The sequence below is a fragment of the Osmia bicornis genome, unplaced genomic scaffold (genome assembly GCF_907164935.1).
Source record: "Osmia bicornis bicornis unplaced genomic scaffold, iOsmBic2.1, whole genome shotgun sequence".
Taxonomy (NCBI): domain Eukaryota; kingdom Metazoa; phylum Arthropoda; class Insecta; order Hymenoptera; family Megachilidae; genus Osmia; species Osmia bicornis.
Window position 1 is genome coordinate 2,150,645 of NW_025791458.1, and position 72,089 is coordinate 2,222,733.

A 72,089-nucleotide genomic window follows, 5' to 3' on the forward strand; every position below is an offset into this window, starting at 1 on the left:
TTAGTTTAATAAGGACTTGTTGAGAAATAAAGTAGGATTCAAAACTTTACTAGGATGTCGTAGAAGATTGTGAAACATTATTCAGCATACTTGGACCCAAATATCAAAAAAGAACACCAATTTTCGACTAGCAATTTCAGTTCTAAGGAAAGGCTATTGGTCACATTACGCTTTTTAGCAACGGGCGATTCTTATTCAAGTTTAATGTATCTTTTCAAAATGTCGAAACAAGTAATTCTTAATTATTCGGAAGTGTACGAAGCTTTATTAGCAGGCCTTAAAGATTTTGTGAAGGTAAGAGGATTCAATACATCAATTACTTCGTGAACAAAAATTATAACCCTTTATTCTGTAATAATGACATATACTGTTACAACAAAAATATTTGTAAGGAATGACACGAGTATGGAGAGGCAATAAACTTGCATAATGTGTTTAAATACATTACAAATAATGATATGTAACATTACTTTCTTCTTGTGTGTACACTGACAAGTGAACATCGGGGATTGATACACTCCGATTTTGATTGAACCTTTGCATAAATATTTATTAGAACCTGTTATGCAGATAACATAATTCGTTGGTGCCCGTTTTCACTTTGAGGGAGATATCAACCCTTTTATCCGAAACCGCCCTTCTATATACGTGCTTATAAATCGTAAACAAACAAAAGATATCAAAAAAGAGTTGAAATAAAAGTTATAACCGTTTCATGAGGTCTATAAAGCTGCGTGTAAAATTTTTTTTTTTTAATCCTCTTTTTTGCAAAATTGAATCCCCCTCCCCTCCGTTTTGAAACACTTGTACTTTTTTTTCAATCAATAAAGCGCCTATCTATTACGAATTCAACGATGTATTATATAGTGTATAGTTGTTTTAATTATTCCGATGGAATTTTGATTAAGTTTTTTGATCTGTCTGTATTGACCACTAACTCAACTTATACTTGCAACGTTGATAAGATTTTTGATAAGAACCATTTTTCCATTCGTTTACATGTCATTTCATAATTACAAGATTAATTTCATCTTATATGATGAAGTACATTATTTTTGTAGACTTTCTACAATATACAGAGTACTTCCGATGTAGTAGTACAATTGAAAAGACGGTTAATCTACATATAAAATAAGCTGAAAATGTAAAGAGATTTTGATACAGTAACACTCTCATTCATCCATACTGTATTCGTTAAATCCGCTTCTATACATATTTCGCTTATTCTGGACTTTAATTTTTATTATAATATAATATTATTGTACATGTATAACAACCAATATTATTCGACATAGCTTTCTACAGTAATGAAATTCTTCAAAAAAGTGTTTGAAACATAATATTTTTTTACACCAAGCACACGGAAGTATAGCTAATTCTCCGCTATAATTCGCACCGATGAATTTTGTCAACCTGTTTTGTAAAACAATAATCGACCTGAATTTTCATAGCGTGCCGGACGTCTTCTATATATCCACTTTTGTACCACGAATGCTTAAAACAAATTTTGGAATCTAGGTTGAAGACAACTGATTATGTACAAGAGATTGGTAGTTTTATGATATTATTTCGTTGATGTAAAATAACGTCATGGATCAATAAAAATGACCTGATCGAAAAAGTTTTACAAAATTTTTCCATATTCGAAAACCAAGAAGATCAAAGAGCTGTAGTCTTCCTGTCGTCTTTTTCGGTATCGTCAGAAAAAGTACTTCTTTTCCTTCAGGAACAAGATGTTGCCAAGCATTTGGACAGTGTCCACCCATTAATTAGTAGGAGAACGCTTCGGGATCCCTCGTTGTTAAAAATATTTCAGGTAAACAAGTTTTAAAGTGCTCTGAAGTTAATTTGCTAGATATTGAAGCAGAAACATGAACATTTGGAGCATTGAATAAACTTTCTTTTAGTCTTGGTCCGAACTGTCTGTCTTGATTTCTTTAAAACTAGGTAAAGCGGTGAAAGCAATGTTCCATTTGCAGATACAGTAGGTTGTTGGTATAACTATGAGTGGTCGATGATATGGACAGTACGACAGCTTCAATGGTTTTTGATTTCCTTGCAACTAGCGTTCGACCAGAATGAAAGTTCTAAATTAAAAACCACTTTCGTCGAATTAAATACATTTTCTACGCCATAACTACGAGTATTAATATTCGGTTTCACAACTTGAATAAATTATCGATAACTGTATCTATTTCTTGAGAATTTTCACGTCCCGGTAAGTTACAAATTTTGTTTATTTTATGCTGAAACTATCCATGCAGTTTTTTAAATTTAAATATCTACACTTTTCTGCTTTAAATGTTGGCAAATCAATGTTTCTTTTGCTTCTAATGCCCATTTTCGATTCAATATCATGGGACTATGGATCACGAAACATCGAAAGAGTTAAAATCCGAATTTTTGAACGTGTTTCGGGATAAACATTTTTATCTTTTTAAAAAATATCATCCGCCTACAATAAATGGCTTATTATTGCGATTGTATATAATCGCAAATATTCTTGTTAAACGTATATAGGTTCTATCAACGTCACAAGTACTACTATACGTCGAGGTTAGCGGTCAATACACACAAATCAAAACAACTTAAATCAAAAATTCCATCGCAATAATTAAAACAACTATACACTATAATACATCGTTGAATTCATAATAAATAGGCGCTTTTATTGATTGAGAAAAAAGTAAGTTTTTCAAAACGGAGGGGAGGGGGAATTCAATTTTGCAAAAGGGATGATTAAAAAAAAAATTTTACACGCAGCTTTATAGACCGTATGAAACGGTATACATTTTATTTCAACTATTTTTTGATATCTTTTGTTGTTTACGATTTATAAGCACGTATATAGAAAGGGCGGTTCGGATAAAAGGGTTGATATCTCCCTCAAAGTGAAAACGGGCACCAACAAATTGCAGTTATCTTCATAAACAGGTCTAGTAAATATTTATGCAAAGTTTCATTAAAATCGGAGTGGTATCAGTCTCGATGTTCCCTTGTGAGTTGCATTGAACTTGTCGCAGTGAAGTTGGCTACAAATTCACTAACGCATTCACGCAGCGTTGGTGAACCGATTTGTAGCCAACTTCACTGCGACAAGTTCAATGCAACTCATTGTAAGTTTGACTGCCGCGCCCGCCTAGATTTTCACAGCGCCCCACAACAAACCTCGCCCATTCAAACTACTCGTGTTTGGTATCATTTTAATCAGAAAAATTTCACCAATACGCTAGTAAAAGTTTCAGTAAAAAAAAGTCAAAAATAAAAAAGTTTTATAATTGAATTATGTTGTGCCTTCAGGCGATTTTTTGGGATTTCGGGTTCTGGAGCGGTTGGAGAATTTGAATTCACCGGTGTCCAAGTAACAGTCGAGTGTTTATTGCCAAAAACGAGCTTCTTACAATCTGCCTCTTTTACCAATTGTTCGTTTTTTTATAATGTATCGCGTTGCGTGTGGATGACCAAAAAAGTTCGTGCTGCCCGGCGCGTGCTCTGCTAGTTTGCAGAGTTTCGCTATCGGTATGTACTGCTGATTCGGACATTCTTTAGCCGGGCGATGGTCGTACGATGACCCTTATGCTCGTTGCCGGGCACAACAATTAGTATTAGTCACACCGATACGTTTCGGCTCTTTCCTTTGAACATTGGACTCTCTCTCTCTCTCCTCCACTGTCTATCCCTCTCTACGTTCACGCTTGGCTGGTCATCGCATGTAATCCGAGATTCGACACCTCGGCTGGATATATGCAACGTCTGGGTCCCAATCTCTGTTGCATATATTCAGCTTTTACTGTATAGACGCGAGGTCCCTCCATTTATTAGTTCTAATAGTACCATAGTACAGAATGTTTCAAGGAGTTGACACAAGTAAAAATAAAATGCAATTCCACTTAATAAAAATGGATTTGCATTTTTGAGTGCATCGTTGCATTCACGAGAAAATGAAATCACAGAAAAATAGACATTATCATACCATTGAACTTTATATAAACAGCTTTTTCCTATCTGTTACCAAATTCAAGATATAACCCGTCCCAATTGCATGACGTATCCTGTATACTTTTATTAATTAAAAAACATTTATTTAAAAAAGTTAAGTAATTATTGAGATTGGTTTACACCTCATCGATTTTGATGAAATTTAAATATATTGTAAAACTCAACATTTTGAAACAACTTTTTCCTATACATATAACCGCCGCTCGGCCTTAGGTTTTCGAGATATTTTCGAAAAACTGTCGAAACTAACACATTGGAATTGTGGCCATCCGTGTGCGTCCGTGACAACGTACGCATTAGTATGGGATCGCCGCTTTTCTACTGTTTTTGCAGGCAAAAGCACGGCGACGATGACCAATATATACCTTGTGCACTTCTGCATTCATAATTTCAATGTATCGTAGGTATGATGGTACCTAATATAGCCTAACCTAACCAGTCTACTCTACCTAAGCAGTGAATTAAGTTAGGTTGGGTAAAGTGATATTTTGGTCGCCGGTAGGCGACCAGACACACATACTGAGATTCCAAAATCATGAAAAATTAGTTAAATTTAATTTTTAAGCCCACCCGTATATATGAATATATATTGTTGCGACGGTGGGAAGTTCCCGCTCTTTCGACGCATCGACCGCTTCTGATATATCGAAAGAGCCATCGACTGCCCCGTCCGAAGCTGTCGTTGAATCATAACGTGAAGTTATCCCTTGTTTCGAGCGGAAACACGTCACCGGATGCTGAAGTCTCTTAGACAACCGCGCGTCTTTGAATATCAGATTGTATCGGGAAAGCCGACCTGTACGGATCTATTGCTAAACCACTTGGTAACTGAAATATAGACAGTATAGTTTGCTCCTGGTGTATCATTTAACTATGGAAAGCGCGAGCTCCACTCCCCGGCGCAACATATATTGATGTCGGTCGCCGTGCTGCTGCCTGCAAAAACAGTAGAAAGCGGCGATCCATACTAATGCTACGTTGTCACCGACACACACGCATGGCCAGAAATCAATGTGTTAGTTCAACAGTTTTTCGAAATATCTCGAAAACTAAGGCCGAGCGGCGGTTATATGTATAGGAAAGAGTTGTTCAAAATATCTAATTTTACAACATATTTATATTTCATAAAAATCGGTGAGGGTAACCTAATCTCAATAATTACCAAAGTTAATAACTTATTCTAAAAATAATTCTCAGATTGCACGTTCCTTCGGTTCCTCAGAGTAGGTATATATTTTTCAGCAGCGAGGAGTGCTACGGTGCACTATGTAAAACCCACGCGTTTAGTCAGTCAGAATTTATCGGAGCGGGACAATTCTATCATTTGGGTTGAAAGAAGGATAGCACGATCACCGTACATCTCACTCTAAACGCGCGCCAATGTTTCGCTTTCGTTCTCAGGCGTATCGTGGCGATGCCTCTGGCGAGATGAGCGTTTGAATGGTTTGTAAAAATACTTGAGGCCCCCTTAAAGCAAAAAAAGTCACGATGTATTAATGAAAAGTTAGCTAGTGTGCCCACCGAGAGAGGGCAGGGTGTACTGTCTAGTCTATTGTAGTTTTAAGGGGGTAGACACAGTACGTGACGTCACCGAATTCGGGACGTCGGTATTACAGTAGTTTTTCGTTTGGGCCTGGTGGAGCCACTTGCGTGTTTTGTTACGAACTTGAAAGGTTTAATTCTCAGCTAGCGTGCGCGCAACACGATCTAGGAAGGCAACAGCGTCTCAAGTATTTTTTACAAACACATTCAAACGCTCATCTCGCTAGAGGCATCGCCACGATACGCCTGAAGAACGAAAGCGAAACATTGGCGCGCGTTTAGAGTGAGATGTATGGTGCTCATGCTATCCTTCTTTCAACCCAAATGATAGAATTGTCCCGCTCCGATAAATAGTGACTGACCAAACGCGTGGATTTTATATAGCGGACCGTAGCACTCCTCGCTGCTGAAAAATATATGCCTGCTCCGAAGGAACGGGCAATCTGAGAATTATTTTTAGAAGAAGTTATTAACTTTTTTAAATAAATGTTTTTTAATTAATAAAAGTATACAGGATACGTCATGGTATGATAATGTATATTTTTCTGTGATTTCATTTTCTTCGTGAATGCAACGATGCACTCAAAAAATGCAAATCCACTTTTTATTTAAATGGATTGCATTTTTTTTTTACTTGTGTCAACTCCTTGAAATATTCTGCATAAAAAAGTACTATGGTACTATTAGAACTAATAAATGGAGGGACCTCGCGACTATACAGTAAAAGTCGAATATGTGCAACAATTCATATATGTATTCAGCCGAGGTGTCGAATCTCAGATTATATGCGATGGCCAGCCAAGCGTGAACGTAGAAAGGGACAGACAGTGGAGGAGAGAGCGAGAGGTCCAATGATCAAAGGAAAGAGCCGAAACATATCGGTGTGACTATACTAATTCAATTATAAAACTTTTTATTTTTTGACTTTTTTTAAATGAAATTTTTACTAGCGCATTGGTGAAATTTTTCTGATTAAAATGATACCAAACACGATATAGTTTGAATGAGGCGAGGTTTGTTATGGGGGCGCTGTGAAAAATCCAGGCGGACGGCAGTGAAATCTTAGAGAAAAGGGACAATCTCAACATGCAGAATGAGAGAAGGACAGCATGACTGTAGTGCGTCTCACTCAGCGTTCGGGCGATGTTGCCTTTTTCGCTTGCCTTCGCAACACAGTTCGAGTGACATAATCAAGCTGACGCTTGATTCTGGCTACGATTCCAGATCGGCAGCCTTTCTACTTATATTAATTTACATTCTACTTAGACGCCACCTTATAACTACTAGCTGAACTCTATTTGTCACGTAACTTGCTCTGTAGTATCCAGATAATGGCGGAACTCGTCTTTGGGAATGCTTTTACGGGAATACACTTTTCGTCCTTATATGAGAAGATTTTGATCTAATTAAGGGTTCGTTCGAAAGAGGAAGGTTCAATGCAGCGCGGCCTGGTCACGGTTTGAGTCACAGAACTGTTTTAGTGACCTAAAAAATACTTGGAATCTGCGGATGTATTTTGTCGATTTTTCCTTTACTTTGGACACTCATATTATTAGATATCAACACAATTTTGTTGAACCATGACCAGACCGCGCTGCATTGGACCTTCCTCTTTCGAATGAGCCCTCACCCAGCCCCCAATCTTCTCATATAAGGACGAAAGTGTATTCCCGTAAACCCCTTTTTAGGCCCATTTTTGCCGGTAATGTCACCTCGCTGCATTACCCGTGTTTACCCCCTTAAGGGAGGACATACAATTAGAACTTTCAAAAATGCAAATTTTTTTTTGGCATAAATTGTTAGTTCAATATGTCAAGATATCATCCAAATTTTAAAAAGAAATTCGAAGTATTTTATGAAGCTGTAGCCTCCAAGCGTGACACGCCTCTTGAGCATTGCTGAGGCCAAGCAAAACTTTAAACGCGTTTTTCTCGAAACATGATTTTTTACATTGGCGGGAAATGTATCTCAAAAATTATTTAACCGATCTTTCTGAAATTTTTATCACAGCTTCATAACACTATTACCTTGTCGCTAAACCTAATTGTTTTTGTAAAAAGTACTTCGTTATTGCAAAAAATATAAAAAAAGTACACAAGTAAACCTGTAAAAATTTACTATTTTTTCCAAACGCACATAAATCTTCCAATTCTCAACTTTTCAATTTGTATTTAGGTACAATTAGAAACTATGGGTATGAGTAATAAGTTCTTTCTGTCTCCAATGTTTGAGAAGGATATAACGGGCGCTACACGTCACGCCGATTTCCACCTCCCGCGCGGACCTGTTGGACTATCGTATTAATAAAACCACCATTTTGAAAAATTAAAGATTAAAAAAAATATGATTTTGTACCTTAATATAGGTATTAATAAATGCCAAAGTTTCAAAAATGTACCACTATTTCTTTCTGCCCAAAAAATGTCCGCAAAAGCTTGCAAATTTCTAGCTTTCAATTGTATGTCCCCCCTTAAGACGCAGTAAAAAAGTTAGAATAAGAATTATGACCTCATTTTTATTTTTATTTCATACTAGCTGCGTTACCCGGCTCTGCCCGGGAATTTTAATCAACTATTATTATCCCTACTTCCTTATTCCTATCCCTACTTCCCTGTCCCTGTCCCTACTAATATATAAAAGTGAAAGTGTCTGATCGGTTGTTCCTCTTCACGTTTACATGGCTAAACTCATTTTATTTTAATATAAATAAATTCTCACTCGTGTTTCAAAAATACATTTGTCGATATAAAACACAATATATTATGTTACTAATATATGTAATATAAGCATATGCAATAGCAACCCGTGTGGCACCCACTTCCCTATATTTTGAAAATAAAATACAATATTTTTGAAAAAAAAAAATATGTTTCAGATCAAAATTTTATAAGATTTAAAAGGTCCTATTGAATGGTCATATCCGTTTTACCTTGAGTGGGGAGAGTCAAGTTTACATCAAGATCAACCAAATTTTTTTAAATAACTTCATAAACAGATGGCAAAGAAAAGGGAGATGAAGGTGAACGATCAAGAAATCGATTTCATATGTACATAAATACACATATTATGTATCGCGCATGACAAAAAACAACGCATCGATAATACAACGCATTGAAATCTATTATTACAGTTGTCGCCCTGATGCGCCACGCGCAATTCATATAATACGCGCTTGAGGTTACGCAAGCACTTGATCGCCGCGGGGACCAAGACACGCGGCGCGGGAAAGGAGGCGTGACATCTGAAAATCGGCCGAGAAGAGCAGTTAATTCCGAAGCCTGATCTATAACATATTTGAAGCTCACGGAAGTCTGTTTTTTTATTTTTTGGAAAACAAAAGGTAGCCTATGTCCTTCCTAAGGATGCAATCTATCTCCTTGCCAAGTTTTATCGAAATCTGTTCAGCGGTTTAGGCGTGAAAAGGTAACAAACAGACAGATAGACAAACAGACAGAGTTACTTTCGCATTTATAATATTAGTATGGATTCAATTGGCCTCTGTCAAGCGAGCGCACTCATACACCAAAAACATATGAACTGCCGCTAAACTATATGAAATACATTCATTTGTTTAAACGACTCGCGCGCCACCTATTGTAAAGTAGTTATACTTATTCAGAAACCTTCGCTGGTGTTCGCACAACAACTCACCAAAATTTCATCGCAATCGGATGAATGGTGTAGGAACGCATACGTGACAAACAAAGAAACATTCATTTTTATATATATAGAAGATAGAAGATAGAAGATGGTTAATTTATCTACTTTTTTTTGACGATGGGACCAAAACTTCCGCTAGATTTCTGCATGCACAAAAATACATGTGGTATCAGTGTTCCAGCCATTGTTATGGTATACTGTGCAGTGTATGTATGGGTGGTTTTCGTAATGTTTTTTCTATTGACGAGAACTACTTTCTCCCCTTTTGTCGTTAATGTCCTTTTAAAAGTTGACTGATACTGACATGCTGATTGATCTGTGTTAATGATATATCTTGGGTTAAATTGTGGAGCTATAAAAATCATTTTCCGAAACTTCTCGGCAGTCTGTATTATTTCGTCTAATTTTGCAGTTTCTTTCGAGGAAACATACTTGGTAATTTTTCGTTGGCGAATATTATGTTTCCTTTTAAAATATGACGCCCATCGGTAAGAAGCTTTAAATTCAAAATCATTTGATTCATATTGGCGAGCTCCTGCCAAAGCCCACTGTTGAATCTGACGTGTAGTTACCTGTTGGAAGTTTTCACAAGCCTCTTTAAAACGATCGTATGTCCATTGATCTATAGCGTGGTATTTGTCCCATAACGTCCCTCCATTTTTAATTTGCTTTTCCCACTGCGTCAAATCTTCCTTTCTTTTCAACAACCTTGTACTTCTCGATCGCAATGATTGTAGACTCCATGATGGATACTGACGAGCTAGAGTCACTGCTTTAATTTTGCTCTCCAATGGAATTTCACTAATTGTAAAACATCTCTTCTTTTCTGCAGGTTCTGACCACTCGTCCTCACAATCAGCATCTTCACCTGGAACTTCTTCATACACATTTTCGCTGTCTGATTCATCGGCATAGATAAGGCATTCTTCTGTCACTATTTCATAATCATTTAATATATCCACTATGTTTTCAAAAATCTTTTCACCCATTGCAATAGCTGCATGAGAAATAATACCATATGCTTTTCCATCAGTAATTAAATCTTCTCCTCGAAGGAGCTCCTCCAAATATAACAAAGCATCCCTCAATCGCTGCTTTTCATTTTCACAATCAGTATTGGTACTATTACCATCAGTGGATGTAGAAGCCTGTTGATTCATTCTAATACGTATTAAAATGTCTATTACACAAAACCGCTCACTTGAGTCTGTACTTATCACAATTAACAATAAGGAAACTATAAAACTTACTAATAACTCTAACAATAAAATATAAAATATAAAATAACTATAAAATAAAACACACGAATTATATACACACCTATGCTATTAAATTATTTTACAAAACTTAACTATATATTCACAATGTTCTTTTCTGATGAATATTTTTTTCTCACTGAAGATTAACAACGAATGAAACTCGGTCTGTCGAAATCATCGTGGTACCCTTCCAGTTGATGCTGCGTTATCTCTTCTTGGAACCGTGATCCTTCAAACTCACTTTGTTTATTATAACAAGATATCGACTTCTGCGTCGATTTCCCTGTGACCTGTTAGTAAACCTCCTTGCGACTATTAATGAAAAATTGAAAATATTCTTTATCGAAGTTGAAAGTTTGATTGTAATTCGAATAACAGAGACCGTCAAGAAGTTTTGGAAAATGATCATATGTATTGCTCCGCAATTTGACCAAGAATAAATCGATTAACGCAGATCAAGCAGCATGACTGTACGAACCTACTTTAGGAAGGACATTAACAACAAAACGAGCAGATGTGCGTATGTATTACAAACCGGCTCTTTCTCCTCTACCGGCGTAGCCACACATGGACCGAAAATCTAGTTATCTATATAATGCCCATCAATAAGAATAAAAGCAGTGGGATTTACTGAACTAAAACTCGGTCATGCATGCACCAAACGATTTTATTATCAATATGAAATAAAAATAAAAATGAGATCATAATTTTTATTCTAACTTTTTTACTGCGTCTTAAAACTAGACTAGACAGTACACCCTGCCCTCTCTCGGTGGGCACACTAGCTAACTTTTCATTAATACATCGTGACTTTTTTTTTGCTTTAACATTTAGCACATCCCAATTCGGCTTGACTTTGTTCTCGAAACGGGACGATAGAGAATGCGAGAAACGAGTGAGAGATCCGAGGTAGCGGTAAATCATAAAGTGATCGGCCGGGCAGCGATGTTATTTTTTGAAGAAGGATAGAATATAGCATGCCCTCTGATTCTCGCCCTATGCGTTTCCGAGGGCATGTAGAATCACATGAACGAAACATGCTCCAATTTACTAATTGCGTGTTACACTCCCTCTTATTTCTTTTGACGATTATTTTAATATTAGTGCACATCTGGCTAAATATTCGGAAGTGTAACTCCTGTCAGAATCGAGCTGATTTTTTTGTACGGTTTCTTACAGTTAAAAAACATCATATTTAATATTATTATGCCAGCACATCAACAAAAACAATGTCAATAAATATTTTTTTAAAGATTTTATGTTCGCGTTCACTGTGCGCGGTGAAAATTCGACGAAATAGAAAATATTCGGTTGAACAGTAACATATTAAATTCGTTTTGCTGACTGGGTGGGGGGCTGTGCTCCCCCCCCCCCCCAATAGCTACACTAACTAATACCAATAAATATGTTACTTTGTAAATTGTGTTTATTATTTCCTTATATTAAAAATGGGTATTGGTATTAGTGTAGTATTAAGGGGGGTCTCGGGGGCAGAGCCCCCCAGTCAGCAAAACGAATTTAATATGTTACTGTTCAACTCGAGGGGGATGTTTTGTTTTTTGTTTACATCTGGAATTGTCCATGAAGAAGCCTTAGCAGATTCGTTAGATGTAGATAAAATGTAAACATGTAAATACAATGTGCGAATAGGTCACCAATATACTGGGCAACGTATATTTCTATTTCGTCGAGTTTTCACCGCGCACAGTGAACCACACAAAAAAAATCAGCTCGATTCTGACAGGAGTTGTACTTCCGGATATTGGATAAGTTTCCGAATGGCCCCGTTAGAATTGAGAACTTGGGTTTGGCATATAACCTAAATTGAATACCAGGAACAGATTAAAATTGGTTTCAGAGCTGGATGTCTTATCGTTTTTGAAATATCGTAATAAGAAGTTTTGTAAAACTCCGGGACTACGTATGCGCTATTCGATACTGACCATGCGCAATTCATTAGTGCGCCTGTGCTATTCGGTTCTGAACATATGCTATTCGATACTGCGCATACACCGAACCTAATCTAACCTCATTGTTTTGTGAGCCTCGTGGGGTTCATAACCCGCTCTACCGTTCCCAAGTTTACACTTACATATACCAGCGTTATTAAAGGGCGCATTGCGCTATTAAATCCACTCCCCAGCAGCCACCACCCTCCAAGTGTCACCGGAAATGGAAAAACTATCAACTCATGGGTACCAATCATTGTATTCACGTACGGAAGACCCAACGGTAAAAGTTCTGAAGCCGTACCCAGATTATAGTAAAACATTAACATGCCAACACGTCACTATTCCATCATATTGTCGAACAAATGGGCGGGGGAGGGGCTCCGCCCCTTCCTCCACACCCTCACCCCATAAACAATAGCATAACCTAACCTATTCATTATTCTTATAATGTAGGTACGGCTTCGGAACTTGTTCCGCTAGACTCTTTGTCAGCGTGTAAGCAATTTTATCTAGGACGTTTTCATTAAACACAGCGCTTTTCGTCCACAGCCAGAGCCCCGTTTGCCACCGGAATTTCCGGCCTGAACCACACCACGAGGAGGAGGGGTTGGAATTCACTTCAAAGTTTGAAGTGTAATGATCAGAAAATACGCGAGAATCGTCTATATTGTTTTATTAGCCTCAATACGCATGCGCCTAACGTTCCCCGAATGCGCAGTAGTGAATCGCGCATGGTCAGCATCGAATAGTGCATACTTAGTCCCAGAATTTTACAAAACTTCTTACCACGATATCTCAAAAACGGTAAGACATCCAGCTCTGAAACCAATTTTAATCGGTTTCTGGTAGTCAATTTAGGTTATATGCCGAACCCGAGTTCTCAATTCTAACGGGGCCATTCGGAAACACACCCAAAAGATGTTTTAAATGCCACTCTTGAAGAAATAAAGAAAATTTAAATATGTTGTAAAACTCTTTTTCACTGGCGCATCGACAAGGAGTTTTGTATATTTTGTATATTTTGTATATTGTTGTTACTCACTGTTAATACATATCCCACTATGTCAGTATCATCCGGAGCGAGTTGCTTATTTCGAAGCAAATATACCGGACTGAGAAAGCATTACAGTATAGACTCGTTATAAGCTAAAAAGATCTCTACGCTATTTGCAAAGAAACCATCCCCACCACTGGGGGGTATACCCCTCGAGACGCCTCGAAGCTCGCTCGCCGAGTAGCGTAACATGATCTGGGATCAGATATCAGTGAGGCAACACTAATTTAACAACCTAACTTTATCATTTTTCATTTTTTTTTTATAACACTTTTTCCATGATGTTTCTGACATTTTTCTAATTAAAATGATACCAAACACGATATAATTCGGACCATACTTACCGTGTAGACTCGTTATAAGCAAAACGTTCAGGACCGGACTTTTGCTTATAACGTGTAGTTCCACTATTGTTTGATGTTTGCCGACTGCTTCGAACGTCTGACATAGAACGGTTTGTTTTCGCTCCGTCCTCTTTTTCACTCAAGGTCCTTTTCTACGTTCGAAGCAGTCGGCAAACATCAAACAATAGTGGAACTACACGTTATAAGCAAAAGTCCGGTCCCGAGCGTTTTGCTTATAACGAGTCTATACTGCACAGTAAAACCTGGATAAATGCAACGAAAGAATGCTTGGATAAGTGCAACATCGCTATCCCCTCCACTTGGGGGGATCCCCCTACGTCGAACCGAGCCGCTTGGCGAGGAAACCGTGTAATATGATCCGACCGTAATATCGGTGTGACTAATACTAATTGAACGATAAAACTTTTTTATTTTTAACTTTTTCTTAATGAAACTTTTATTAACACATTTGTGAGATTTTCCTGATTAAAATGATATCAAACACGATATAGGTTGAATGATATTTATTTATTAAAATAATAATAAAATGGTACATTATAATAAATATTGTCATATATTGAAATGAATAAGGTTTGAAGGATAAAAAATAACGCACCAAAAGTTATGGATTTCGTTGACAAAGGGAAGATGCAGTAAAAACGACGAATAATCAGATCACCGTTGTACGACGCATTGCAGCAAAATTTGCTGAATTGCTTCATCGAAAGAAGAACTCTTGGTGATTTAATAACGAATGCCGTAATTATGGACAAAGCAACAGAATTAAAGAACAGTATGGGGTTGACGTTAAATTTTAAAGTTAGTACGAGCTGGTTAGATGGATTTAAAAAAAGACATAATATATGTTTAGTGACAGTTTATGGGGAAAGTGCAAGTGCTGTTATCTGTCCAGCTGTGAAGAAGAAGAACCAAGAAAATCCAGGACGAGGATCTTAATCATTGGTGCCTAAAAAATAAAAATTAATTATTAAAATGAAAATTATGTTTATAATTTTTATAAAATTATACAACTATACTTATAATGAATATTAAACATTACCTAATACATGGGTTTTGATGACTTTAAACATATCTCGAATAAGAGACGCTTGTACAGATAGATGCAAGTCCATACGCTCAAACAAATGTTGCAGCTCCTCTTGTTCATTATGTTGCTCGCCTGCATTTTCTTGCATCTCTTCTTCTTCCTGCTCTTTTCTATCTTCCTCGTCTATGAATGCTCTTCTTTCTTGTTCTTCACAATTGGACATAAATCGTACAATATCTTCTTCTATGTATGATTCATTTGTTAAGGTGCTTATGTCTTCCCTCATAGCACGACGATACGAATCTTCCTGATTGGGAATAATTTTTATCCAAGAATTAATAATATTGTTGGGAGATACTTCCATCCATGATTCGTCCAAAACTTGTATACAATCTTTTAGTGTAAATTTCTTCTGAAATTCATTTATCCCGCCTTGATATGTAGTCGCTTTCCTTATCGTTTTATGGCGATACACTGCTTTCATTTTGGCTATTATGCCCTGGTCCATTGGCTGTATCACACTGATCGTATTAGGAGGAAGATACATAATCTTAAAATTATCTTCATCTAAGAGTTCTTCCGGCACTTTATGTCCTCCGCAATTGTCTAGTAATAATATTACTTTGCCGGTCAGTCCATTCCTTAATTGATGTGCCCGTACAGCAGGCTTAAAATGATGTTCAAACCACTCATAAAATAATGGTTGCGTTATCCACGCATTCTTCTGCGATTTAAAAATAACTGGAAGATTGCCTCTGCAATTTTTCAGTGCCCTAGGATTTTGGTATTTATTAATCACTAGCGGCATTAACTTGTGCGTCCCAGATGCATTCGCACATAGCGCCACCGTAATTCGCTCTTTGCGACTTTTATATCCCTTCACAATCCCTTCTTCTCTTCCTGCCAAGGTCTTCGATGGTAAGGCTTTCCAGAAAAGCCCAGTTTCATCCATATTGTACACATTATCTATATTTATACTCTCATCTTCCAATAATTTAGTAAAATCGTCACAAAATTGTTTCGCGGAATCTTGATCAGCACTTGCACTTTCCCCATAAACTTTCACTAAACGTATATTATGTCTTTTTTTAAATCCATCGAACCAGCCCCTACTAACTTTAAAATCGAACGGCAGCCCTATACTGTTCTTAAATTCTGTTGCTTTGTCCATCATTACAGCATTCGTTATGAAATCACCAAGAGTTCTCCTTTCGATGAACCAAGCCAGCAAATTTTGCTCCAATGTATCGTATAAGGATGCTCTGATTCTTCGTCGTTTTCGCTGGATCTTCCCTTTGTCAACGAAGTCCATAACTTTTGGTGCACTATTTTTTATCCTCCAAATCGTTGTCCGATTCACTTTATATTTTTTGGCCACGAGCGGAACACTAAAAGTTTTCAAGTCCTCTAAAACGTGCAATCGTTCCTCTAAGGATGGAGTTACTTTCTTTCTGGGCGCCATATTAAACACTTTAACCATTCACTAACAATAAGTATCGACAGTTCGATTGATTCTGGTGCCGGGTAACAATTTCTTTTCGTTTAAGTCACCTCGGACGGGGTGATTTTGGCGGGGGTGACCTACTCCGATTGGTACAATCGGTTCTCACTGATTTTTGTCATTGGTTGAACATATTTGGCAGTGGTGGTATGATAGTCACCGCCTTCGACTAGCGGTAATCTCAGGTAGCGAGGCTACCCCTGTGTCATCGAGGAAATTCCAGGTGGTTGCGAAGTGACCATGGCGGGCAATAAACAACCCGAAAATGAAACATACTAACCCCGAGGCAATATAGGTAGGCAATCAACAGGAAAATATTTCCAGCAAAGTTCTAAACTGGTCGATGGCTTCATAAACTTATTGTTACCACGGTTCCGTTCAGAATATTTGTAAGCTGCGGAACTATTGACTGCAAATTAGGTGCTTTATGATGTTAGGAAAAGTCCGTGATTTCCATGAAACCGGACAGTTACTTTCTATTGAAAATTATAGTAATTTACAAGCTAAGAATAATAATAGAATAATAATAGAATAGATAAACAATAGTAATAGAATAAGCAACATAGGATTGACGAATATAAATCATGTGTACGGACTCAGAATCGACATGTCGGCTTAATAGAAAACATGTGTACGGACACAGAGTCGGCATGTCGGCTGAATAGAAAACATGTGTACAGACGCAGAATCGACACCTCGCTTGGATAAATGCAACATTAAATGCCCAGAATCGACACCTCGCTTGGATAAATGCAACATTAAATACCCAGAATCGCCACCGTGCTTGGATAAATGAAACCTTTGAAACCAGAGCCAACACCGCGACTGGTTTTGATGTCGATCTCTGTTGCTTTTCGCCAACCTTTAACATCAATTTTAGCAAGTAATTATAATTGAAACTATATCGTGTTTTGTACCATTGTAATCAGAAAAATTTCACCAATGCGTTAGTAAAAGTTTCAATAAAAAAAAGTCAAAAATAAAAAAGTTTTATACTTCAATTAGTATTAGTCACACCGATACGTTTCGGCTCTTTCCTTTGATCATCGGACCTCTCTCTTTCCACCACTGTCTGTCTCTTTCTACGTTCACGCTTGGCTGGTCGTCGCGTGTAACCCGAGATTCGACACCTCGCTTGGATAAATGCTACCACTGATTTCTCTCACTCATTTCTCGTACCTCTCACTTTGCGGGCGACTTCAAACAAAGAAGAGGGGACAGCGAGTTGCTTATTTCGAAACAGAGACCACTTGCTTATTTCGAGGCAATCCTATCAGCAAATCGGTCAAGTTTATTGTTGCGACAAGTTATTGTGCGACATTAAAAAAGGAACAGTATATGTTGGTGGGCAACGGAATAAACAACACAGGTTGTTTATAAAACATTTAATCTCTTATATAAAAAAAAACGTGGTACACGTGCATTGCACCATCGAGCACCGAATAGCGTCGCAAGAACGAAAAAAGGTCGATTTATATTATCCGTTCAGACACGAGCCGTTCCCGATCAGTTAGGTTCCGACAAAAACGATGTAGTATTTATATCATCAGTTCACGTCCGACAACGACAGACAGCGAACGTTAATCGCCATCGTTCGAAAATGTTTTCGCATTTATCTTTAAAAGATTTGTGCTGCATAGCCTTACTATTAGATGAAGAGGAAGAAAATAAGAAAAGAAAGCGACGTTTTGGCACCCATAAAATGTTAAAAATAAGAAAGATTAGTGGAGAATATTGGACGTTATTCAGACAATTAATGGGCATCCTTTTTATAATTGTCACTATAATTTTTATCTTCTTGATTATACAAAAAAGTATAATGCCTCACTAACTCTATTAACTTTTCGTTCTGCATTATTATAATATATTGCTCACACCACGTCTGTTCTATCGTCAGATTTTGTCTGAACCAAATGCATATCATACGACAGCGTCCGTTCGGTCGCATTTCGATTGTTTCAGTCACGTATCGCTTCAGTCAAATTATTCTTTTCGAGAATGTCGGTCGTCTTATGTCTGAAATGGAACGTGTCGGAACCGATTCATCACGGTATATATAAACACTCGTATTCAATAACACAGAACAATATTTGTCGGAACCTAACTGATCGGAAACGGCCCGTGTCTGAACGGATAATATAAATCGACCTAAAGGCGGGAGTAGCCGAACAAAAGAAACCCGAAGGTAGTACCAACTTAAAAATACAAAAATACAAACAAGATATTGAATACACATATAAACATTATAAACATTTTAAACATTAATAGTATAAAGTTTCAAATGTAATAACTTATTTATTTATTTATTTATTTTATACGGGATGAGCCCTTTATATAATGTTGGGGGAAATAAATACAGTATTGTCTCGAAATAATTATATAGTTGCTTACAATACTGTACGTAGATTTATAGAAATACATAGAAAAGAGTAAGGAATATAAATGATAATCCATTTCAAATCTGCTTGACCGAATTACAACAGAAGCAGGTATGCTATTCGGCTTGGCAAGGGGAATAGCGGTTGGCGGAGCAAGCTAAAAATCAGCTGAAAAGTGAAAATCTTGCCCAGCTCTGATTTATAACAATCCGAGTTTATAAGAAACGATCATTTATAACAGACATTGTAACCGTGACAATGATAAAAAAACGTGGGCATCGCGGGACGGCCGATAAGAGCGAAGCTCAAGTTATAATGCGTAAACAGTTTAATTAGAATTGATCTAGTAATTTCATGGTACAATATTGAAAATAAAAATAAAATGGTCAATATTAGAGAAATGATTTTTATTACTATAAATAAATACGGCGAGATCGTCTTTTGTCGCGAACGTTCTCGTACGCACGATCGACGCGAAATTTCGCTGGAGAGCCGCTACAATACTAATAATTATATTTCATTCGCCTCGTTTTCAAGATTACTAGTGTAGCTCCTTTCTTGTCCGCTAGAGGTCACAACGTTCAGAGTAAAAAATTATTTGGTAGAGTTGCCGTCTCTCTATGCCGATCTCTACCAATCCCCTATGCCGATCTTTATATTCTTTCGTTGTGCGTTAGAGGTAGGACGTGTTTGAACTTTTATCTACGGTGTGTGTACAAAAATGGGTAAAAGGAAAAGGGAAAGTGTAGACATCGAATTGCTGCAAAAGAAATTTAAGATTCTGCAGGATCAAATGAAGAAATTGCAGGAAGATAAGGGCGAAGAGACCGAGTCAGAAAATGAAGGAAGCCTGGCAACAGTTGAAGAAAATGTGAACATGGCGTCGGATAGTGACCAAGATAGTGATGAAAAAGGTAAAGTTTTTCTTTTCATCCTCTGGTCTGGTTATTTCCGTTCTTGCATAAAACGGAAAAAAGAGCCTTTCGTGCAATCAAAGGCTACGCATATCGGTACCTTTCGTGCAAACAAAGGCTACACATAGTTAAGGGGGATAAAGAAAGATTATTTTTTGTTTAAGATTATGCACCCTCGCAAGAGGTGCAATGATCATGTTTAACGTATATGCCTATTTATTGTGCTTGCATTATGCACAATTTTTTTTTCACAATGTAGGCGCCCTCGCAGGAGGTGCCTACATTAGGCAAGTTCTATATGTATTACACAGAACTCTGTTGTTTGTAGAGAATGCACAGGAAGAAGAAAAAGAAATGCCAATTGAGGAAGATCTAGCTGAGATTTTGGGCGAGGATCCATGCTTATTGCCTCGAGAGCACTAGATCTGAGAGTTCACTCTTCGGTTCTTAACAGATGGGCATATTGGTCTGCAAATGGACTAGAAAAGAAGGAAAAGGAGAAATTAATGAAAAAATACAAAAGCCCAAAGGGTTTAGAGGTACCAGAGGTTAACCCAGAAATAGCACTTAAACTACCAGGCCATTCCAAGTCCAGGGCACACATATGCGTCAAAGACAGCAGATGGCCGGTGCTGCTCTGACCTGTTTGGGAGCTGCCATGACCTCCTTAATAGAGGAAAAAGATAGCATCGATAGGGCGCAGATGATGGAGAGACTGCACGATGCTGGCAGATTGATGGTGGAACTATTGCATAGTCAGACCAGGTCAAGGATAGCTTTGATTTTGGCTGGTGTCGACAGGGACACACGGACAATGCTGGAAAGCACCAAACCTGATGTTTTCCTGTTTGGTAAGAACCTTGCTGACAAGGTTCGAGAGGCTAGGACCATGGAAAAAGTTGCAAATTCAATAAAGAAGCAATCAAGTCATACGAATCAGAGATCGTTGTCTGCCAAAACGAATTTAAACTCCTTCAGCCTGCAGGGGAGGAGGCCAAGCCCCTGTCAGGCGGGCTATCGAAATTCTCAGGCATGCCAATACAGGCAAAGGCTTGTCTTCAGAAACAAGCCACAAAATCAGCCGTTCAACCGAAATGCGCGGCTCCAGAGAAACGACAGACCCAGGAACCAGAACCGGATGAGATAAGTGTAAGTAAAGTTGCGGGAAGACTAAAGTGTTTTTTGAACAATTGGAAAGAAATAACTTCGGATAGGTTTATCTTAGATTGTATAGAGGGTTATAAAATTAGGTTTTATAAGAAACCGGTACAACGAAGAAATCCAGTATCAAAATTCACCTCCAACGAAGAGGTTAAAAAATTTCAAAATGCGATTGAGGAATTAGTCTCGAAGGGTGCAATCGAGGAATGTAAACCATGTAAAAATCACTTTCTATCAAGTTATTTCCTAGTACCGAAACCTGATGGATCTTATCGCTTTATTTTAAATTTAAAAGGTTTAAACGACTTCATTCAGACATCGCACTTCAAAATGGAAGATATTAGAACGGCAGCAGGTTTAGTTCATCCCGGTTACTTTATGGGAACGTTGGATTTACAAGATGCTTATTACCTCGTACCGATTCATGTCAGCAGTCGAAATAGCGGTGAGGGGCCCGAGGAATGGAGTTGATGGTACGCGCCATCATGGTAGGCGCCGAACGCGCAAAGGAGAGCTCCAATATAAAAAATGAAAGAAGGGAGAGAATGAGAGAAGGAAATATGTAATATTGTATTACATATTATAAAATACCATGATATTACTGCATCGCAAATTAATGACTTCATGCAAATCTATAATATAAAACGTAACTTACCTTTCTTGCCACTTTTTATCCGACTTCGAAAAGGAGGAGAATACTCAATTCCATCAGTATATATATTTTTTTATCCTGGCATTGTTCACCGATTACTCCGAGATGAATGGACCAATCGGAATGAAATCTTTTGCGTCTTGTAGGATATGTCTTCCGATTGGTTCCGTTATAAAAACATTTCGCATTTTTTTATTCCGAACGGTTTTTATTGCAAAAAAACGGGAAGATTCTAATCTCAACACAGAATGACTTCAATGATCTTTTAATATATTGTCGGGGGCATGATTCTGAACAACTTCTTCATTATGCATAATTAACGGAAACCTTTAGTTTTCGAGATATTCATGAACAACTATTGTTTTTTTTCCTGGCTTTGTTCACCGATTACTCCGAGATGAATGGACCAATTGGAACGAAACTGTTTGCATCTTCTAAAGTATGTCTCCCGATTGGTCCCGTTATAAAAATATTTCGCATTTTTTTATTCCGAACGGTTTTTATTGCAAAAAAACGTACTATTTCACGTACGTGCGGTGTATGTTCACCGATTATTCTGAGACGGATGGACCAACCGGAATGAAACCCTTTGCACCTTGCACAATACAATTCCCCATTGGTCCCGTAAAAAAAATATTTTGCATTTTTTTATTCCGAACGATATTCATTATTGCAAAATACATTCTGGTTCAAGGAATGCACCGATTGCGATGAAAGTTTTCACATTTCGTAGATCATTCCGCGATGATTCGATTTCCCAAAATTTATGTAACTTCTTATTTATAATAACTATTATTATTATAATAAAAAGCCTATTCTTTAGGGTTACCGTCCAAGGAATATACCGATCGCGATTTTTCAAACTTGTCCCTGCAAGTAAACTTCGAATACTGCTCGTTCCACTAAAAAGTGTAAAATAAAATAATTTTTAACAAAAAAAATCCGACTTCGAAATGCACTAAAAAGTATAAAATAATTTCCATTTCATTTATATCTGTATTCCACAGCTATTAATACAATCTACTTAATCATTAAATAGGATACTAAATATATTTCAAAGTTTTCGGAGGCGGCGCAAAATTAAAAATACCCGAACAAACGGTGCTGCCAATAACGATTTGATTGTGGTATAGCAAACTTGGTAATTAATAAGTCGTAAGAGAAATATTATAGGTCCGGCTGAAAACATTTGTAATTGCAACGATTGTATCAGAAATTGGCAGCACTCCTGATGTACATGCACTATACTGCAGTTCACGAGAGACCATACTTAACCCGCGCCGCTCACTAGGTCCAGAGAGATTTTTAATAACGTGTGTTATTCCCCTCTCCATCTTGCTTCTTATTATACTTTGTGATCATATAAATGGTGGGCAGAAATATATGACGTACGATAACTGATAACCGGTGATGATATTGTAAAGTTTCACGATACAATGAAATTCCTATTATTTGTCGCAAAAAACACTGATGTGAACGCAGAGTAAGAAGCAAGCTGTAAAGGGGAATCACACGCACTATTAAAAATCTCCTTAGACCTCAGTAGGTCACTAGCTGCGCGAATTAAGTGCGGTCACTCGTGAACTGCAGTATAGTTAATTCGTAATGGGTATATTGATTCCCGTTGAATATTGTTTACTTGAAATTATCAAATGGGTCATTTGTTACTGGTTGCCGACACCTGAACTAGGATCTTCCTAGTAGAGGAAAAGTTTTTAATTTTGCGCCGCCTCCGAAAACTTTGAAATATATTTAGTATCCTATTTAACGATTAAGCAGTTTGTATGAATAGCTGTGGAATACAGATGTAAATGAAATAGAAATTATTTTATACTTTTTAGTGCATTTCGAAGTCGGATTTTTTTTTTGTTAAACATTATTTTATTAACAAAAAAAACATCCGACTTCGAAATGCACTAAAAAGTGTAAAATAATTTCTATTTCATTTATACCAATATTCCATAGCTATTAATAATATCTACTTAATCGTTAAATAGGATACTAAATATGTTTCAAAGTTTTCGGAGGCGGCGCGAAATTAAAAACTTTTGCTCTACTAGGAAGATCCTAACTCCGGCGTCGGCAACCTATGATAAATCACCCATTTGATAATTTCAAGTAAACAATATTTGACGGGAATCAACAAACCCATTGCGAATTAACTATACTGCAGTTCACGAGTGACCGCACTTAACTCGCGCAGCTAGTGACCTACTGAGGTCTAGGGAGACTTTTAATAGTGCGTGTGATTCCCCTTTACAGCTCGCTTCTTACTTTGCGTTCACATCATTTTTTTTTTGCGACAAATAATAGCAATTTCATTGTATCGTGAAACTTTACAATATCATCACCGGTTATCAGTTATCATATGTCTTATATTTCTGCCCACCATTTATATGATCGCAAAGTATAATAAGAAGCAAGCTGTAGAGGGGAATAACACACGTTATTAAAAATCTCTCTAGACCTAGTGAGCAGCGCGAGTTAAGTATGGTTTCTTGTGAACTACAGTATAGTGCATGTACATCAGGAGTGGTGCCAATTTTTCATACAATGGTTACAATTACAAATGTTTTCAGCCGGACCTATAATTTTTCGCTTACGACTTATTAATTACCAAGTTTGCCATACCGCAATCAAATCGTTATTGGCAGCATCGTTTGTTCGGATATTTTTAATTTTGGGCCGCCTCCGAAAACTTTGAAATGTATTTGGTATCCTATTTAACGATTAAGTAGATATTATTAATAGCTATGGAATATTGCAATAAATGAAATAGAAATAATTTTACACTTTTTAGTGGAACCAGTAGTATTTGTAGAATAGTGTAAGGTGATTTTAGATTTCTGTTGCTTAGCTAATAACCATAAACCGGAAAAAACTTGACCGAATTTAAGTTGTTAATAAACAACAGATTTCATAAATTTTTGCAAGTGGAATCATCGCGGATATACCTCCTACTAAATGTGAAAGGTTTCATCGCTATCGGTACATTCCCTGCAGCATAAACGCCGGAAGATACAACTGAAGTATTACGTATTTTGCGATAAAAGTCGTTAGGAATGAAAAAATACAAACATTTTTTGCAGGACCAATTGGACGATATGCTCTACAAGATGCAAAAAGTTTCGTTCCAATTAGTTCATCCGTCTCGGAATAATCGGCGAACATACATTTAGAAAAGAAAGTCGTTAGGAATGAAAAAATGCAAAATATTTTTTTAACTGGACTAATCGGGAGACATACTCTACCAGACGCAAAAGGTTTCGTTCCGATTTGTCCATCCGTCTCGGCGTAATAGGTGAACATACATAAAAAAAAAAGATACATACACATCAAATTGAGTATCCTTCTCCTTTTCGAAGTCGGATAAAAAAAGATTGAATTTCGGAGAGAGGGGATCTTACACGGGAAGATGTGCTGCTGCTGTCCTACAGTATAACACAAAACAAGTGTTGTCGCGTCTGAATACGGCGATGAACTAGAAACCGCCCGTTATTTTACGCAAAATAGAAAATAGAAGGAAGAAAGAAAATGAGAAATACAGTGAAAAGAGAAAGGAAAAAAAATTACAAAGCACGTGCGGAAACAATTCCGTTCTGAGAAGGATTCCAATTACGGACCAAACGCTGAAAAACCGGATATGGTTAACAATATTTATGAATTAGAGCAAAAAAAACATATGGAAATATTACAGAATTGGCAAAATAGAAGAGATGCCATTGAAGAAGAAACCATCGGTCAAGCGAAAAATCCGAGATGGTTGAATTACAAATCTAAATTATTGACGGCCGCTAATTTTGGACGAATATGCCGTCGTCGAATTGGCACGCTCTGTGGAAATTCAGTGAAGTCGTTATTGTATCCACGACTGATTAGTACACCTGCAGTACAATATGGACAGGAATGCGAAAAATTCGCACGTGAAGAACTAAGTGTGTGCATTGGTGTTGAAATTAAAGAATGTGGATTATTTATTGATAGTGCCATCCCGTTCTTAGGAGCTTCGCCAGATGGACTTATAGACGAAGAGGGCATTGTGGAAATCAAATGTCCCAAAACGGCGGAGAATTTATTGCCGGAGGAGGCAATCAAAAGTGTTGCAGTTATTCGGCATATATTTGCAGACGCAGAAAGAAATGCATTGAACAGGAACCACTACTATTACTACCAAGTACAAGGACAATTACATGTCACAGGTAGAAAATATTGCTTATTTTGTATTTGGACCCGAAAAGGGTTAAAGTACATTAGAGTCGATAGAGACGATAACTTTTGACAAAACAATATGGAGCCAAAATTAATTCAATTTTATTTATTGTGCATGTTACTGGAATTAATAGATAGCCGGTACAATAGGGGAATGCCCATTCGGGAGCCTCAATTTATAACAGAGGAGAGAGCAAGCTTAGAAAAGCGCAAAAGGTCTCTCTCAGAAAGTAGCACGAATACTGCTACTGTCCGGCGTCGCACTGCACTGTAAAGTGCAGTAACACTGACTCTGTTAGTGGTTCACAATTGCATGAAATAGCAATTGTACTCGCGGATCATACGATCTCCTGAGTTACGCGATGCCATACTATATTTCTTAATTTGTTACAGATTTTCGAAGAAAGGATTCCCGAGAAGAGGTTTTCTGGAGCGAAGCGAGCGTAGGACTCAAAATTTATTTTTTCAGCTAAAATAATTTTTTTCTTATTCCCTTCATGAAATTATTAATGTCCTATATCATCTATTTCCATTAACTTTTTCTTTTTTCAATATTTATCTTCATTCATCTGTTACGTTGCGCGTGCGACGGCGCAACGTAAAAGGAAAATTAAAAAGAAGAAGTGACTGCTGTTTCAATTAGATGATTGAAAGGCAATTCCCTATTCTTTTCTCTCCTATTCTGGCGCGACGGTTGGTATCGCTGCCACCTGTCTCGAGCGGGTTAACGCTCTCGACAATTAAAAGACGAAAGACAAGTTTATTAAGATGTTAGAATTAGAATTTAGAGTATTAGTCCTTCGTTGGGTTCGTTCAACGCTTTAGGTCCCGTACGGGTCCCTCCTTGAATCTGTATATGATGGTAGGCGTGTATAACTGAAAAGTGTGAGGTGTGTTTGAAATGAATTTCGAAACTGTTTAACTGGTGAAACTGGTTTAATTATGAATAAAAGTCGAGTAAATAACAAAATATGAAATGCCAAAAATTGAGATCTAGTTAATTTTGAAAACTCGTTATTGAGATTAACAGTTCATGCGTAATGTTTAACAAGAGTAAAGATGCTTAATGTAAGTTAACAAAATATATAATAATAATATGCAAACGCTCTGATATCACACTTGAAACTTTACGATTTATACAGTGTGTCCGCGCTAAAGTGTGACAGACGTTTTATTTCGTAACTATTGATGATAGGAAAAATTGTTTATATGGAAATTGCACGGTACAAGGGGGCCCATGTTTTGGCGTGAACGAAAATTTATTTACATTATTAGTTTAAAAGATATGATGGTCAAGTTTCGTTTTTTAAATGGAACTATATATTTTTTTCACATCATGTGATAGTGCTTTTCAAGACGAATTCATTAAGCTTTAATGTATACACCCGATTTTAATTAGTTTTCACGATATAACGTTTACAAATTTCCCGATTTTCAGTAGATACGTTTCGGTTTGAGTGGCAAGTCGTAAAAGCGGCCCTATTGTTGAGGTAAGTGCAAGATGTTCGACTATGCCTCTTGAAATCGATAGCAAGGGTCTACGCTCGGAACGGCAGGCCCGAAAAGTAAAAAACAGGGAAAGTATTGTCTATTACGGTTTAAGTTTGCCGTCTATCACGTTAAGTTTGTCGTTAATAATTTGGAAGATTGGAACATTTATTAAAGTGTTTTAGCTGTAGGTAGGTATAAAGACATAACTTTATTTTAATTTCTCTCATATTTTATTATAATAATTTATTCTACGTGTCTTCCATGATTTGAAATACACGTTTCAATTCGTTTTACAAATTCTTCTTCCATATTTACTAAAATCTGTGTTGAAATGTGAATAGATGTCTACCTGTACCTATCGGTCACTCGCATGTAGCGGTAATTAGTGAGGGACAATGCACGAGGTCCGCGCAGCTGGTCACTGGTTTATAAGCAATAAACTCGTAAAATTCGTTGGTAGACACCTTTGAATGGTAGAAAAACTTTGACGTCGCTAAACACAGATAATGCATTTATTACATAGCGTTAGAAAACTGCTATTCAAAATTCCAACTTTCCCGAGAGTATCTAATTAGACTTGCTGGTCCTTTATGAGTTTATTGTGCACCGAAATAGTTTTCAATACGTTTTATAAGTTCTCCTCTTTTATGAATCCTTGAAAATTTTCCATTCTCTTCGGCTTACCATCTCCTTAGACTTTTCCAACCAATAGAAGAAATTTCTTTGTTTTCAAAGAAACCAATAATATCTTCTGAAAAATTTCTTCAAGAAGTGCGAAACAGTATTTGACTCAGAATTGTTCAGTTCTTGAAAGTGTGCAGTAATCCTTCGTTAGTTCAAAGTTCGTTAGTTCAAAATGTTCTTTAGTATTGAAGACAAAATAGAATTTGTGCGACTGAGAGGTAATTCGTATTTATCATACCGGGAAGTAAGTTGGATTTTTCACCGACAGCATCCAGATCGACCAGAACCACATCCAATGACGGTAAAGTCTTCGTTTTTACTTACTATAACAATATTAGGGTTTGAATCTTTAATTCTTTCGTTGTTTATTGTATTGATGAAGCGCGGTAATAAATCTTATGCAAAATTTCACAATATGGAATTTTCAGATAAAAAGAATTTGTGAGCAGTTTCGACTAACCGGTATGATACATGAGGCAGACGGTTTCAGAGTGAGGGATCCCACTGACTTACGTACTCATGAAATTCATGTATTAGCAGCTATCAATATAAAACCAACATCATCACTTCGAGAACTATTAATAAGCTGTAGGATATCGAAATCAACAAGAAATTCACAAGATTTTAAAGAAAAATAACATGAAACCGTATAAGTCGGTAGCGGTGCATAAATTATTTGACAGAGACTTTGAACCCCGCTTGCAGTTTAACAGATGGGTTGCGGGAAAGCTGACGGAGAACAATCACTTCATGAGAAATATATTACTGACAGATGAATGTGTATGTTCCGAATATTAGAAAACAATAACAAGGGGAGAGGAAACGGGGTGTGATTGTTGTCACCGAGGGTAAATAAAACACGTGGTATTAGATTTTAAAGAATGAATCAAAATAAATGAATTTATTAAATAAATGAAAATAATGATTTTAATCTTTAGAGGATACCGGCCGTAAAAAACCCCAGTCTCAAGTGAGGAAAAAGCCTGGTTCCATGAACAAAATAAATTACCACAAAATAAAAAGAAAATACCAAATAAAATAATTGTAATATAAAAAAAGCAAACTTATGATCTAGAGATTAACTATTACTTGAATGATCATTCAAAAACTTATACTATCGCACGCCAGAGCTCTGTACAAACCGCACTCGGATGACACCTCGCCGACGCCGCAGCCAATCGTCGTGGTCCTCGTTACAAACAAATTCCTGGTCACAGGAGGCGTTCCCCAAGTGGGAACAAATAATCGTGATCACACGAAGTCCTAATTGCAACTAGTGCATTTCCTGATCACAGGACACGTTCCCCAAGTGGGAACAAAAAATGACCGTGATCACACGGTCCCAAATCGCACTCAGTGCTTCCCAAACTAAGGACACACGCCCGACTCAACTTGCGCACGTTAACCGATCGCCACCGATACATTTAAATCAAAATAAAACACACCAAATAGCTCAAACACAAAAGGCAACAATTCAATGCGCAGAAGTCCCTGACCCACGTCAGAATGAATCAGGCCCAGTCCCGGACCGTCCTTTACACCCCCACACTGCACGCGCCTGCGTATTGCAGCGTGACGCTGACACGCTTGCTCTTCTTCTCGCGGCGCCAAATTCAAAGCCTACCGCTCAATCCAATAAAAGAAAAAAAGTCGCGAAACGCGAACAGTGTATTTAGTACTAACGGGGCAATATGCCACCAAAATATGCGAATGTGATCTATTGATAACCCTCATTGGAGAAAGGAAACCAATCGTCAATATCGAAGCTCGGTTCTGGTATGGTGCGGCATTTTCAATCGAAAAATCTATGGGCCATATTATTTTGAACGGTCTGTCAATGCTCAAACATATCTGGAGTTATTAGAAAATTATTTAGAGAATATTCTCAATGACATCGCACTTGTCGATAGGCGAAACATGTGGTTTCAGCAGGATGGGGTTCCTCCACATTACGCTGCCCTGGTCCGGGAATGGCTAAATAAAACATTTCCACAACGGTGGATAGGTCGTGGTGGACCAATTGCTTGGCCACCGAGATCACCAGACTTGACCCCATGTGATTTCTTTCTGTGGGGTTATATTAAACAACAAATTTATAAAACGCCAATATTGAACATTGCAGATCTAAAAACAAGAATTGAAAGTGTATGCGAAAACATTCCAACACAGATTTTAATAAATGTGGAAGAAGAATTTGTAAAACGAATTGAAACGTGTATTTCAAATCATGAAAGACACGTAGAATAAATTATTATAATAAAATATGAGAGAAATTAAAATAAAGTTATGTCTTTATACCTACCTACAGCTAAAACACTTTAATAAATGTTCCAATCTTCCAAATTATTAACGACAAACTTAACGTGATAGACGGCAAACTTAAACCGTAATAGACAATACTTTCCCTGTTTTTTACTTTTTGGGCCTGCCGTTCCGAGCGTAGACCCTTGCTATCAATTTCAAAAGGCACAGTCGAACATCTTGCACTTACCTCAACAATAGGGCCGCTTTTACGACTTGCCACTCAAACCGAAACGTATCTATTGAAAATCGGGAAATTTGTAAACGTTATATCTTGAAAACTAATTAAAATCGGGTGTATACATTAAAGCTTAATGAATTCGTCTTCAAAAGCACTATCACATGATCTGAAAAAATATATGTAGTTCCATTTAAAAAACGAAACTTGACCATCATATCTTTTAAACTAATAATGTAAATAAATTTTCGTTCACGCCAAAACATGGGCCCCCTTGTACCGTGCAACTTCCATATAAACAATTTTTCCTATCATCAATAGTTACGAAATAAAACGTCTGTCACACTTTAGCGCGGACACACTGTATAGCGGCCGCGGGAAATGGTTGTTACTATTTCGCTTTCCTTTGAATTAACTTGAAATCGACGTATTTCCGCCGTGAGGGTACACCCCAGCCGGAAATACTCTCGGCACCCTTGAAAGGGCTGGACTAAGATGTCCCTTTTTATATGATAAATAATAGAAAACGAAATCGCAAAACAATAATAGTCGAAAATATTACTCGATACCTTGTATGATGGAACGATCTGACCGGAGAAATTCTCGGAACCCCGAAGGGCTGGACCAGATCGCCCGTTTTGCCAATAGATAGACGTCGTGTTCAAAAATGTGATAAGATCGACTCACCGAAACGCTGTTTAATTAATACAAGATAATATATTCGCTTGTGGTTTGCTATGTATTCGTTTGATGATCTGGAACACCAAAGAACGGTAAATTTCGATCACTGCACTTGTCGCGGCGGAAATGAATTATTCGGACGAGGACGTCGACGAGAGACAGACACAAACGAATTACAAGAATCGAGAAAAATATATATATAATTACGCGAAATGAAGTTAAGTCGAAGAATACGCGAGCAAACGATTTAAAAACAGAAAGAAAGATAGAAATTTAGGTAGAAGGAAGGTTTTACGTGCGCGTCAGTGAGTCCTTATTCAGAATTCCGATTATTTTAACTCGCACGGCACTCTGCCTCGCTACGCGGAGGGCGTTACCGCAGAGAAAATATCGCGAACTTCCAAATAACTCTGTCTCTCGGACACACGGGCTCCCGATCACGTACCTCGACGATTGATCGATCAAGAGTGACAAATTTTGCGCGAGATCCCCGGTCGAAGGGCCCGTCGCGCGATCATCGTCCTTGGAGGGGACGGTTTGACGAATCGTGGCACGTTTTCGGTGGTGTCGCGTGCCCGGTGATTGGCTAAGACGCGCGAGCTAGACGAAGATCCTTTATCCCCTTTCTTTGGTGTTCCTTTTTCTTTCTATTTCGTCGCCATGATTAGTTTCAACGGTTTTCTAGAAACTACGCAGTATTTTCTTTATATGTATAACTTCTAACCGTGGCTATTGATCTAGTCGATTATTAAATGATGAACTATTATTATTAAATGATACTATTAATTTGATTGAAATACCAAATGAGTTTGAAATTGAGATATACATATAATTTAATAGATGAAGCCGTCATCCGTACATTTTCCCTTAACAGGATCAGAATTATTTACTTTCCTGATTTATAACAAGATCTTATCAGCGTAAAAGCAGACGATGCATTTACAATAATCGCAATGCCGATTATGCATTCATTTACAATCTATTCGCATAATTATTTCGGTGGATTCGGCATTTCGTTATCGATGAATTTAGACATTCCTTCGAGAACGTTCCTTTGTTCAAAATTTGCCGTTGTCGCTAGGCAGTTCTTAGAATTTCGGATACAATAGTGTTTATTGCTTTAAACGACCCTTGATTTTCGAACGGCGGTCGAACGTTCGCGACGTTAGACTTTATAAGGGTTCTCATTCATCTTGGTTTTATCGTTTAAATACATATTCTTCCATCCACTCCTTTCACACTATCATTCGATCAGGTAATAATGATCCTGGTTGAACCGGCTGACGCTTTGTGCAATATGAGAGAGAGAAAAAGAGTTTTCTTAACAAAGAAGTCATTACGGTTTTCTCTCTCTCGAGCTAACCCGAGTTTTTGTGCGTGGTATTAAACTGTATTGTATTACTATGGTTGGCGACGATAGTTTCAAGGAGGGTCACGTAAACTATTGTAAAGAAGGAAACAGAAATGACCTTTCCTCGTGTACCTCGCATGAGAAATTCTAGGAACCCAAGGGCTTGACAAGATACGCGATTCCAGGGTAGAGTAGAATAAAGAAGAGAAAGCGATAGGATAAGTCAAAAATAGAGAAGAATTAAACTCAAACTCTTCCTTGTACACCCCTGCATGAGAAATCCTCGGAACCCCGAAAGGCTTGATAAGGGACGCAAGGCGGATAAATCTCAAATTTTCCGCCGGGGCGTAACACATCTTCATTCATCTTTGCATGAACATTTTTGTCGTTGAGAAATTAAAAACAGCATTTTCCTCTTCTCGAAATAAATTAAAAAATTATATATAGGTATATTCAAGAAATCATTAGCATTTTCCTCTTCTCGAAAAAAATTAAAAAATTATATATAGGTATATTCAAGAAAGCATTACCTACCAGGACAAATGGACTGCAAATATGCTGTCTGATCACGTATAATCGGCAAGTATAATCTTACATAATTAATATTACGTGATCTATACATAAATTACTTTCTTCACAGATGGACGAGGAAGAAAAAGAAGAAAAGAAAGAGGAAATGAAAAAGAAAGAGGGTAGAAGAAACAGGAGAAAGAGGTCCAAGGAACGAAGTCGGATAAAAGGGAAGAGAAAGGAGAATCCGAGGCCATCAACGTCGCAAGTAAGTAAAAGCGTTGATTCTTTTATGTAATAAATGTGGCAGAATTAGATTTTTCGTGAACTGGAAATTATGTCTACAACAGTAGCTATTGAATTTCCATGATTGCTTTTTCTTCTTATAAAACATTCATTATTATATCTCAGTTAAAAAAAAATTCAATACCATAGCCATGACTGGGATGGCTGTCATGGTAATCGACGATGCAGACGCCGCGGAGAAAGAAGAGGCCGAAGCGAGCGGCGGGCGGCGGGCGACGGGCGGCCAATTATTATTTGTATACCTATATTGGAAATATTTAAATGAATAAATTGTATTTATAGATCAATTTACATCTGTTTATTTTCCATTCCTTTTCTGAAATTATTAATGCCATGCAGTTTTTATTCGTATAAGTCTTATAGTCGCGTACGTTATATGTATTACAGAATCTCATCGAATCTGTCGTGACGTGTGACTCGAACATATGCATTTCTGCCGATCAGTACTACGTTGTTTCATTCATGATACTCCTTCTCTTTCTATCGCGCTGTCCTTTTCTATGTCCGCCTGAATAAAATCTCGCTCGGCACGAGTGAATTCATTTTGCTAGATGGTCAGGATTGTCACAGATGTGGCAACACCGCGACAGAACTCTCGAGGTGGGTACAGACATGCAACAGAAGATAGTAACGTATCTCCGTCGCGTAAGACACCGTGCAACATTTGTCGTTGCACGACGATGTTACGTTGTGGACGTACACAGAATCTCGTGGCGTATCATCAGCGCGTAGCATTATGCCGTTCCATCAGTTCATGGTGCGTGTGCACGTCCGAACTTGTATAGATGGGGTGTATCGTGAATGCGTAACATTTCTTTGATGTGACGGCGAAAAACCGACAATTGATGGGACGTTGCGATGTTACGATGTTACGCTGTTACGCTGTTACGGTGTGGCGTCCATACTTGATACACGACGGAGTTACGTTACTGTGTTCTGTTGCATGTCTGTACCCACCTTCAAATGATCTGATTCGACAACTACGCCACCTCGCTTTCGTTTCTTATTCTGCATAATGACGTTTGTAACGTTTTGTCTTTTGCTACTTATGCGCAGGAGAATGTGACGTGAGTAGTACGAGCGTACGATTTCCCCTACGATTCTTAAGGAGTGGTTCGCGTTCGCTGCGCGTTCACGAAGGCAGAAGGAACGGTGAAGTCAGTAATGAGACGTAATTTTGCGGTGTAACAAAATATTGATTTATTGAAAAAAAGATAGTGACTGGAGTATGGCGAAAGAGCCTATCACAGAATGGTAGAAGCACCGCAAATATTATGGCAGTTTACGCATTTAATAGTCAACGGAACGCAATTCTCATCTACTAGATGTTCAATAGACGCGCTGATTATAAGAATATAATATATAACGGACTTGACTAGATTGATCGTCAATAATTCGTACCAAGCACGCAGATCGGATTTACACGAATCGGAAATGTAATACAAGAATGGTAACGCAAAAGAAAATATTTCAACCAGTCGAGCGACTTTAACGCGACCCAAAAAAACTCAGTCTTCTTTGAATACGGAAAAATGACTGGTTGAATAACGCACTTAAATCTCGCGGAATAATTATAATAGAATATAAAATAATATAAAAAAATATAAGAAAATATAACGCAAAGAAAAGATCTCAACCAGTCGAGCGGCTTTAACGCGACTCAAAAAACTCAGTCTTCTTTTATACGGAAAAATGACTGGTTGAATAACACATTTTAAGAAAATGTAAGAAAATATACGAAAATATAAGAGAATATACCAAAAAGAATAACGCAACATCGTGACTCTGCTCGGAATGCGAAAAGTAATATACACACGACGGTTACAAAATTTCGTTGGTCGTCTACGATTCAAACGCGTTTCACCAAGGACGAGTTATTGTTCGCTCGATTTGTTTCGGAAACATACACCGAAATCACGACGCACGAAGGTCGCGTGATCGTGGAGCTCGTAGGCAAAAAGGAACGTTTAAATTACTAACCGTGCAGTGAAATATTAGTTTTTACGCGCCTCTTAAATCGCAGAATGGCGAGCCAGTGGATTCCGAGGACACTTCCGGTCCAGCGAGGTTTTCACCTGCGAACCTCAGATCGACAAGGGCACTGACTTCATGACTTCACTCACAATCAAAAGATGAGAAAGTCGCGCACTAAGTCCCGATCCTCGACTCCTTTGCAGATTGAAATACGTGAATTTAAGAGTATCCGATAACCGTGGATTTGCCGGAATCCGTCAACGTTCTTCCTGTCGTACGAGGCGTACTCAAGGAAGAAATTAAGACTGCCAAGAGCGAGATCACGGCCCTCCAAATTGCAATGTAAAATTGCCAGAGCACAAGCAAAACGAGGATGACTCGACTAGGTTTCCCTAGGAATCAACGACGTCTCGGATATGCCTGCGTAGAACGATCTTTCAAGGGTGCTGAGTCCCAAGATAGAAGGCCACTACTAAATGAAAGGGAGATGTTCAAGCTCGGGCTCTAGTCACGACTTGCTGGATCGCAATCTTAAGACGGTTGTCTCTTGGAAGAGAGCCGTAGGCGAAAACGTCCGTTCTGCTTGTCATTTGGGACCAGAGTGTCGATCGATGGACCGAAACTGACGAGGGGAACTACCCAAGTGTTACGCTCACTTATTAATGAAACTTTGCCACCTTGTAGAGCTCGTCGCCCTGAACGCGCCTATACCCCCTTTTGGGGGCAGACGGCTAATTGTTTAAAAGATATTAACAATTAAAGTTAGTTACTCCTTACATTGAGAAGCATGACAAACTAACACATACAGATGTTTAGCTCCGCGGTAAAACGCTTGACTCGCAATCTAGTTGTCTACGGTTCAAGTCCATGATTCCCAACTTTTTTTTTTTCTTTTTAATGATAATTTGTCTTTTTTTGAATAACTATTACAGCTGTGCTATAATCATTGCATTTATTAATAATTAATTACATGTCCTGAAATTTGTATAGAATTTAAGTTATCTTTTCTATCCAATACGTACATTAACACCCTTACCGCATTCAAAATTGACACGCGTTTATTTGTTATTATACACACACACACAATTAATTTGCATAAAATACGTATATAATTTCTGTCCTCTTGTTTTATATTCTTCACCAATGTCTTCTGCGTCTTCTTCTAATGTTGTAAATATAAATTATAAATTTGCACGGTAGTATAAATGAATGTAACTAAATAAATATAATTAAATAAATTGAACATGAAAAAACAAATAATAACAATAAACGCGTGTAAATTTCGAATGCGGTAGGGATGTTAATGTACGTATTGGATAGAAAAGGTAACTTAAATTCTATAAAAATTGAAGCACATGTAATTAATTATTAATAAATGCAATGATTATAGCACAGCTGTAATAGTTATTCAAAAAAAGACAAATTATTATTAAAAAGAAAAAAGAAAAAAAAAGTTGGGAATCATGGACTTGAACCGTAGACAACTAGATTGCGAGTCATGCGTTTTACCGCGGAGCTAAGCATTTATATGTGTTAATTTGTCATGCTTCTCAATGTAAGGAGTAACTAACTTTAATTGTTAATATCTTTTAATATCTTTAAATATCTTCTGCCCCCAAAAGGGGGTATAGGCGTGTTCAGGGCGACGAGCTCTACAAGGTGGCAAAGTTTCATTAATAAGTGAGCGTAACACTTGGGTAGTTCCCCTCGTGAGCTCCTTCGATCCGGCGTTCGAAGGAGGGGATCCGCGCACGCGCTCCACTATGACGAATAAGTAGGGATAGCACGTACCATCGCTATAGTTCCGATCTCCCAAGAAAAATCTATACTACTTGTACTATACTATGTAACTACGAATGTACGGTTACACGTTAGATGTCATACCGTCAAATGTCAAATTTCTCAATTAAGTGTTTTCATGATTGGCCAATTCTTTCCAATGGCACTTATATCGATTCGGAGGAAGCCTCGAAAGAGTCTGTGCCCTTAATAGCTGTGGAATACTGGTATAAATGAAATAGTAAATATTTTACACTTTTTAGTGAATTTCGAAGTCGGATTTTTTTTTGTTAAAAAATATTTTTACACTGTATATGTAATTTCTCAGCAATACTCCTCAAGTTATGACAAGCAACGAAAAGAGGTCGTGGTTACAGAAAGTATTTTACATGTGTAATAGTAAGATGATCTTGGGTTATAATAAGCGTGTAATTATTATTTTCATAAGGTATGATCAGAGTTGGATATTGTTTGAAATAATCTTCTGATAATTTGTGATGTAAATTAACATTTACATTATTTAAAGTAAAATAAATTGTTACTGCTCTTCTGTTCCCATGAAATAAAGTAGATTACTTATAAAGATTATAATTTGTAAGTGAAGAAAATATTTTATTCAAAATAATTTGAAAAATTGTTGGCATTTCTGTCGCAATTTTGATGATTACCCAGCATCGTTAAATACATATGTAGATGCATAGGCGACCGATGTGCATACTACCGTCGCAATACGATCTTAACGTGTTAGAGTATCGTACGCCATGATGTTGAACAAACGCGAATATCAGTAACGGCGCATGTTCGTAACGTAACCCACAGCGCTAACAGCGCCTCTAGCAGCAAAAATGTGTAATCCACGCTGACGTAGGTATGACGTAGGTGTTAATGAAACTGATCGAAATTTATCGATATAAAACAATTAATATCTCATAAATAAATGCACCAATTGAGGTGTTATTGGGCTCAAAAGAAAGAGAAAAACAAGCCGAAGCAGATTGTGTTATTAGAATGAAGTTAAGTTCCGTACTTTTTCTGTAACAGCAAATTACTTTTTGCATAACGCTCAAAACGCTCTGCCTCGGGATAATATACTCGGTAGAGTCTCGCTGTCGCCGGCGGACCAGCCTTCGGCCTAAACTACTTGGCGTGGAGACTCTTCCGAGTCTCCTGATCACGGAAGAATGCCCTTTACTGCTAAAAAAGAATGAAATGAAAATATGTAGGATCGGAACCTCCATATCCAAAACAATAATAGGCGTTTTTTCTATGAAAAACACCATCCTTAGAAAGTCTGACTTTAAGTTATCATTTTCATTAAAAAATGATATTAAATTAGGTAAATGTTTTCGTTTTTGAGACTGGTGGACATTTAGGAAGTAGTATATATTCAACAAATATCGATATGTGAAAGTTAATTTTTTGGTAAAATGTCACACCTTACGTCAATCCGGACCACTGTGCGGTGGTGACACTGCGTATGTGATTACCCCTCGCGATCATGTGTTGGTATCTGCCCAAAAGTTCACGCAGCGATCCATCCATGTCGTTCCCGATGTCATCAATTGTACAGCATTGCTCTCCTGCCGGATATTTCCCCGATTCCGTGAATGTTGACGTGCGCTGGAGTTTAGTACCGTCAACGTCGGTCACCATCTTCAAATCTGGATGTCGCAGTACATTTCTTCCGATGACAACCTCATATGGAACGTCCGCGTCTGGCAAAATAAAAATGTCCAGTTCCAGAGAGACGTCCTCACATTGCACTACCGCTGTGGTTTTTGCAATCGTAGAAACACTCTTATTGCCCAGCCCACGCACCACCGTAACAAAAGGAGTCACATTGCAACCCGTACGCTTCGCAACACTTTCCCTCATCAAGGAACAATTCGCACCACTGTCCATAAGGCAATTAAGTAACGTATTTCGTAGAAGAATCGGTGTCAACTTCATGTTTGTTGTTTGGCAGACATTTGCTTGAGCATTTTTCTGCTCCTGACTGGTGTTTGCAGTCCTTTGTTTGACCCAACAACGCGTCTCCTCGTGGCCTCTCTTCTTACAAAAACTGCAGGTTACTATCTTTCTTACTGGGCCATCATCCCCGCTTGGTTTAGATTTAGCCTTTTTCGGACAATGTCGCTGCACGTGGTCATCGCTGTCGCATACAAAACATCTTTTCCTTGAAGTATGTGACCCCTTGGTTGCACGTTCTCCAACTCCTTTGTCAGTCTTCTTTTCGCAACCTGTTTTTCCAAATTGCGTAATTCCGACAATCATGGACGCGGTAGTCTGATGGTTGCCGTTCATCATTGCCTGTCTGACACTTTCATCCGTGATCGCACCAATAACGAGTTCTATTAGTTCATCAGGTTTAAAATTTACACGCGTCTGTTCGAAATACATTAATTTCGTACGGACATATTCAGCATATGAAACGGCTCCGTCACTTGTGTACGTAACCGCACGAAGCATTCGTTGATGCAGTCTTTTTTCGGACACAAATACTGAACACAGATCTTCGCGAAACGTGTCCCACGTGCGCGGCTTTCCTTTCCACTCTCGGTACCATCTTTTCGCGGGCCCTGTGAGTGCATGCGTCGCTGAGGATAAACGTTGCTGGCTCGTAACGTTCTTCGTAATTTCCTCCACCAAACTGCACCACACATTTGAATCTTCACCCAACTCGTTACCACCAAACTCGGGTATAGCTTCCATCAATGTATTTGGTACTGTAGTATTATTGCCAATTACAGGCGGCGGAGCATTGTTTGACGGTACAACACTAGCAAGTTTCAACATCACTTCACGCACTATATCCTCGATAGAAGGTGTCGCGTCCGTATCACTCATGTTATTTTACGTTATTCGCGTGCGCGAAGCAAACAAAATGTTAATAATATTATAGCAAATATACCAAAACACGTTCGTACACGCGTACTTATTGAATACTTCAATATTTCCTTTAAAGTGACTGAGTTTGAATCCCACTTCTGATGTCAGAGATCACGATCGATCAGAGGTTCTCGGGTAAGTGCTGTGTCTTTTGACACAGTCCTCTTGCCAGAGGGTCCCCGGACCCTCCCCACTCCGTGGCGAGATCCTTTATTTCAAATCCTTATCTCTCTGCACGCGCCATGCAGCACCATGACTTTGGGTCATCGGCCACATGCGCATTTCTTGGAAGCTCGGCGATCGAACTCTCTATCGCCGTTTCATATACAAAACATCCGCGACTCTTAGAATTCGTCGCACCTCAGGTATCAACTACCGCCGGCCCAAGTCCGATGACAGACATATGGCTCGGGGTATCGATATTCCAAAGAACCCTGAAAAGTCGGTTAGAGTCCTTGAAAAGCAGATCAAAGCTCCAAATGCATTGACTCTGCCACGTGTCGACCCTTGCGTGCGTGCTGACGCTAACATATAAGCGTTCAAAGTAGAGGAAAAAAACGACAAAATGCAGTCGCGGAATCAAAGCATTTTTCGGCCACTAAAAAAGTGCTGTGATTGAAATCATGAGTTGACCGTACTGCACTGGACCTTCCTCTTTCGAATAAGCCTTCACCCAGCCCCAAATTCTCTCATATAAGGACGAAAAGTCGAATCCCGTAAAAGCATTCCTACAGACCAGTTCCGCCATTTTGTGGATAATACAGAGCAAGTCACGTGACAAATTCAGTTCAGCTAGTAGTTACAAGGTGGCGTCTAACTAAGAAGGCTGTCGATTTGGAATCGTAGCCAAAATCAGGCGTTAGCTTGGTTACGTCACACGATTGTGTCAGCGAAGGCAAGCGAAAAAGGCAACAACGCCCGAACGCTGACTGAGACGAACTATAGTCATGCTGTCCTTCTCTCATTCTGAATGTTGAGATCGTCCCTTTTCGCTAAGTTTTGACTGACGCCCGCCTGGATTTTTCACAGCGGCCCATAACAAACCTCGCTCAAAGAGAAGGTATAACAAGAGAAGAATATACCTCCTCTTTGCAATAATTCTGCAAATGTTTTCATACATAAGTTGTATATGAGATATTTATTTATTTAAATTATTTGCATTCACTCAGAATATCGACTAACACTCCTTTGTATTTTTTATTAGTTTCGATAAACAAAGTTACTATAGGTTTTTGGAAATCAAGCGTCACGCAATTGGGACGAACTATATCTTTTTAGTAAGAGATAGGAGAAAGCTATTGATGTAAAAGTTGAATGGTATGACTTATGAAAAATATGAGATATCTCACGAAATATTAGTTTTTTAAACATTGTACTGTTAGATATAGGTGATAGGTAATAGCGAGAGGGACTAGTAACGAGGGGAGAGAAGGAGAGAAGGAGCCGAGGCCCCTCCATTTATTAGTTCTAATACTACTTTTTTATCCAGAATTTTCCAAAGAGCTGATACGAGTAAAGAAAGAAATGCAATTCTATTTAAACAAAAAGTGCATCTGCATTTTTTTAGTGCATTGTTGCATTCACGAAGAAAATGAAGTCATAGAAAAATAAACATTATCATACCATTGAATTTTTACATGAACAGCTTCTTCCTATCTCTTACCAAATTCAAGATATAACCCGTCCCAATTGCGTGACGCACCCTGTATGGTTTTATGAATTAAGAAACATTTATTTAAACTAATAACTAATAATTTATTTAAGCTAATAACTTTTTCTAAAAATTATTCTCAGATAGCACGTTCCTTCGGTTCTTCAGAGTAGGCATATATTTTTCAGCAGCGAGGGGTGCTACCTAACTTAATTCACTGATTAGGTAGAGTAGATTGGGTTAGGTTAGGCTATATTAAATTCCCAGCTACCATCATAGCTACGATACATTGAAATCATGAATACAGAAGTACACAGAGTATATATTGGTCATTAGTCGCCGTGCTGTTGCCTGCAGAAACAGTAGAAAAGCGACGATCCCATACTAATGCGTACGTTGTCACGGACGCTCACGGATGGCCAGAATTCAATGTGTTAGTTTCGATAGTTTTTCGAAAATATCTCGAAAACTAAGGCCGAGCGGCGGTTATATGTATAGGAAAAAGTTGTTCAAAATGTTGAGTTTTACAATATATTTAAATTTCATCAAAATCGGTGAGGTGTAACCTAATCTCAATAATTACCATATTCAATATGCGTGAACTTGCGTTAAAATGCGAACGGAATGCTCCCGTAATTAATTAATTAAAGGTAAAACATCGATTGTTTTCCTCGTCACGGAAGCCGGAAAATGCGTGTAATAAATCGAACATCGATTATGAAATACGTCGAATGAATTAAAAAGACCAAATACTATTAACTATACGAATATTATAACAAATAACATAAATAAAATGTTAATCGACACCAGAGTTTCGTTCATAAAAGCTTCATTAATTAATTGAGAAACGAATAAAATCAAATAGAAGCTATTTCGAGGATTCTAGAAGGTATAGAAATTGCGACGCACGGAATTCATGTAGCGCTGTAGGGGTAAAAAGAAAGATAGTCAACGATAGACAGAGTCGGAAGGAAGGTCAAGGAGGGATGAGAACTCGGGAAACGCACCTAGATAAATCAATGCGTGCGGGCCTTCCCCTTCGACACGTACCCTGATTTGCCAAATGATGTCCCCATTTTGGGGTACCGATCGCGGGTCGAACCCTGAGACACGATCGCTTGACTAAGGAAAATGACTCTTCGTCGAAAAATCGTAAGGTACGTGACGGGGAGCCCGTGTTCGCGTAGAGACATAGTTGTCTACGGGATCGTGTACATAATTAGACGAGGCAGAGTGTCGAGAGTGTTTCGATTCGCGGTTCTCGTGTCAAGGACTCAAACGAATACGTAAAATCTTTTCATACTTTTCAATTCCTATCTTTTTCTCTTTCGTTTTTAAATCGACCGCTAATTAACTATATTTCCTTTTTCCGCGCCGCGTTGTTCTTGAATATTGTCTCGTAATTCGTATCCGTAACGCCGTAACGAAGGCTCAAACGCGAACGCGTAGTGCGTGTGGATTTAGTTCTCATCCTTTCTTCGGTTTTCCAGATTCCAGACTATCACCAGCGACTATCAGAAAGCTAATTATTTCACATCGAATTGGTGAGTCGCTCATTCTATATCTTTGTTAACACAGCGAATCTGGTGTCGAGTGAGGGCAAAACGGCGATCTACGAGACTGCTAGTCGTGAAAGTATCCCACTAGATCGTTTCGTTTTCAGCGCAAAGTTCAAGGTATCGAAAGAATTATTAAAAATTTCCAATTACACGCGCGCGAAGACGGCCCACGAGACTGTTAGTCTTGGAAGTATCCCACTGGGACCGTCTTCTTCTCTGATCGTTAATTGATCAAAATAAAATAAGATAAAACACCGAAGTTCGAATCACGATTTCTAATAATAATAATAATAATATCGTTTTCCTGTCAGTTTCTGTTAGAAGTTCATCACATTTATATTACACATTTTTGTTCTGATTTAATATCCGTTCTAACATATTATAATTTTCTTTGTCCATATATTTCATACAGCTCGCACATTTTGTTAATCAAACCATTTTGTTGTAATTATTTTACTCGGAATTATACACATGTTACCTATATTCAACTTCTAATAATTTGCGTTCAAACACCCTTTACATTTCCTTTACTAACACGTCTACCTTCTTGCACGAATTCACACGAGGGGCCCGTATGGGAACAAAGCATTGACGGATTCAATAAATAAATCCAGAATCTTACTTTAAATTTATCGATTCTTTTTAAATTGTTCCAATCGTTACCGATCTAACATAGTCGAGCACGAATGGGACTGGTGGCAGCGCTAATACCGTTCTTATCCGCGTATTGGAATCATTAACTGAATTAACCAATAAGCCTTCACATCAACTTTTTATATTTTGTACGTCGCGCGCCGAAAACCCGCTCGCGACGTAACAGTTTCATATGTTCCACGTGCATATAAAAGTACAATAAAATTATCTAAATCCGCTGAAGTCAGACTCCATTCGGATCCTAAAACTCGCCGCGCTTCTGATTCAGTGCACATTTTTATATGATTCATAATACGATATTCAAGTATCAACGAAAATGCACTCCTTACTTTGCCCTTGTAACGCCCCAGCGGTTCCCCAATTTAAGAATTAATCGTAACATTAAAATAAGTCGATAAACGTTCAGCCGGTAAGCTAGAATATCGATAAATTATTGACGTGTGACCACGTGTGCGCCAGCGCAACCCCGATGATCTCGCGGTGGGGTGAAGTCCTAGAGTAGGGAGGCCGCGTAGATTAAGGAGCAGGGGTACTCGGCCGTCACGTGATGGGGAATTCCAGAAATCTGAAGGAATCCTATATAGAAAAAAAAACGCTAAGTCAGCAAAGTCTGACTATAAATAGAGGCGTGCAGCGCGAAGAAAAATCAGTTTGGTTTCGACCATGCTCAGGTTGACTTCGACTTAGGTCGAGTGCAGCTACCACTCTATCATTAGAGTAGGTAGGAAAATAGCGACAGAGTAACCGATGCTAAATTAAATTCCTTACAGTGACAAGTACAAGTTACTTCGGATCTGTGGATACCCTACTCATGGTGCGCAACGTGTTAACCAGGTGTTTCTACTAAGCCAATACTCAAGTATAAAGAGCTAGCGAGGAGCTGAGCTCCTTGAAACGGCCTGTATTTAACACAGCTCTGGCCAGTCCAGAAACCGATTGCAACCTGTAGGCAAAGTCCGCTCATGTCTGAAAGTACCGTATAAGTTGCTTTTGTTAATAATTTCCAGTACTTAGCGTAGGTGGTCATTATTCAGTGTTGGCTGTACCTATAGTCAGCTCCGCGTTATTATAATTAATTATCATTTATTACTAATTATTAATTTCTATTTACGTATATTAATTACTAATCATATACTTTACTGTATTTCATTATCTAGGGCGAACTCTTTATAATTTCTTATTGTATTCCTATTCTAGCCGCACATATCGTTATATCAACGATACTATTTTATATTACATTCAGAACTATCATATTTAATTAATATTCACTTACCTTCTTGAATGAATAAACTACTATTAGTTCTAGCACATTAATGTTTGGATTTTACTTCTCAATCGCACACCACGCGAACCTATAATCCCAAATACTTATTACGAGTCGCCTTCTAAGGGAACCGCTCTCCCAATACGTCGGTGCAGTGACGTACCTATCGTTGGGTCGTTACACCCTTCATAACATTGCGTTTCGCATATCCCGTTGACCCTGATATTTCTCTGAAAATAGTATGAAGCGGAGATCTTCCAGGTTTAGAACCTTCTTGAATTTTTCGTCAAACAGTTCCATCAATTGAAGTTTCACTATTCTGATCGTTCTCTTCACATTCGTCTTCGGAGCTAGATAAGAATCTCATTCTTTTTTGTCGCCTACGCGTATTCACAATGTTCTCTTCCTGATTATCCGTGTCGAATAGCTCAAAGTCAGTGTCCGATAGATCATTATCATTCTCAAATATACCGTCTTCATTCTCAGACTTATCTTCTTCATCGATTTCAGACAACAGCTCGCTTATATTATTTATTTCTTCCAAGAACTTCCTTTGTCTTGACATTTTAGAGATAAATTTTTTAGTTTGAGTTTGAATAATCCACACTAATAACAAAATATAAAAATTACTACTAACAATTTTTATTTATTTATTTATTACCCAAAGTTTGTAGCCTATTTTTATTACAAATAGAACTAATCACGTCGCAAATACATGTAATGCCGCGTACAGAGCCAGTGACCGAATTAGAAAGTTCGTTATTTTGCCTCGTAGGTTACCACCACCCAGCGCTGTGTACCCAGCATAGAACAAACTGTACATAAGCATATGGCGTGTTCCTAAAACTCAATTGGATTGCATTTTGTTGGAAAACTTAAAATTAGTAGTAAGTTTGAGATTTCAATACAGATAACTTTATAAAATTATATATATTTTCCAGCGGTCAAAAGACCGCTCACGGTAGATAACGGTATAGTACATATGAATATCAGGAAAAACGAAAGAAGAAGAGAGATAGATATTGAAAAATTATGTAGCTATATATTATAGAAAAAGTCGTGCAGTAAGTTTAAGAAAAATGAAAACCTGGAATTTAACAATTTTGATTAAATTCTCAAAAGCGGTCAATTGACCGCTCTGGTAGGTTTAGTGTTAAGGGCACAGACTCCTTCTGCCATGACCTGTATACGTGCACTCACACAATTAACGGAAAGCATGCACGTATACGCCATGCATGAGAGAGACATTCAATTTCGTAGAATCGATTTTTCGTCTTGATAATTGCATAAATAAAATTTTCGCGAGTACAGCACACACGGGTAGACTTCGGTACAGGTCGGTCTGGTCCGCTTGAACGCTAATAAACACCATACGTTGAGAAAAATCGTATTTTCGAAATTGTAAGATTGAAACAGACGCTGTTGTAAGCAAACAACATGGTTGCCGAATGCTGCGTTCAGCTGCATTTTAGCAAATATTGGACGATTTAATGGTTTTTTCACTGATAGCACACCAGACCGACCTTCCTTGAACTAGCACAATATCACTGAAATTCGATTTTTCACAATTTATCACTTCTGGGAGATGTAAAATCGATTCTACGATTTGCACGCATCAGACGTAAAATAGACATAAGAATAGTTCAATGATTCTCCGTCAGAGGCATTTATGGTATATTTGACCATGTTATCATCAAGGTCAATAAAAACACAAATCAGTCGATAACTGTAAATTCTAATTTGACACCACCAACGGCTACGCGAATATAGCCACAAATAAGGCATAGTTGCCGCAACGTATTCCCAATAAACACTGTTTTGTAACTTTTACAGTACATTTGCAAAACATCTGTTCGCTGTTATGGTAGCCGTTATATCCACAATATAACGTTTAGATGGAAATGTCAGTAACGTTATTCTTGTATAAGATGCATAATAGATACGTAAAATTAAAATTTAATAAATACATAAAATTTATATACGAAATTACGTAGCTACAACAGAACGTAGTTAACACTGTTCTGTATCATTTACATAACATTAACAGAACAAATTTGGTAACAGTATATCAACTTTTAAAACGTAATAGATACATCAAATTTATATATAAAACTACATAATTGTAACAGAACATAGTAAACACTGTTCTGTAACATTGACAGAACAGATATTGTAGCCGTTATGTCAACTTTTAAGTGATGTTTAGAAGGAAATTTCAGCAACATTATGCCTGTATATAATACGTAATAGATATATAAAATTGAGATATAAAATTACGTAATTGTAATAGAATTTAGTACACACTGTTCTGTAATATTTATACAGTGTGTGCCCCGTTGGGTCAAGAGCCGAAGAGGGATGATTGTTAAGGTGATTCTAAACAACTTTTTCCTTTGTCAAAATGTTGGTTAAGGCTCCGTTTTCAAATTATTAACGAAGAACACTGGCCACGGTAGTGATGGGTACGCACGGGTCCTCAGTATGGTCACGAGCCAGTGTGTGGGCACCGCGTCAGTTGGTCAACAGAGCTTGCTCAAGTCATAGAAGAGGGTGTTAAAATCTACGAATAATAAGTGTAGTACATTGACATTTCAATGTAAAAAGTGATAGTGACAGTGCAATCTGAATATGAAAAGTGATAGTGACAGTGCAAGAAATTATTCTGCTATAGTTGCATAACTTAATGTCTAAATTTTACCTATCAAGCGACACGGTAGTGTCTCGCGCCTAGTATAGGTAAAACCTTCTTGCAAGCATATAGTAACGAGGGACGTCGTGTATCATTACGCGAGTGGGCCCGTTGAGAGTAATGTGATTTCTCATTTCTTAATAACAGATGAATGGATCAAATTCTTAAGAGTTAATTACTAATGATTGTTTCTTTATTGTAATTAAGAGAATTAACTTATATTATTTATGTTTAAAAAATCGTGCATATATAAATATATGGATATAAATAACAATAAAAACTTGATAGAAGAACTTTTTATTTCCACATATGCTAAATTATTATATAAATAAATCTTGTAACAAATTTATGAATAAATCTTTTATCAAATATTATTAATATTTATAAAACTAATTTTTGTTTTAAATTACAATTATAATAATAATTTAAATTATATTGTACAGGGTGTCCCGTAACTCGTGCAACTCCCGGAAACGGGGAGTTGCTGGGGTGATTCTGAACAACATTAAAAACATTAAAAAAGCATGATGAAAATAATGTTACATAAAATAAATCGTACTCACTATAAAAATGCCAAAATATAAAAATAATGAGGCAATACTAGGTGTATCTTTCGCCGGCACTAGGTTCCTTTGTCTTTTGTTAGTATAGGCGCACGCGGTTTTCACGTGGTACGCTGTATCTTTTGTTCACTGCACAAGAGGAATTCAATCTTTAGCATAGATTTTTTACCACAAAACAATAATTATCACTTGTTGGCATTAATTATTAACTGAATTTTTATTTCATACTTACCAATATCTCGATACTGTTCACACTTTTAACACAATTTTTTAGCACGCACAACTACCGTTTTCGTAGATTTGGCCATATTGGAAATAAAAGACTAGCGCACAGAAGCACGAGATTGTACAATGATTGCGCACTTGCACGTATTGTGTTTAATACGGTTAAGCCAATCACAGACTTATCCTATAAGGGCATATTTACATAACATACACAGATGCATAATGTAGACAAAAATTTACTAATTATGCGTTTTGCACAAAGAACATTAGTAATTTTAGTAAACGTTATTTACTTAGTAATTACAGTTATAATTGAACAAAACAAAATTATGACGTATCAATTATGTCAATAACGTAATGAATCTGTAACATTTATGTAATTTGGTGAACGTAAATGTGCATACTCTAAAAGTTTCGTAAATGCTACGTAGCTTTAACAACATAATTGAAACGTTATAATAAATACGTAACATTTATGAATTTTGATGAATGTAAATGTGTATACTATAAAAGTTTCATAAATGCGACATAACTCTAATAACATAATTAAACTGTTAGGTTAAATACGTACCAATCATGTATTTTGGTAAATTGTAAATGTGTACACTCTAAAAACTTCTTAAATGTTATGTAACATTAACTACATAATTGTAACATTATTTTAAACGTGTAACATTAATATTATTTTGAAGTTACTATATTGATGTCAATGTATACATTTTTGTTAAAACCTTACAAAGAGAATTCGTAAAGGAAGAAAATCATGCAGAAACAAGAAAATAAAAGATTTTGAGAGAGAAAAGTTGCGATATACAATTTATTTATAATTTAAAAACGATAAATATGTCGATCATGTCTTTTTTAAAGAAGATCATAAAAAGAGTCATGGTCGACATATTTATCGCTTATAAAGTATAAACAAATATGTCGCAACTTTTCTCTCTCAAAATCTTCTATTTTCTTGTTTCTGTATGATTTTCTTCCCTTACGAATTCTTTTTGTAAGGTTTTAACAAAAATGTATACATTGACATCAATACAACATCAAAATAATATTAATGTTACTTGTTTAAAATAATGCTACAATTATGTCGTTAATGTTACATAACATTTATGAAGATTTTAGAGTGTACATTTACAATTTACCAAAATACATAATTGGTATGTATTTAACCTAACGGTTTAATTATATTATTAGATATGTCGCATTTGTGAAACTTTTATAGTATACTATTTACATTCATCAAAATTCATAAATGTTACGTATTTATTATAACGTTTCAATAATGTTGTTAAAGTTACGTAGCATTTATGAAACATTTAGAGTATGCATATTTACGTTCACAAAATTGCATAAATGTTGCATAACAAAGTAAAGACAAAATGACATAACAATTCTATGCAACAATTAGAGAATCATTACGTTATTGATATAACTGATACGTTACAGTTTCATTTTAATGATCTGTAATATATATACACATAGAACATTATGTATTTGTTACGGAAATGAACCCTGCGTGTATATGTACTGGGTTAAGACTACTGTCACGCTGTTGCCACATCTGTTACAATTGTAATCATCAGCATAATGAATCGGCTCGAGCCGATTTTAATTCCTGCCAGACATAGAAAAGAATAGTGCGCTCGAGAGAGAAAGAGGTCCGAGAATGAAACAATACATATACTTATTAATGTGTGCAACCATAAAACTTTTTTATTCATATTTATAATCATATTTTTTTATCAATGAAATTACAGATAGAATACTTGAAATGGTATCCCAGAAAAATGAATTATAAAACTTGCACCATATACAGTGAAAACTCGATAAATGTAACTACATATTGTCGGTCCACTCCGCAATGAAATAATACACATAACGTAAGTACGCGACCATAAAACTTATAGGAATGAAAACTACATGACATAATAATTTCAAAAAGGTGTAACGACCCAATGATAGGTACGTCACTGCACCGACGTGTAGGGAGAGCGGTTCCCTTAAGCCGGGTATCCACCAGTATCAAACGCCCGTATCGTATCACCGTTCCGAATCCTTTTGAATAGGCAGGCGTTGCCACGTTGCATGCAACGGCGTACTACGGTTCGGACAATAGTTCTTCGCTTCTTGAAAGAAACTCCTATAGGCGAGAAGTTTCGATTTGCTGCATGCTGTTTCTTTATTGTAATTCTCCAAACCATATCGTGTTTGGTATCATTTTAATCAGAAAAACGTCACAAATATCTTGGTAACAGTTTTCTAAGAAAAAAATGAAAAATAACAAAGTTCAGTCGTTGCATTAGTATTATCTCACTGATATATCCAATTCCAAATCATATTATCTCGTGCCTCAAGTGTCATGTTTCCACTTGACATAGCATTACGGGCCTTCGCCTGGGTATGTTGTTTTTACGTTTCAAGTGGTTTCCGAACCAATCCTTTGAACGACAAAAAACCGACAATTTTCGGATCGGCCCGTTCCTTCGCCTCCGTATCACAGACCAATAGAACTTTCGATACTCGGCAACGGAAAAATCTCTGGAAAATTAACATTGTCCTTTTTCAATAATCACACAGGTGATTATTAACATTGCTCTTTTATGTACAGCGTAGCACCGAAGATAATTGATCTGTTTAAATATATTTAGACAATAAAATCTGTCTAAATTAAATTAGATTAAATTCATAAATAATTTCATCGCTTTTGAAATGAATCCAATAATAACGCAAGATTTCAAATAAATTGAAACCCAAGTGACGGCACGAAATGCTATGTCAAGTGCAAACGCGTGAACCTTTCCTTCGATGCAACGGCAAAAAATCGACAAATTTTTCGGGTGGGTCTGTTGCCTCCGTTCCTTTGGAACGACACGCAGCAAAACGAAATTCCTCGCCTGTAGTGGCCCAGTCCTATTGCCTGACCGTTTCTATAAAGAAACGAAGAAATGTTGTCCGAGCCGCAGCACGCAGTTGCATGCAACGAGGCAACGTCTGCCTATTCAAAAGGGTTCGGAACGGTGATACGATACGGGCGTTTGATACCGGTGGATACCCGGCTTTAGAAGGCGACTCGTATTAAGGGCACAGACTCCTTGTGCCATGACCTGTATGCGTGCGCTCACACAATCAACGGAAAGCATGCACGTATACGCTATGCGTGAGAGAGACACTCGATTTCGTAGATTTCGTTTTTCGTCTCGATAATTGCACAAATGAAATTTTCGCGGGTACAGCACCCACGGGTAGACTTCACCACAGGGTGGTCTGGTCCGTTTCAACGCTAATAAACACCATACGTTGAGAAAAATGGTATTTTCGACACTGTAAGATTGAGACAGACGCTGTTGTAAGCAAACAACATGGCTGCCGAATGCTGCGTTCGGCTGCATATTAGCAAATATTGGACGATTTAATGGTTTTTCCACCCACAGCACACCAGACCACCCTTCCTTGAACTAGCACAATGTCACTGAAATTCGATTTTTCACAATTTATCACTTCTGGAAGACGTAAAACGAAATTTACGATTTACACGCATCAGACGTCAAATAGACGTAAGAATAGTTCACTGATTTTCCGTCAGTGGCATTGATGGTATATTTGACCACGTTATCATCAGGGTCGATAAAAACAGAAATCAGTCGATAAATGTAAATTCTAATTTGACATCACAAACGGCTACGCGAATATACCCACAAGTAAGGCATAGTTGCCGCAACGTATGAAGACTTCTGTTACGCTGTTCACACCTGTTACAATTTTAACCATCAGTACAATGAATCGGCTCGAGCCGAAAAAGAAGTCTGAGAATAAAACAATACATATATTAATGTGTGCAACAATAAATCTTTTTTATTCATATCTATAATCATGTTTTTTTATCAATGAAATTACAGAGATATGCCAGATAAATGAATTATAAAACTTGCACATTTTGTAATATTTCGCATATTCTATATGCAAAAAGACATAGAAAGGGATATAAATGTGCTGTTTGTATTCCTATTAATGTATCTATCATTTACTGACGAGATTTTGATTCCTGTCGGGTATACAAAAGGACAGCGCTAACGAAAGAGAGGCAGTAAGAACGAAATAATACACATAACGTACGCGACCACAAAAGTTATTGGAATCAAAACTACAGGACATTAATAATGTCAACACTTTCGCTTAAAACTAATTTATTGACTAACTCTTACACTACACTTATACATTACAGTTACATTAATTCTAAACGCGTCTATAAATACAAAACAAAGAATCAGCGGCCGATGCTCGCCGGTAACAGCTGATCTCGCGGACGGCGTAATGCGTGCGAATGCGAGTGAGAAAGAAAGATGACGATACCGATGACTTTGCGAGACGGACTGTGTTTTGTCGCACGGAACATCGGTTTTGACTTTCGCGAATATTCTCGCCCGCGGGTTCGTCGCAATTATTCGCCGAAGATTTGCTACAAAGGGAATAAGAAATAAACAGATATGTAATAATTTAGTATATGTAATGTAATATTTATTTCAATAAAAAATTATAATAAGGTAAAAAATGTATGAAAGAAAATTAGTAAATGTTGAACACTACAGGACGCCCGCCGCCTCTTCTGCCGCCCCGGCGTCCTCCTCTTCCGCCACGACGGCCGCCCCAACGTTCACCTCTGCCTCCGCAGCGGCCGCCGTGACGTCCTCCGTACATCATCTTTTTGATTATTTTTTTCATCTGAAATATAATAATGAATTGTATTAGAATTGTGACATTATTAGAAAACAAAAAACAATCGTGGAAATTCATCTGCTACTATTGTAGAAATGATTTCCGTTTCACGTGAATCTAATTGTGCGACATTTATTACATACACATCTCGTGAGTTACGCGACGCCATAATATATTTCTTTGTTTTCTTTAAAAAATTTGTTACAGCTTTTCGAAGAATGGATTCGCGAGAAGAGGTTTTTTGGAGCGAAGCGAGCGTACAACTGCATTTTTTCAACTGAAATAATTTTTTTCTTATTCCATTCTTGAAATTATTAATGTCCTGTCGTTTTCATTCCTATAATTATAAAAAATATTCGGAAGCACCTTCGACTTCTTCGAGATACGTTTATATATTACTAAAAACTACAACATATCTAAATGTGAGTAAAATCCGACAAAAAACGTTAAAAGTAATTTATTTAATCATCTATTTCCATTAACTTTTCCATTTTTCAATATTTATCTTCATTCATCTTTGTTCATCTTTGCATGAACATTTTTGTCGTTGAGAAATTAAAGACAGCATTTTCCTATTCTCGAAAAAAATGAAACAATTATATATAGGTATATTGAAGATAGCGTTACCAGGACAAATGGACTGCAAATATGCTGCCTGATCACGTATAATCTGCAAGTATAATCTTACATAATTAATATTACGTTATCTATACATAAGTTACTTTCTTCACAGATGGACAAGGAAGAAGAAGAAGAAAAGAAAGAGGAAATCAAAAAGAAAGAGGATAGAAGAAACAGGAGAGAGAGGTGTAAGGAAAAGAAAAGAGAAAGGAGAATTCGAGGCCGTCGACGTCGGAAGTAAGTACAAGTGTTGATTCTTCTATGTAATAAATGTGGCGGAATTAGATTTTTCGTGAAATGGAAATTATGTCTACAATAGTAGCCACTGAATTCCTACGACTGTTTTTTCTTTTTATAAAACATTCATTATTGTATTTCAGATAAAAACAATTTCCGATGATGCAGACGCCGCGGAGTAGGAAGAGGCCTAAGCGGACGGCGGGCGGCCAATCATTGTTTATATTTATTGATTATATTGGAATGAATAAATATTGTATATATAGATTAATTTATATGTGTTTATTTTCTGTCCTATTCTGAAATTATTATATTTGAATAAATAAATATTGTACATATAGATCAATTTACATGTCTTTATTGTTCATTCCTTTTCTGAAATTATTAAAGTTTTATAGTCGCGTACGGTATGTGTATTACAGAGTCTCATCGAATCTGTCGTGGCGTGTGACATATACATTTCCGCCGATCGGCCCTACGTTGTTTCATTCATGATACTCTTTCTCTTTCTATCGCGCTGTCCTTTTCTATGTCCGCCTGGAATCAAAATCTCGCTCGGCTCGAGCGAATTCATTTCGCTAGGTGGTCAGAATTGTCTCAGATGTGGCAACACCGCGAAAGAATCTCTAAAATGATGTGATTCGACAACTACGCCACCTCACTTTCGTTTCTTATTCTGCATAATGACGTTAGATGTCGCACCGTCAAATGTCGAATTTCTGAATTATGTGTTTTCACGATTGCCCGATTCTTTCCAATGGCGCTTACATCGATTCGGAGGAGGCCTCGAAGGAGTCTGTGCCCTTAAGTATTAGACCGAGACGGATAGACCAATCGGAACGAAACTTCTTGCATCTTGTAGAGTATATCTCCCACTTGGTCCCGTCAGAAAGGCATTTTGCATTTTTCTTTAAAACAACTGATATATAATTAAAACAAAAAAATAACTTTAATAATTCAAAACCCTAACTGACTCTACTCTACGGGTACCGGCTGTAAAAAACCCCAGTCAAAAGTGGGGAAAAAGCCTGGTCCCAGCAAACAAATTATACTAAAAGAATATATACATAAAAGGATACAACAAAATCTAATAATCTAAAACGTGAAATAAAACTAGAAATTAAAACTAGCATGCACTTGCATAATCATTCAAGCCGTACTATAACTTCGGCACAATCGAGAGCTCTCTTACCAATCGTATCGGATGGTGTCTCGCCGACGTCGCAACAAATCGTCGTGGTCCTTACCAAAAAACTACAAACCCTGATCACAGGTAACGTCCCGGCAAAGAGGACAAAGTGGCCGTAAAAAACGCACCACTAACTGCACGGCTAGCCAGGTGGGCAGAATCAACCGATCGCAGAACTGTGCGCACAGTTAGCCGTCTGAACCACCCACAAGATCGCCCGGCCGCATTGCTAACGATTTTTTTGCTAGAACGTAATGCTTGATTTACATTTTTCACCGATTACCGCGAGACGGATGGACCAGTCGGATTGAAAATTTTGCATCTTGTAGAGTATATCTTCTAATTGGTCTTTGAAAAAAATTTTTGTATTTTTTCATTCCTAACGACTTTTATCGCAAAATACGTAATACTTCATTTATATCTTCCGGCGTTTATGCTGCAGGGAATGTACCGATAGCGATGAAACCTTTCACATTTAGTAGGAGGTATATCCGCGATGACCCCACTTGCAAAAATTTATGAAATTTGTTGTTTATTAACAACTTAAACTCGGTCAATTTTTTTTCGTTTTATGGTTATTAGCTAAGCAACAGAAATCTAAAATCACCTTACACTATGCTACAAATACTACTGGTTCCATTAAAAAGTGTGAAATAAAATAATTTTTAACAAAAAACATTCGACTTCGAAATGCACTAAAAAGTGTAAAATAATTTCTATTTCATTTATACCAATATTCCATAGCTATTAATAATATCTACTTAATCGTTAAATAGGATACCAAATACATTTCAAAGTTTTCGGAGGCGGCGCAAAATTAAAAATACCCGAACAAACGATGCTGCCAATTACGATTTGATTGCGGTATGGCAAACTTGGTAATTAATAAGTCGTAAGAGAAAAATTATAGGTCTGGCTGGAAACATTTGTAATTGTAACGATTGTATGAGAAATTGGCAGCACTCCTGATGTACATGCACTATACTGCAGTTTACAAGAGATCATACTTAACTCGCGCCGCTCACTAGGTCTAGAAAGATTTTTAATAACGTGTGTTATTCCCCTCTACAGCTTGCTTCTTATTATACTTTGCGAACATATAAATGGTGGGCAGAAATATATGACGTACGATAACTGATAACCGGTGATGATATTGTAAAGTTTCACGATACAATGAAATTCCAATTATTTGTCGCAAAAAAAAAAAATGATGCGAACGCAAAGTAAGAAGCAAGCTGTGAAGGGGAATCACACGCACTATTAAAAGTCTCCCTAGACCTCAGTAGGTCACTAGCTGCGCGAGTTAAGTGCGGTCACTCGTGAACTGCAGTATAGTTAATTCGGAATGAGTTTGTTGATTTCCGTTGAATATTGTTTACTTGAAATTATCAAATGGGTGATTTATCATAGGTTGCCGACGCCGGAGTTAGGATCTTCCTAGTAGAGCAAAAGTTTTTAATTTCGCGCCGCCTCCGAAAACTATGAAACATATTTGGTATCCTATTTAACGATTAAGTAGATATTATTAATATCCATAGTATAGCTATGGAATATTAGTATAAATGAAATAGAAATTATTTTACACTTTTTAGTGCATTTCGAAGTCGGATGTTTTTTTTGTTAAAAATTATTTTTGTTTTATCGGCCCACTTACCGACTCTACGCTTATCGACTCGTTTAATAGACTGAGTTATCGATAAATGAAAATTATTTATTACAAAAATTATATAATACAAATCAAACTAAATACTGAATATAAAAATTAAATAAAACATTTTTGTACAAAACTTAAACATAAAAACTGATTATAATAATAAAAATGAAACGAAAAAGGTGATGCGTCTTCTTAGCGGGTCGTTACAAAGGGAATAAGAAATAACGAAATGTAATGATTTATAATGTTTATTTATACATATATATATTTTTAGTATATGTTAACAATAATATGCAGCCCGCCACCGCCGCGCCGCCTCGTACCGTATAGCATTTTCTTGATTAAGTTTTTCATCTGAAATATAATAATGAATTTTAATATAATTCTGTCACACTTACAAGGGAACATCGGGGACTGATACACTCCGATTGTGATGAAACTTTGCATAAATATTTATCAGACCTGTTTATGAAGATGTAACGACCCAGAGTGAGTACGTCACTGCACCGACTTGTAGGGAGAGCGGTTCCCTTAGAAGGCGACTCGTAATCAATGTGTTAAGGATTTTAGGTTCGTGTGGTGTGCGGTTAAGGAGTGAAATCCAAACACTAATGTGCTAGAAACTGAATGAAAATATGTTTATTCAAGAATAAAAGGTAAGTGAATATTGAAATAGAATACAAAATCGCTAGTATCACAATAAGTGCGGCTAGAAATAGGAATACAGTAAGAAATTATAATTAGTTCGCCCTAGATTGGGAATACAATTGAAAAATATGTAATTAGTAATTAATATATGTAAGTAAATATTAATAATTGTAATTAATCGATAGCGCTAACGCAAACGCGGCGTGGTCTTCTTATACAGTCAACACTCTGTTTGTTTTCAACAATAATTATGGAAACTAAACTCCAGAGGTTTGTGCTAGACCACTGGAATCAAGTTAACCCTTCCTACAGGTCGCAATCGGTTTCTGGTTATACCAGAGCCGTGTTAAACGCAGGCCGTTCAAGGAGCTCCGCTCCTCGCTAGCTCTTTACACTTGAGTGTTGGCTTAGCGTAACACCTGTGTAACACGTTGCGCACCGCGAATAGGAGGTCCACTGATCCGTAGTCCTGCACACCACCAGTGGAATAGTAGAAATTAGCTATAGCTCGCGCTCTATCGCTGCCTAGACAGTTCAGCGCAAGCTCTTCTCTACTAATCAGAGTGTTGTCTGTTTCAGACCGAGGTCTGAGAAGATCTGCTCTGAAACTGTGCGGAACGCCTCTATTTATACTCAGATTTTGCTGAGTCGGCACCTTTTTTCCGCATAGAGTTCTTGGGGTAGCTGGGTTTTTCCCGTCACGTGGTGGTCCAGCATCCCCACTCTAGAATACTACCCCACCGTATGGTTGCTGGGGTTGCGCTCGCGCGTGCGCGGTCGGACGTCGATAATTTATCGGTAAACTGTTTTACCGTCCGACTTATCGACTAAACTTTTATCGATCAATTCAACAAACTCGGTTATCGACGAAAAATGAAAATGTTTATTACAAAAATTTATACATATTAACAATAAAATAAAATAGAACACCTTGTATGAAATATAAAAATTAATCAGAATAAAGAGAATGAAAACAAAAAGACATTGCTCTTGATTATCGGGTCGTTACAACTTCCCCCGCGCGTTTGTCTCTTGTCCTCAAGAGACAATGATTTTGTCTTTTCAGATTGCACAGAGCGCAGCAACACTTCTCTTCGCTGTTTCTTGGAGAGGCTGACAGGACTCCGAAATATCGCATGACTTGTCCATGATTACGTCTTGGGTCCGTCCTCTCTGAATTTCTATAGATTTTCCAGTCAAACTCTGGTATATCTATTAAAAACAACCTCCACTGTGGTGGTGATGGTGGTGGCGGTGATGGTGGTGGTGGTGGTGTTGGTGGTGGTGTTTCCTTTATCAACACTTCTTCTTGCGCTGTCATCTTTGAAATTTTTTGCACAAAAGAAATAATTAATTAATGAAATAAATTATTCAGAGTATAATTTTACCTCTCTAAACTCTTTTAAAGCTCTTTTTAGCTTTCTTAATCGTTCTCGTTTTCCTGCGCGACGCACCATTTTCGCTCTCTGCGAGTTGAATTTAGCTGCGCGTGCGTAGCGTCGCTCTCTATATCTCTCTCTGTTGCTCCTAGTTTCTGTCTCTTTCTATCTTTTTTTATGCAACATGGCGGACTTGCGAGTCTGCGCATTAATACTTCGAACGAATTGAGAATGGTTTGTAGGAATTTGGAATAAATGAACCCATTTGTTTAGAACAATGAAAATAACCGTATATATATTTTTAAATAGTTAACATTATAATAATTTTATATTAATAAATATTTATTCAAAAATTTCGCCTAAACAAAATATTTCCGGCTCATGGGAGGGTAAAAGGTATCCCTCATTAAAAGTTTCGATCAACTCCTCATCCATGTTTGCGATTGCGTTGCGGCAATCGCTGCAGGCCACCGCTGGTTGCAGATTTGCAATTATTTGCCTGCATGAAACGCATACTGAGTGTCTCAATCCTTCCTCAGTTTTAATAAAATGATGGAGTCCAATATGAACCCAGTGTTTGCTGGCTTGTGGGACCACCTTTAATGCGCATTCAGTGCACAGCCGTCCCATTTTTGGATTATAAATGTATTCAAAAGATATGGAATTGTCTTTTATGCACAAAATATTTACAATGTTAGGAGTTTGGTTTGTCATTTTTCTGTAACGTAAGTTATTTTTTTGTTATAATATATTGAAAATATTAAATTATATCATGTATGCTTACTCTTTTTCCTTTTATTAAACTTTCTCCTTCTTTCTTTCTTATTTCTATTCTTTCTTTATAATCTTGTTGGATAGCGTCACTCTTGCGTACTTTGCTCTTAGCGTTCTTTGCACAATATGGCGGTAGCTTTGAATTTTTGCTTGTGCGCATGCGCATGTTCCGAAAATCATATAGATTGCCATATCGATTTTCATTTTTGATCTATGTTGTAGATTGGTCGATAGGCCCTCTTTAGTCGATCCTTGTGAACTATTCTAGTCTTTTTGGGACTTATTTGTAATTCTATGTTATTCTTTTCTATGTTTCTTAAAACTTTGTACGGTCCTGTATATTCTTTTTGTAGTTTACTTCTTCTTGGTGGATTTAATAACATGACTTCTTCTCCTGTTTTATAATTAATTGGTCGTATTTTTCTATCGTAGTAGTATTTCTGTCTGTATTTTGATTGTTCTAGATTTGTTTTTGCTGTTTGCCTAATTTTGTGTAAATTTTGTAATAGTTTGTCTACATAATCTGGGTATGTATCTAAACTGTCTGTAGGTGTAAATTTTGATGGTAGTCTTGCTTTTTTTCCATATACCAGTTCATGAGGTGTAAATTTTGTCCCCTCATGAACGCTAGTGTTGTATGAAAACATTGCTTGTTGTAGCCATTCGTCCCAGTGTTCTTGTTTAGAGATGTAGTGTTTCAAATACTCAACTAGAACGTGATGGCTTCTTTCCAGGGACCCGTTTGACTGAGGATGGAAGGATGATGTACGGTACGTCTGGTTTCCTGAGGTCTATAAAGCTGTGTGTAAGTTTTTTTTTTAAATCATCCTCTTTGCAAAATTGAATTCCCCCTCCCCCTCCGTTTTGAAAAACTTCACTTCTTTTTTCAATCAATAACAGCGCCTATCTATTATGAATTCAACGATGTATTATAGTGTATAGTTGTTTTAATTATTCCGATGGAATTTTTGATTTAAGTTTTTTGATTTGTCTGTATTGACCGCTAACTCAACTTATACTTGCAACGTTGATAAGATTTTTGATAAGAACCATTTTTACATTCGTTTTACATGTCATTTTCATAATTGCAAGATTAATTTCATCATCATATGATGAAGTACATTTATTTTGTAGACTTTCTACAATATACAGAGTACTTTCGATGTAGTAGTACAATTGAAAAGACGGTTAATCTACATATGAAAATAAGCTAAAAATGTAGAGTAAGAGTTTTTGATATAGTAACACTCTCATTCATCCATACTGTGTTCGTTATATCCGCTTCTATACATATTTCGCTTATTCTGACTTTAATTTTTATTACAATATAATATTATTGTACATGTATATAACAACCAATATTATTCGACATAGCTTTTACAGTAGTGAAATTCTTCAAAAAAGTGTTTGAAACATAAATATTTTTTACACCAAGCACATGGAAGTATAGCTAATTCTGCGCATATATCGCACCGATGAATTTTGTCAACCTGTTTTGTAAAACAATAATCGACTGGATTTTCATAGCGTGCCGGACTTTTGTACCACGAATGCTTAAACAAATTTTGGAATTTAGGTGAAGACAACTGATTATGTACAAGAGATTCGAGTTTTATGATATTATTTCGTTGATGTAAAATAACGTCATGATTCAATAAAATGACCTGATCAGAGAAAGTTTTTACGAAATTTTTCCATATTCGAAAACCAAGTACATCAAGAGGCTGTAGTCTTCCTGTCGTTTTTTTCGGTATCGTCAGAAAAAGTACTTCTATTCCTTCAGGAACAAGATCTTGCAAAACATTTGGACAGTGTCCACTCCATGAATCTAGTAGAAGAACGCTTCGGGATCCCACGTTTGTTAAAAATATTTCAGTAAACCTAGTTTTAAAGTGCTCTGAAGCTAATTTGCCAGATTTTGAAGCAGAAACATGAACATTTGGAGCATTGAATAAACTTTCTTTTACTCTTGATCCGAACTGTCCGCTTGATTCCTTCAGAACTATGTAAAGCGGTGAAAGCAATTTTCCATTTGCAGATACAGTAGGTTGTATGGTGTAACTATGAGTGGTTGATGATATGGACTATACGACAGCTTCAATGGTTTTTGATCCCTTTGCAGCTAGCGTTCGACCAGAATGAAGTTCTAAATTAAAACCACTTTCGTCCGAATTAAATACATTTTCTACACCATAACTATTAATATTCGGTTTCACAACTTGAATAAAATTATCGATAACTGTATCTATTTCTTGAGAAATTTCACGTTCCCGGTAAGTTACAAATTTTGTTATTTTACGTTGAACTATTCCATGCAGTTTTTTTTAATTTAAATATCCACCATTTTCCTGATCACGACCACAGTTTGAACGCAGAGCTATTGGACATTTCAGAAACCGTATTAACGTGTTAATTTTTGTAATTGCTGGGAATGCTGTCAGCGCAGATTGGAAATGTAGTTTCTTGAATCGCAGATCCAACATAGTTGAAATTGCAAAGACTGGATTGAATTCCAAGTCTTAAACTGCACATTTGTTTCCGTTGTTACGTCCCTGGGTGTATGTGTATATTTAGTTTCGTCTTCCGCTATTCCATGAAGATCTCGCTCAAGAAACCGCGATCGTCAGCGTTCCCACCGTTGGCAGCGGCCGGCTCTGGTAGTCACCGAGCTCTCGGAACTCGATAACGAAAACCCTTCGCTAGCATTTTTGTTCGCTAGCAACAGGCTCGTCCAACGCCCATCTTCGGGGGTATAAAAGATCAGTGCAGCGCGGCCCGCTAGTGCAGTTCAAGTTAAGTTTTGCGCTTTTTAGTATCCACGTAAGTAACGCTCGATAACGCCGCGCCCATCAACTCATCTCCACCCTGGAAGAACATTAGAAGAAGATGTGCTCGGCCGACAGGAACCACGAGTGTATCGCCCAGGTCTAATCAGCCAGACCCATAATTGGACTAGCGCCAGGAGTGCATTCGTGTCCCGTGTCTCATCTTCCAGGGACGAATCGAAGCTTCGCCCCGCGTATCTTGTGTATGTGTGAATATTAAGTGTGCGACATACAACACCCACAGTCAACGTAGGGTATGTAACACAAAACAATAGAATATATATACATATTTATTGATTACCTATTGTTGGGACTCTTTCTGTGATTTGGTGTGTAGGCGAAATAATTACACACGATGTTATATGTATATGAAAAAGGATATATATTTATATATGGTTTTATATGCAACGTCTTATTCTACAGTATGAACACTTCTCAGAGTAATATATCGTCAAACAGTTAAACGTTTCTAACAGATCGTCGGACCGTTCGCAACGTAGTAAAACGCAATAGAAAAGCTCGCTGAAAGCGTTGAGTTGGCCAAAGGCGAAAATGGGGGAAACCTATGAGGGAGAAGGTAGAGCGCGGGGAAACGCTTTCTCCAACATATATAGATACGTGCGTGATAAACGTCAATACTATACCCCGTTTATCCGCAAGGTGCGCTTTAACCGGCAACACCCACAACGCGCGTTACATGAAGAAAACGCTCTGTAATCGGGGATGTAACATTGCAACAAGGGAGTAGATGGTAGATTATCACCTGGTAAATGAAATATGTCCGGGAATTCTTCTATCAAATTTAATAAATTTAATACACAAGACTATTGCAGGTTGTTCAAAATTGGAATCAAAACATTCGCGTTCTTCAGGAAAATAGAGATATTCAAATGGTATAATTTCTTGAGGCGGAATTTTGATTTCTATGTCTCCATCTAAGGCATTTATACGAGGGTTGCTATTTATACAGGGTGCGAGGAAATAACGTGGACAAACATTTTCAGTCATAATTTTATTATAACATAAAATTTGAGAAAAATTTATATTTAGCAAGAATAACATATATGTACATCTATTAGGAGTACAAATAAGATTCCGTCGTTTTTTTCTAAAGTTTGAGGCTTTATTACAAAATAATGGTTACAGATAAATTATTCAAAGTGTTACGTTGCGCGTGCGACGGCGCACAGTGGGGCGAATGAGTCATTTTTCGGTTATTTGATTATAATTTCCACATTTTTTATTGAAATTGCGTGAAAATTAATACAAGTAACGTATGATTAGTATACTTGCAGTATATGAAATCAAAATAATTTCAAATTTATTGAATAATAAAGTAAAAAATATACATGAAGAATAATTATAACATTCTAAAAAAGAATCAAGTTTAATTTGATTATTTGGTGAGTTTTATGACCTAAAATTAATACACAAAATTGAAACTAATACTCTAATAAGCTGCCAAAAGTGATTAAACGTAATATTTAGAAATATTGTTTTTGATAACAATAAAGAAAGAACGAAATAGAAATTTATCAAAAGAAATTAATATTTAAAATATTGTTCTAATTTTATTTTGTTTACTCTTAACACAGAATCAATAATTTGAAACAGATATGTGATATTATATATAACAAATATATATTTTGGGGTGCTTAATTTTTGTGAGTCCCCTTGCCTCTCACATTAATTTTTATCTTACAATTAGTTATTATAATTTGCACCATCATGTTCATCACTATCATCATCATCACTAAAATACAATAAACGTTTTGCATCGTTAGTCAATTCTTTTTTTTTTATATTCTATTATTTTTCGTGAACTAGAAATTATTGGATCGGAAGCAATCATTAAATTATTAAAAATGTCTTCGTTATTTTGTATTCGCGACATTTTGCGTGAATGATTTTCTCGATATTTCCTAAAATATTTATGATTGGCCTCCTGAGCATCTTCAGATAGTTGTCCTATTGGTACGATAGCATTTTTTATTACATCACTGCCATGAATTAATAATTTGTGAATTGATGCTGGCATATAGTACCATGGATATAGCGATACGAATAATTCGGCAGTTTCAAAACAATAAGACTCAAACTCTGACACGTTAACTTTTTTTCCACTAGCAATTACTTGCAACAAAGCTCCAAATCGAGTTATCAAATTTTTATCCAAACCTGTAATGGCAGCTGATAATTCTGAATTTGCAAAAGATTTTCTGGCAGTGTTTCCATCATTGGACATACTTTTTCCTTGTTTTATCACATCTATCAACAGACCTGTTGTTACGTTGCGCGACGCGAGGCGAGCGCGCAACGTAAAATTGATTAAAATGGGAAGAAAATGGAAATAATCGATTATTAATTTTCTTGATTTAATTAATCTTTGCGATGAGAAAGGTCTCGCTGCCACCAGTTCTGACCGCGTATGACGCGTTAACGTCCTCTACGATCAGAACAATTTTAAAAGACGGAAATTTTTAGATAGAATTTATTTCCGTTGGGTTCGTCAGTGTTCTAGGTCCCGTACGGGTCCCTCCTTGAAACGTTGTGTTGGCGTGCGTGGATTTGAAGCGTAAAATGATATGAGAATGGTAATTGAAAAGAAATGTTAATACTGTTTAGTGTGCAAGAAAATAATATAATTCAAAAACTATTGAATCTAATACAAACTGAAAGTGACTATTGAATTTCTGTTAATACTGATAATTACTATTAGATGAATTCAATTTAAAACAATACTGGTTTACAAGGGTAAAGATGCTTAACCTATTGTATAATAATGACTATTGTTTGACCGGAAAATCGTGTAGTATATATATATAAACAGCCTTTGATTCGAATTGAGATCGTTTTTCTTTTTATAAATTGTAACTTGTATAAAATTATATTCTTTTACTATCAAACGACTATCTCGACAATCTAGAATCTTGGAAAAATAGCGGATTCAATCCGCGAGGGTTCGACTTGAATGAAGAGACTCTTATAACCCGAAGGCTTTGCAAGTCATCCCTCGATTATACCTCGTAGTCGAGACAATCGTTACTGGAAATCCGCGATTCGGTAAATACGGAAAATTATATATTTTTATCGGTACCTGTGTATGGGAAACGAGACGATCTAAAATGAAGACACTCTTATAACCCGAAGGCTTAATAGATCGCCCGTTTTGCCTTGTTGAAAATCAATGATAATGCCGTGCTCGACGAATTAGTAATTGACAGGCTTACCGTGAAGATGTAGAATATAATGTATGAAAATCGCTTGAAATATCGCTATGAGGTCGCTGAATAATCGTTGTTAAATCTGGAACACCAAGAGAGAGATGAGGAGGTTGTCGCACTAACACTTGTCGCGCGCCCGATTGCCCTTTATTGCGTATCAAAATTTAATTAAGACGAACACAAGACGATTACGATTTTGAAAAATAGAATAATTAACGCGAATGAGTTTAATTCGATATTACGCGATCAAACGGATTAAAATAAAGAGAAAAAGATAGAGGTTTAATAGTATGAAAGCTTAACGTGCGCGTCTCTGAGTCTTTGCCGCGTATTCGTGAAATTCACCCTCACGACACTCTGCCTAACGGGTAGGACTTGCCGCGCAGCTAATTTACACAAAGTACAAATCGGCAACTCTATCTCTAGACGCACGGGCTCCCGTCACGACTTACTCGATTGTTCGACGAAGAGTGATCGGAATCGATCGCGATCCTGGCCGGAAGGGCCCGTCGCGAGGATGATGTCCTGCGGGGGGACATTCCGACAAATCATAGCGCGTGACGACAGCGTCGCGCGCGTCGCTATTGGTCGAAGACGCGTGCTAGCTAAATTCCTCTAGACTATGTTCTTTCTCTCTTGGTGTTTCATCTCTGTCTAACGGCTTTTCGGTGTTCCTACGCCGTAGATTTTTCTGGAATATTCCATTTCTCGCTTTCGATAATCAGATATGACGAATATCGGCAATTATTTAAATCTGAAATAATGTTTAAACCAGAACCATTCAACAATGAAGCGAATAACTATGAATAAAATTCATATCCATCATACCATTATGTATTAATAATTCGATCGATTGGCAATCGCACGATTTAGACTAGCAGTCGGCGTAATTAATTAACATTATCGGTAATTGTTTGTTCATGAATCGCAACGTGAGTTTCGCCGGCGCGCATGTTGTAAAACATTCGATGTTTGGATGAAATTCTCGATTAGCTAACATATTCCTTGATTATTAAATCGAATATAAGTTATTTCATTAGCAGCGTAGCTAGTTCTAGAACGTTCTTGCTATTTGAAAATTACCGTTGGGTCTTGGTTTCAGGCAAATTCTCGGAATTCGATACAAAGACTTTTATTGCCCCGTTCGACCCTTCGCCCCTAAACAGTCGTCGAACGCTTGCTAACGCTTGACTGCGAGGGTTCTCATTCCTCGTTCATTTCATCAACCAAATATTCAAATAGATAGATTAATCCGCGCTTTCATTCCAGCACTCATCTCACGCATACGATCGAATTAGGGGCCGACTGGCGCCCACGCGTGGAAAAGAGGAGAGATTCGGTTGAAATTTGAATGATAAATTGATCTTTACGCTTTTGCGCAGTTAACCTGAGGAGACCCCTATAATGCGAAGCACTGGCTAACCGCGCAGCGAACGCTGTTTACGATACCTCTCCTCTGTCGAACTCGAGTTTTTGTATAGTTCGAAATCTGTTACTACGCAGTTGAGCACGACGATAGTTTCGAGGAGGGGTAATAATTAGGGAAAAGAATTGAGAAATATAAAGAGAATAAAGGATAGAAAAGACAAAATAGAATAATTATACACTCAAACTCTTCCCTGTGCCTTTCCCACATGAAGAAGTCTCTTATAACCCGAAGGCTTGATGGGAAAACACAGAGTCGAGGAGAAAATTGAAAGAGATGAAGTAGTAATTCGCCCTCCCCACGTCCCTTACATGAGGAGACTCCTATAACCCGAAGGCTTGATAAGGAAACGTGAGGCGGACAAATTTGTAAAATTTTCAGACGTAACATGTTTTAGTTTTAAAAACCATTTGTATTTCCCTTTTTCGTTGTTCCACTTCCCGTTTATGATTTTCATTTCTCACTGTCCAACATTTGACATTAAGTTTGTAGGAAATATATAATAAACATTCCAAACAACGAATCCAGCAATGTAACGAAGATAAGCCAAACGATAAGTTTTCGTCTTTTACAATTTTTGTTTTTATAAAATTCAATTTGTTCATTTCTTTTGGAGAAGCACCACAAATGTAACATTTCATCGACGATTGAGTATTTGTTAATATATTACAAATCTTGTTGTCGATCATAGTAAATAAAAGCGTATGCTTTATTGAAATCCCTTCAAAAAGAGATGGTACCAAAGAAGATATTTCTTCCTTAATTCTTCCAACAATAGTCTTAACTTGAATTTCATCTTCTTTTACAAATTTAAATTCAATCGGCCTACAGAAACGAGTTGAAGAAGGAGAGTCATTTTGCCATAATACTTCGCCATTTGCGTCGTTAGAAATTTTTATTGGTACGAAACTGCATATACAAATACTAGTATCATCATATAAGGGATGATCAAAATTCAATTTATAACGCGATTGATTGGAAGCACCATTGCTTCCCTACTTAGAAATCATGGTTAAATTTGCAGGTGCATGTAAATAAGGACATGACAGTTTAATAAAACGAAATGCAGTATGATTTAAAAGACTTTGTAGACAGACTTTAACACCTAACTCAGAAATTTCTATTGTTTCTCGCTGTGGGAGACAATCCTTTTTCGATAATTGAATTTGGGAATAACTAGGTAATTTTTTAAATTTTAATTTTGTGACGTTACGAATAATATTATATTGAAAACGTGTCAATTTTGCAGAAATAAAAGTACTTAATACAGTCTCTTTATCAATCAAATCTGTTCCGTTTTCGATTTCTTCACAGAATTGTCTAATCCTTTTTACATGTTCAGGATGCTTCTGAATAAAGTCGTATATGAAGAATGCATCATCAGTTTTTAATTTTTTATTAACAATAAAATCAACCATTTCCGAATTATTTCGTACTTCTTCAGTTTTTTTCCTTTTATATCGTTCGAAGAGATCTGCAAAACTATTTGATCTAGGAGGCATACGTGAAGATGTAGGAATTGAATTTAATATTTCATTTGGATAAGAAAATTTGGAATCTAACCAATTGTTATTTTTTATAATAAATTTATTGTAATCATAACGACTAGAAAACCATCTTGTCTTCAAAGTTTTTGTAAAATTTGAAACTTTTTGTCTCAATGCTTTTGACGCGCATTTGTATGATAACTTTGTATGAATAAATGATGTTATCTAGCTTATTAAAGCTTCGACATCTGATAAATCCAGTTTATTTTCACGCAAATAATTAAAAAGTTGACGATTTGTTCTAAAATTTTCCATAACAAAATTATTTAAAACGATTGAATAATTTTATTTTCATATCGCATTAGCGGTTTTACAATTTTATTTTCATATTATTACATTAATGAAATAGGGGGAAGGGTAAGGTAAGGAATAAATGACAGTAATAACGATTATATAACTTTACCATATTATTTATTTTATTATATTGTTACAAGAAGTACGGGGAAGGGTGTGACAAAAATAAATTACACTGATAATGGTTATATACTTTTATTTTATCTTTATAACTTTACTATATTATTAAAAGAAGTATGGGGAAGGGTGTGGCAAAAAAATACTTTTATTTTATCTTTACTATATATATTTATTTTTTCTCCGATATTTTATTACTTATTAAAGGAAGTATGGGGAATGGTGTGGCAAAACTAAATTACATCGATAACGGTTATATACTGTGACCCTTTCGGGGGTTCACTCTATACTATTCTATAATTCTCTATTACAAACGTTGGGCGCCAGCCACTCGCGGTGGCAATCGAAAATTGGAAAAAGGGACAGAATGGGGGTCGTTACAGGGGGTGGAACTCGTGGCACTTACGTCCTTACAGTCTCGCGGGGGAGTACGCAAGGAGGACTTGTCGAGGGTTAGGGAAGATCTCAGGGTGAGGGAGGTTTCTGGAAGTTCGTATACGTTACGCGTAGGAGAATGTTGTGGACGGGAGTAACAGGGGCTGGATAAAAGGGTTCGTAAAATAATGTGACGACGGATAACCGGCGCGATACGCGGACACACAAGCTCGCAATCTAAGATCGCCGTTGCCGAAACTCACACAATGTCTTTATACAATGTTAGATATTCCAAGGGACTCACCCAAACTCTTACGCACTCACTCTTTACAAAATCTCGATAACTCTCCAAAAATCTCTCTTTATAAAATCTCGATAACTCTCCAAAAATCTCTCACAAATCGCTTTCTTAGGTAGCCCAGGGCTCAATGACGGCTCGTCGTCGCTGCCGCGACGACGGGTCCGTCGCGGGATGATTTTTGGGGAGGGGATGGGGAATAGGAAGGGGGCCTTTTCTGGCAACGGAATAGATTGGTTATCGATTGTCGATCTGCCGGTGTTCGGGTTCGATGGGGCTGGCGGATCTCCGGCCGTGGCGGGTGGACTGAGGTCTTCGGGCTCGGCGACAGATGGCTCCAGGTGGACGTTTGTCTCAGCTGCTGGGCCGCTTCGTCTCTTTTTCCGAAGTCCCGCGTTGCTTTTCCTCTCCTGGAGGGTGGGAGGTCTGTCGCCGGCCTCGTAGCTCCTTCTTGCGGGTGATCCCTGTTGTCTCTTGTCCGTCGCCTCCATCGGCCCGACACCGGCGGGCGGGAAAAAGGGGTGAGGTGTTAGAAGGGTTAAGGGTCATTTCTAGGTGGGATTTGAGGTGGGAGAAGCGCAGCGATTGTAACGGGGGGGCACAGGTGTCACCACGTTACAATACTTATAATTTATTATATTCTTATCTTATTCTTATTTTATATTACTATCTCTAGGGTTGATGGTCACCAATCCGGCTATAACAGATAAAATAAAATATCGATTAATACATAGTAAAAATCTAATAAAACAAAAAAACGAACAAGTAACTCACATCCAACTACTTCCGGTACAACTGCCGCAAATTGAAATCGGCTTCCGCCCATATTTTTTCGGTATTACGCCGCCTCTCCACCCGCTCCCGTCGAATATTTGGAAAATTGTTTTTATGTACATAGCCCATTGATCGCAGGGCAGCGGCTGTTAACAAAAAAACGAATTAAAAACAAATAAAATCTACGCACTAAAAGTAATTATCGAAAAACTACTTACGCTGAGAGGCGATGAATGCCTCTAATGCAAGGATTTGTAAATTGGTTAACTTCTCCATGGTAAATAACGAAAACGTCGCGTTGATGCGTTTATAAAGCAAAGAGGAATCATCTCCCTCCATTTCTAACAATGAAAACAGCCGACACATTCTGAGAATAATCTGCCAGATATATTACATGTTTGTAACAACTCGGAATCGACATGAAATTAAAAGGTTTGCAAGAACTTGAAACCCTGCATACGTATAAAGATACTTAGAAAACACATGATCAGCGAACACGTGCGAGTTAGTAAATACAAAGCCTTCATGTATTCGCAGCTTCGCCCGCTCTCATAAATAAAATCTTCGAGAATTTGAATCCAGATTTGCGTCATATTTCTAGGTTCGGGGGTTTGGGCTGGGCGTTGACGAGTCAATCAGGACATGTCCTTATAGATTATATTTTTGGGAAGGGTCAGGCAAAATAAATTACATTAATAACGATTATATAATTTTTATTTTCATAGATTATATTTTTGGGAAGGGTCAGGCAAAATAAATTACATTAATAACGATTATATAATTTTTATTTTCATATTATATTACATTAATGAAGTATGGGGAAGGGTGAGGTAAAGAATCAATTACACTAATAACGGTTATATAATTGTATATGTGTTATAAACTAATAGTATAAACTAGGAATATATGTATATGCGCTATAAACTAGGATAGTGGCAGGGGGGGAATAGCTACCACCAGTCCGGCTATAACAGATAAAATACACATTAATACACAGTAACATCTAATAAATCAAAAATAAAAACGGATTGGCAACTTACATCGATTTCCTCCCCAAACAAATATCTGAGGTCGAATAAATCGACCTCAGTCCACGTTGCCGCCTAACGAGATTTATATTCGCGGCGCCGCTCTTGCCGCTCCCTGCACTTTGCGCGCAGCGCCGCGACCTCCTCCAACCGCATTAATTTAAATCGCGGTATGATTATGGCTGTTAGGACGAAAAACAACTAGTTAAAAATAAATAAAATTTATACACTAAGGGTAATTGTTGAAGACTACTTACGATTATGTTTAGCGATGGCCATAAAGGCAAGATTCTCCAATCGTGGCACGTCCATTGTTATAAGAAAATAATGAATGGTAAAACGAACGCGCGTCGGTTTATAAAGCACTGAGAAAACATCCCCCTCCAAACTCTAAGACCTGAGATGAGTAAGAACTCCGGTCTCTCTCTCATGAAATTGCAAGGTTTGCATGAGCTCGAAACCCTACAGGCTTATAAAGATACTTGGAAATTAATAATATTTTACTCGTGGAGCAAAGAATAAATTATGTTTTTACGAATAA

General features: G+C 37.2%; 3 protein-coding genes across 3 annotated transcripts; all 3 read right to left on the bottom strand.

The window, feature by feature from the left end:
- Positions 1-14,859: 14,859 nt before the first annotated feature.
- On the bottom strand, positions 14,860-16,320 carry LOC114882023 (jerky protein homolog-like). Its single transcript, XM_029198908.2, has one exon. The coding sequence runs from the start codon at positions 16,318-16,320 to the stop codon at positions 14,860-14,862; it is 1,461 nt and encodes a 486-aa protein (XP_029054741.2).
- A 22,045-nt stretch (positions 16,321-38,365) lies between these two features.
- LOC123989273 lies at positions 38,366-39,775 on the bottom strand. The gene has a single exon (XM_046289998.1). It carries the CDS (start codon positions 39,773-39,775, stop codon positions 38,366-38,368), a length of 1,410 nt encoding a protein of 469 aa, XP_046145954.1.
- Positions 39,776-45,231: 5,456 nt separating this feature from the next.
- LOC114882260 (zinc finger protein 526-like) lies at positions 45,232-58,808 on the bottom strand. The gene is made up of 2 exons (XM_046289999.1): positions 58,643-58,808; positions 45,232-45,551 (listed from the first exon to the last, which is right to left on the bottom strand). Exons 1-2 carry the CDS (start codon positions 58,806-58,808, stop codon positions 45,232-45,234), a joined length of 486 nt encoding a protein of 161 aa, XP_046145955.1.
- Between the last annotated feature and the right edge of the window lie 13,281 nt (positions 58,809-72,089).

What these genes read in the sequence shown, in the direction of transcription:
- LOC114882023 (XM_029198908.2), bottom strand. Translation starts at nt 16,320, where the DNA reads ATGGCGCCCAGAAAGAAAGTAACTCCATCCTTAGAGGAACGATTGCAC.
- LOC123989273 (XM_046289998.1), bottom strand. Translation starts at nt 39,775, where the DNA reads ATGAGTGATACGGACGCGACACCTTCTATCGAGGATATAGTGCGTGAA.
- LOC114882260 (XM_046289999.1), bottom strand. Translation starts at nt 58,808, where the DNA reads ATGACAGCGCAAGAAGAAGTGTTGATAAAGGAAACACCACCACCAACA. An exon ending in AGAGAGGACGGACCCAAGAC is followed by an intron (nt 45,552 to 58,642) that starts GTAATCATGGAC and finishes TTTTGTTATTAG; the next exon opens with TGTGGATTATTCAAACTCAA.